At 40.5% G+C, this 59,691-nt stretch overlaps 1 protein-coding gene and 1 long non-coding RNA gene across 3 annotated transcripts; both read right to left on the bottom strand.

Annotated features, from left to right (window-relative positions):
- Positions 1-4,399: 4,399 nt before the first annotated feature.
- Positions 4,400-48,259, bottom strand: LOC109202623 (uncharacterized). The gene is made up of 5 exons (XR_002062575.2): positions 48,233-48,259; positions 33,408-33,667; positions 33,074-33,181; positions 16,161-16,262; positions 4,400-5,458 (listed from the first exon to the last, which is right to left on the bottom strand). It is a non-coding gene; the product is annotated as an uncharacterized LOC109202623 (long non-coding RNA).
- On the bottom strand, positions 36,016-48,283 carry sall1a (spalt-like transcription factor 1a). 2 transcript variants are annotated; one of them, XM_019360419.2, is made up of 4 exons: positions 47,375-48,282; positions 44,832-45,017; positions 38,746-42,149; positions 36,016-37,663 (listed from the first exon to the last, which is right to left on the bottom strand). In XM_019360419.2, the coding sequence occupies exons 3-4, from the start codon at positions 41,932-41,934 to the stop codon at positions 37,223-37,225; spliced, it is 3,630 nt and encodes a 1,209-aa protein (XP_019215964.1). In that variant the 5' UTR covers positions 41,935-42,149; positions 44,832-45,017; positions 47,375-48,282; the 3' UTR covers positions 36,016-37,222. The 2 variants fall into 2 exon arrangements, with proteins under 2 accessions (XP_019215964.1, XP_003437589.1); XM_003437541.5 differs by lacking the exon at positions 44,832-45,017 and having other exon boundaries at positions 47,375-48,283.
- Between the last annotated feature and the right edge of the window lie 11,408 nt (positions 48,284-59,691).

Genomic DNA, 59,691 nt, shown 5'->3' with positions numbered 1-59,691 from the left:
AATGAATTAATACACCTGGCATGGGTATTTATAGCTACATGTAACAGTTGTAATATGTGCAGTTGTATTCTTTCTCATCTCAGAGCCCTTTAATATGACATTTTTTACTATACATATATATTGTATTAATCTTCCAATAGCCTGCATTCTAACACTGGTTGAAGGTAATGACCTCTGTATGGAAAACCACTGAGGTCCTTTCATGGGAGCAATCTGTATATCTATCCTTGTACCTGAGCTGAATTCATAATAACGCAGGTTAGTAAGTGGGATCAGGTTAAAGAGTGCTAAGCCATGTTAAACCACTGCAGTACTGGAGCATGCATCATGTCCATGCATTAATAAAAGGCAACTATGCTATCATTATAAGCACCATACGTGCCGGGGCTGCACTTCCTGGCTGCTCTAATAGCTAACTGGTCAAGGGTGATTTATCTGATAAACTCCTTTTGTGTTCCACAAGCCTGAGAGATGGTTTAGTTCAGCCTAGTCTGCTATAATGTGCTTTATAAATACAAAAACAAATGGTTGCCTAGGGAGGAGGAAAGATGTAGCATGTATATTTGTGTTGGGTGGGGTGGGTGTAGGTCAAATTGTATCCTCTTGTGCCTTGGGGGGAGACAGGAAAAGCCTGAGTTATAACTCTTCCATCACCTGCCTTCTGCCTCACATGCATTACTCAGGATATAGCGCAAATTGCAGCCGGCATCCATTAGTTCTTTTCAGGGTTAATATTGATGTAGATATCATTCCTATCTGCTGTGTCATTTATTTGAAATACTATGTGCGAGGAGTAGCTCCGGCAGTGAATCAAATCAATTGATAGAGCAGTTAGCCTTGCAGCCCGGGCTGCCTGGGAGCTGCCGAGCGAGCATGAAATATTATGGAGATTGTTCTTTAAAGTGATCTCTTCATCATCATTTGTCTGCAGCCTGGGTGATCCTATCCCCCACTCTGCTGCCTTCCTCTTGGGCACCAGCTGTCATAACTAAATCAGCCGGATAATGCAGTCGTGCGCACAGTTCTACCGCATGCCCCTGCGACACCCGTCTTCATCCCCACCCCTCCTCTCCACTCAAACATCGACTGCCTTCCTTCTCTGCTCCCTTCACCTTCTCTGTGCTGCAGACACACGTGTCAAAGAGCATCCAGAGAGTCGCTCATCATCTCTACTGATGGCCCTCCTCTCTGGGGCCTGCTTGTTTGTGTCACTTCCTATGTGCAGGTCTGCTAGTTCATGTCACCCTTTGTAGCAGGGGAGGGCACGCCTGCTGTTTTACTTCATGTTCGGCTGCTTGTGACGGGCAAAGAGGTGTAGCACAGAGTTCAGTGACAATCCTCCTGTATGTTATGACAGCCAGTTGAGCTGCCACTCTGAACTATGCCGTAAGTGAATATGACGGAGACAGTTTTTATGGTGCTCTTCACAGTCTGTTAGCATGCGGCTGGATGACTGTTTTTACTGCCCATAAATGGAGTGGCGTGCATATTTTCTGAGTCATTAGGAGGACAGTCAGGAGACATACTCAGAAGGAGATGCACGCCACTTAGGCCAGGCCGTTTACCATTGTAAAAACCTCATCACTGAGCCTCTCAGGATGATGTAAACTCTTACTTGGAGAACATTTCCATGTGTCAGTGAGAGATGAGATGAGAGGGCATCTTCAATGAGGATACTGAGAGGATACAAGGCCTTAGAGGAAAAAGCTGCATTATTCAGTGTCAGGACACCCAGAACCTGGAGACGGTCATGCCAACCTGATCAGTGCTTCATAGCCTACTGATATTACAGTCAACAGACAGGTATTGTAACAGTGTCGGCCTTAACTCTTTCCAAGACAATGCTCAGAGGATGCCAAAAATGCAGTTTCCTTAAAACGTCCTTCAATTTTTATCAAAAAAGAAGGTTGATATTTGTTTTTCTGCTTTAGGAAAATGCTGACATTTCATTTAATGAGACCTGATTGTGGCTGACTGCAAAACAAACACACAATTATGCCATTAACCCAAACATTTAAAAGAGCAAGGATATTCACAGGCAAAACAGTATCAAGTCATACATTTATACCAATTATGTGCTGACAAAATAGGCGTCTATATTGTTGAGACAATGATGTCATACACCAGCCAGTAACATTTATATTTTCTAAACGAGTCACTCTAGGCAGCCTGGCCGAGGCGGTGACATCTGCATGACTGTTAGTCAAAGGAACAATGAGTGCTCTTAGCAGAGAACAGAACCACTATTTGTCACTGTATGCTGATAAAATTCATACAGGGGCATTGTATGGGTCTGAAAATGGATGTTGAATTCATTAATCAAAGCCAGATGGATTATGTGCTCTATGGGTTATGTCCAATTGCTTACTCTAGGAGATACAGAGGTTTAAAAGGCCACAGTGTGTGCGTACATACACATTCACTTGTGTGTGTCAGTTCCCAATGAGTGATGATGACCACTGGCTCACCATATTGATCAGGAGAAGCCGAGGAGGGCTGTGAGATAGATAGCAACACACAAGCTAGGACAGCATACGCATCTCCCCGTGGCTGGGGTTAGAAAGTTCGTCTTATGCTTGGTGCACGTGAAAGCTGTAATTTAAGCTTTAGACTTAATAAAAGAAACATTAAAGAAAGTATGCAAGTAAGCTGGAAAACAAGTTACCTAAAAAAAAAAAAAACTAAATTAAGGAGGAAAAGAGGGATCAAGCAGGGTGTAAAGAATGCAGAGGTTAATAAATATAAATACCACTGAGACCACCCATCCAAAAAATTTAAGTTATGCACTCAGACCACTGTAAGATACTGTTAGCATATGCTTTGCAGATGTAACCATCATTGAAGACCTTCATTATACTCGAAAGCAAGTTCGAGGAAAACTGTATAGTTACAGGAATCAGAAGGTGGCTGCCAGCTTCCTGTTTGTTCAAAAGATTTGTGTTCAGTTATAAAAACTGAGTTCAGTTTTTATAAATTCAAAAGAGCAACTGTAAGTAGTATTTCAGTGTGATACAAGATTGACATATAGTTATATATCTTTAAAAATAAACAAACAAACAAACAAAAACAGTGAATTTCTTCAACTTGGATTTTATCCAACAAAGAATGATCTGGATACATTTATTTACGCACCATGAGAATATTAGACAACCACCACGCTGCCACACTAGAATGTGTTAAATTTGTGACTCATATTCCAACACCAGCTGGATGCCATCCCCACCCAGCAGCCCGACGCTGATTGGACAGGTAGATGTAAAGAGCATGTTGCTTCCCTCCGCAATTTTTCCACAGATTCAGCAGAAAGTATTTTATAGCACATTTTTTTGTCTCACCAATCCAAACAATGTGTGTGAGCTCTGTACCGTCACACACATGGCTCGGCCCTGGCTTGGCAAAGTGCATTTCTCTCTCTCTTTCGTCCCATGGTTATTAATTATACAGATATTGTACTGGCACAGAGCAGAATAGGGCTGCTAGATAGCTTTGGAGGTTCATCTCAAGTCAGACTCTGAAGTTTAATTTCAGCGTTGGACTTTAATATCCCTTTGCGTGGTCCAAGTGGTGCTCTGTTCTTTCTCTGCCGGCAGCAGAGGGACATACAGGGCCCTGGCAGTGGGGGAACAGCCTATGTAGGACAGCCTCTCATGGCTCCCTGGGGGCAGATTTGTGCAAACTACACTACAAATTACACAGTGGGTTGCTGTGCACCCTGAGCCAGTGTAAACAACAACATCGTTTCCTCTCTTATGCTATGAATCAAACTGAACTTATATGACCCAAGACCGAGTCCACACCCATACTTTCTACGTCCTTCAAACCCTTTTAATGACACACCTACGTAGTAGTGTTTAACCCCGAGCTAGCTTCCTCTCTCCTCCCCCTCCCACTGACTTCATTCATGAAAACTCCTCCTCTGTACGCCCCACTGCTCTCAGCGTGTCACACTCTGCAGCTGTTTCATTTTAGGAACTGGGGACTCCAGAAGTTTGCCTCGCAGCCACCAGTCTGCTCTCAGAGCCAAGTGGAAACCACAGCCAATACTTGTCCGAAGTGCTCTGGCAAAGTTAAATATAGAGCCCCTCAGTTGTTGTAAGAGATTTAATAAATTCCTCCTTCAAAGTTAGCATAATGCTCTCTGGTTTAAAAGACCAAAGTCCTCTTGCTTGTTATTTCCCAGGCCTATTTGTTGATCTCTCATTGCTGGAATATAACATTTCAGTAATGGTCTGCTGCAAACCAGCTGATGTGTTTAATAAACTTTACTGTGCCTCAGTCTGGGAGCTACCTCCCACTTAGTTACAGACATGGAGGAAAGCAGCTGAGAATAATTCATTAACACCATATATAACTAAACACCAATAATCAGTCACAGCTTAATATCCTTATCATTTTTTATAAAACAGGAAAATAAGACGAGCCCTGAAACAAACAATAATCACAGTGTAATTTTACCAAGCATTACTCATATTAGTTCAAATACTATTATTATCAACAAGCAAACAAACTTTACTGACACCATAACTGATTTAAGCTGTCTTGAAAATGCTTTACATATTGCACAAGGGTTTTCCACAAAGGGGAATTATGATAGATCCAAGATGTGTGGTGCAGTTATGAAATGGCTTCCATGCCAAGCCACGTGGTAAACAGGAAAATGCAAAGATCACTATTTTTTTTTAACAAACAAGGCAAAACCCTGGAGATAACACAGCTGTTTTACTGAAAGTGAACATTTATATGTTTAATATTTACATTTAGTTCAACTCACTTTCAACTCACAGTTTGAAGTAACAGTTCATTTGAAGTAACACTGCATTTAAATGAGGTAAAGGAGAAAACAGATACATGTGTCTTACATTTAAAACGTGTCTTTATTTGCTGTACATTTTCTTAGTACCAAGCAAATGTCACACTGGCTTGTTTTTAATTCCTGCCACATTATTGCTTATGATCCCTGCATATGGGACTCGGCCTGCTTTTCTGTGCATTTGGTACGACTAAATATTTTCTGAAACTCTTCAAAACTGTAACAAGGGCAGTGCGTACAGTCGATCTGTATCTTCAGATATCGTTAGTAGGAGGCGGGCTGGCAGAGCCCTTCACCAATATGCGTACCAGCTGCAGGCCTCGGCCTGGCAGTGTGCTCTGCTTCAGACAGAGGGGGCTCTGTGGTGGAGGTCTGTGTCACGCCATCAGAATGTGTGGCAGCGTGCTGTGGGTCCTGAGAAAAAGCGCCTGAAGCTCCGCATTATCAGCTGGGTTGATAACAGCATGGAAACACTGAGGCCAACAGGAAAGACATGCAGGGATCCTTCCCAGACCTGGCCACTGTTCTCTTTTCACTGCCAATAACCCTTGACATGACTGGTGTTTAGAAACTCTCTTGCCAGGCTGTTAGCAAAGAAACTGGCCTGTGAATGCAGGTTAAGGAGACTCTCAGGGAAAATGTGAATGCCTGTGGTAAAAAAACATTAAGGGATGATGTCATAAAGGCGCATCTTGAGTTCCTGTAAACTTTTATTTATTCACACAGATATGGAAAAAAGCACCATTTGTAAGCTGCTTTAAATCTTTTTCCCTCCATATTGTTTTTATTATAGAATGATTAGGTGTAAGGTAAGATTGGATTTTAGAATCCCATTTACACAAAGTTGAAGTAAGGTGTAAAATGTAGATTAAAACATAATATAATGTTGTGACAGGCATATTATTTAAATGCTAGTAACAGTAAAACAACACCAATAAATTTATACTTTTAAAAAATGTATGAATATTTAATTCATTATTGGTAAAATTTTGCAAATAGGTTGAGAGTGGCCCAGAAATGGCTCTAAAAGTGTCATACTTGGAAAAAAAAAAGAAGAAAATCCCCTTATGGAAGACAATAATAAGGTTAATTGGCCAAAGGTCAGTAACGTGATGGGATTAAGAAAGTGCAAATAGTCCATGAAAGACTGCAACAATTTAAGAATAATGTTTTTCATTTTAAAACTGAAAATAATTTGGGTGTTTTATAAATTATATTACAAAAGAACAGAAGAGGCAAAGGACAAAAAAAGTTTCCTAATGTTGAATGGCTGGGATTTTTGGGCCCACACGACAAGTCTGCACTCCAAAGTTGAGTGGGAACAGTCAGCATCATTGATGGTGTGGAGAGGCATTAGTGGATATCTGTGAAGGCACCATTAATGCTGAATGATCTAAGTAGGTTTCAGAGCATTGCATACTCTCATCAATGTCTTTTGAAGAACTACCAGGTTATTTCAGCTACACACCTGGGGAATACATAACACCATATTCTATGTGGCTCCAGAAACAGTTTGGTCTGGCTACAGACCAGACCTGTCACCCACTGAAAAAATCTGGTATATTGGAGGTGGGAAACTATTTTCCCCATGGGGCCACAACTGGAAGCTAACATCTACTCTTACCAGTAGTAGTTTATAAAGAGCTAAAATTAATATTGAGCAAAATGGAGTTCATCTCATCTGTGTGGTCCCCCACAACAGTCCCAGTTTCTTTTGGGATCCTTTGGAAAAAAATTAAGCGCCAAGCCCTATTTTAGACAACAGAAGAAATAGCAATAGAGAACCTGAACGATCAAGATGTAATATTTCTATATCAAGTAAAAATTGTCTTTTTGTGGTTTTTTTACACTTTACAATTTTTTGAGAACAGTGCATATTTTTATGTTTTCATTTGTATTTATATTTATAGTTTTTTTCTCACATAATAAAATAATCTGTGAATTAACAGGATATGCCCACACACCATGTAGAAAAACACCTCCATACCACTGAGCCTTCTTCATGTTGTCTGCACATGATGTTACTTCCATACATAAACAGGTAGTCAGGGCGGACATGTGAACATAGGGCTTTAATTAATACCATGTTTAATTTCCCCTATCCCCCTTACCCTGCCACACATCCTCCAGCCACACATTAACTTGGGGAGAAGAGCCGAACAAAACACCCCTCTGCTCATCTCCCCTCCCATCTCTTCCTTCTCAGAGGGGAAGAGTGCAGATGTGAGCAGGGTCAAATAAATAGCCGCGATTCAGCCGCAATTCCACTTTGACATCCACTTAGCCTCAGGTTCCCTCTGCCAGCAGCCACCTGTTGCTCTTCTTTAAACACTGCCTGGTGAGGAGGAAGTCTTCTCATGTGGAACTGAGCCCCCTACCTCCCCCGAATATACTCCCAGGAACTGTAATGGCTTAAATAAAATTGTGTAGGGCCTTGGAAGCGTCATTCAGGCCTTTTACATGCTTCAGAATAATGCAGACAGAGGAGCAAAGAAAATGGGGAAAGAAGGGGGTTGGGGTTGGTGGGTAAAGAGAGATACAGAGATTCAGCCATGTGGCCAGATGCTAAGACCATCAGGCCTGTGTGTGAACAGAGCGACAAGAGGGATTTACTGTAGTCTACAGAACTGGATATAAAGTAGCAGGATACAGACATCTGGTGTGATTTTGCTTGTCTTCTAAGGCAAAGTCAAATATAAGAGAAGAAAAGAATACACGAGTTGTCATTATATTCCACAATGAGCAGCTCTGTGTTTAGCATTTCCACAATAAATCTTTGGAAAAATGGCAGTTATTTTATGTTGTGCTAAAATATTGCAGGAAATTGCACTGCACTGGGTTTAAGGTTTTATAGATCTGGGAAACTATGCACCGGTAGCCTCATGTTATATAAGCTGCTCCTTTGATCAAACCTAATTATACACATGCAATTACCAAAGTGAAATTAGCAACATTTAAATGCATCCATTTACTTGATTAAAGTTAGATGACGAGAGTGAGATAAGTGAAGACCAATACTCGAGGAGATGAAAGCAATAGGTCCAGATATTGGGTGTCAGGTGAAGTGCACACAAACTTGGCAAAAGACTGTGACACAAAAAGGAAAAAAAAAAACACAGGTAAATAAATGAAGAGCGATGACCGTGTCACATCCTACCCGTCGAGCTCGACTGGGTGTCGTGTAAAGCTCAAAGCTTCGCCCCAGAGTGTCGTGTGCTCCCACATGGGTCCTGCCACAGATGCACAGGGCCTCTGGTTACAATACTGAGAAATCCTGCCTGCTCAGACCCAGCTCTATTACTTAGGCCGGAACAAAGACTCAAGGGTAAGTGCCTACCTGAAGTAAATGTAGAAGCGTCCAGATTTATGGAGCTCAAATGTGTCAAAGAGGAGCTCTCTTATGTATGATGCATTGCTGATAAAGCTAATTATGATCCTTTTAGCAGCGCTACTGCTGCTGTGGCTTTGTCAACGTGGAGAACAGGTATGTTACCAAGTGTCCTCATGTTAAGTACCAGGAAGGAACAGGTGCCAAGCAGGGAGAAAGCAGTCAGAGACAGGTCTACCATGTTACTGAGCCGGGCTTAGTCTGTCCAGCCTCCTGTGGATGTATGAGTGAAATACTGCTACTACTAGCTGGGGAATAGGAAAGCATCTGTCACCCCTTTTAAATCCCCAAAGGAAAGTAAACCAGGTCCAGAGTTTCATTGGTAGTACTCACACAGCAGATGTCTTAAAGCAGTCCCAGGACATTCAAGCATTTAGGAAAGCACCTCTGTCTTAGCAATAATTAGCCCAAATGGATCTCTTTCTCCATTTCCCTCCTTGTCTCCTTGCCTTAGTCTCTTTTCAGGCACTGATATGAATAATGATCCAGAGGGTTAACAGCAGGTCACACAGAGCTCCATGTCTGCCACGTTATTCATTTGGTGCAATGAGAAATTGATCACATTATTGTGTTAAGAGGGACCTGATTCGTTATAATCAGCCCAGTATTGGCAGGACTGGCCCGCGGGCCCTACTATTACATTAGGAATGCTCAGGCAGCCATAGGTCAGCACCACTCAGACCATTTTACAACTTCACATCACCTCCCTGACCTTTTAATGACCACTGACAAAGACAAAAGAAAAGCAATATATGACAGACCAATATTAGCTGCCGGTTAAACTCCATGCATCTTCAGGGTAGAAGGCGATTTGCTAAAGGGACGGTTGTGTCCCCCACAATTATTTAAGTGTGTTTTCAGGCAACTAAACACAGTGCATGCGTGTGCAAGACTGCCCTACACACAACGCTCGTAGGCCATGACCTAAAAGCTATATTTCTGTCAAAAAGATTGACATTTATTGGGGAGGTCATGACAAAATTAGCAGAAAGTCAATCATTCAGCTATTTAAAAAATGTACAATTGTGAGTAGTGGGTGCTTTAAAACAGTTTCTTTGACTGTTTGCTCCATTTTCCAAATGAATGAAAAACTGTGTAAACGACCAGGTGCACTAACCCATTTCCCCCCGTGGTTACATCATGCCAGCTCATTAATCAAATGAGTCAGCTGCTCTGTTTGCACTGGGTCAGAATGTATTGGTTAGTGCTTGTTGATTTAACCATAACACCTCAGCACATAGAAAAGGCCTTGGATCTAAGATGTTCAACAAGACTTCATGATGTTTTATTTCATCAACAGCCACCAATCAGTTTATCATCTAGTGTGCTTCACTCAAAGCTGGTATGTGTGTAACTTTAATATTGTTAGTAGTTTATTACAGAGGTTGCTCCCTACACCTTGCTAAATAGTGGTTTTACAACATGTCAATGAGCTTGTGAAGTTAAACTTGCCCTTGCAGGAAGGGCAAATAAAGAGTAATCAGAATGGACACAGTGCATTTACATTAACAGTCTGATTTGGATTTTGATGGAAGACATTTGCCAGTCTGTTAATGTTGGCACATCTTTAAGCCTTGCAAAGTGAGAAAACCATCAGGATAAACATTTATGTCAAGCCTACCAATAATAGCTGTTTAAATAATGACCTTTTATTTTTATTGATGAAGTAACTCGTTTACACTGAAAAAAAGGGATTGGCCAGCTCTCGGATTTATGTAAGCATTTTGCGTGTATTTAACACAACTGCCTCATGCTTTAAAGTTAAGTGTAACTAGTGTAGAATCTACGTCATATGCAGAGAGGGTAGATTAAATTGTTCATATCATGTTCGAGTGAAGTATGTCAATAATATAGCAATGTTAAATCTCGCGACACCGCACTTTGGATCGTGGTTTCAGGAAGGCATCCATCTCAGTCAAGTTGAGCAACCGCCTTTACTTTTTTTGGTGTACCGAAAAGAAGTAAATTGGGTGGTTGTTACATTAAAAAAGTCTACCTTTTAATTTGAACACAAAAGGTTCGTGTTTCTATCTTGAATGTAATTAAATCATGTAGGATCTGTATGAAATTCAACTTAATTTGTTCTTGTTGAGATGACATGATACAATCTAGTAAGAGTGGTTAGTTGCTGGACTCATGAAATTAACAAGATCACATGAGATTTCAAAATCACTGAAGTCATAAGAGGCACACAACTACACACACACCACATGTATGCTATTGCTTTTTATTGTGGTGTAACCTATGAAGGACAAAAACGTAAAGAAAATTCTGCATCAAGCCTCTTTGATAAGCCTGGGTTTGTGGCATTGTGGTTAGTGCTGTTGCCTCACAGTAAGAAGGTCCTGGGTTCAAATCCACAATCTGGCGCAAGTGGTTGTTTGTTTCTTTGTGATAGACTTGTGAGCTCTCCAGGGTGTACCCTGCCTTGTAACCTATCACTTCAGGGTTATGCCCCAGCCCCAGTTATTGAATACTGTTGAAATAAAATGACAAAATTGTGTAGGATTAAAATATTCCAAGAGCTCAACTTACTTCATCTAAACATGTTCCAATTGCGTTTTCTGAACACAAAATGCACAAGTTTAGTGAACATGAATAAGTTGTGTTGATTTAACTCATTTGTTTAAGTTTCTGCCAAAGCAAAACATTTGTGTGCAACCAATGTCCACTATTGAATCAAGTAAATCCAACATGGCCTTTTTTTCAGTGTAAGAGCAAACCTAAATGACCAAGCTTTTACCTGTCTACAGCTTCAGTAACATTTAAACTAATTGCCTTTGCTTAGGTAAATATTAGATCTGTGCAAGAATAATGAATCCAGGGCCTAAAAACATTGTGGAATTAGACCTCGTTGGTCATGGCTTAAGGGCCATTTACAAAACTTGGGAGATGGCTTCTTTTTTTTCTTTTCTTTTTTTAATGCAAGCACCACGTCACAATGCAGATTTTGTTTTAAGTGCTTAATTTCTTGTCAAAGTTCCTAGCTATCATCATTTTCTTTAGTGGAGCCATTCTTTGAATGTAATTAGCATTTAAATCAAATGACACCACCATCGCCTGAGCAAAATATTTCAGTATGCTTTCCACCTCTGGAAAACACTTCTTACTCTCCCTGATGCCCGCTTTCATCCCCCAACTCCCCCCAGATCGCTACGGCTGTTTACAGTGAAAAACATCTGCATTGAAATTATTCCACTTCCTGAGGCTTGAATAAAATAAAGTCTCTACAAAACAACAACAGGAAGAGGGCCATTTTTACAATAGCTGTGTTTAAATACGTGCACGAATTTGGTGACGCCTGTGAGCACATACTGTGTCGGCTGTGTCGGGCTGATGCAAAATAGCACCCTATTTACACATTAGCAGACGAAAGTGAAGATGAAAATATCAGTCTGCTGATTTTTTTGTTTAGTTTTCACCGTAAACTGATGAAAATAATTTACATTTTCATCTGTCAGCCATAAACCAAAAATGTGTACTTTTTGGCTGCCTGTACTCTACACCACAATTTGTAAACTGTAGTAGATTGTTATACTTTATTTTGCATTAAATGACATTTTTACCTAGTGCACCACTACACTATTGCCTCATGTATTTATATTTTTAGTAAATCATAAGTATTTATTTGGACAGCAGGATGGGGGAAGTCTATTTGTCTCTTTTGGTTTTTGACTGTACTTCCCATGCAAAATCTGAAAGAGCACTACCTGGTTAATCATCAGCCAATAACAGCATTTGCCTCATCTTGGGGACACAAATGGGTTGCTCTTGGAATTTTCTCGCTTTTATGCACACTAAGCTATAGAGATTTTTTAAAAATCTGTAGCTTTCCATTTTTTAAGTGAAATACGAGTCGTTAAAGTTAGACAGTTTTGATCATTAAAAAAACTGATTTTTTTTAAAAAGTTCATAAAATTTGCACCTCATAAAAATTGCCTAACATTCTGCACAACTGAAAATTGCCCACTTAGGATTTAAAACTTTAAAGCTATTGTGCACATTGCTGTTAAATGCAGCGTACATATTTGACAACATTTCTTCTTTTTGTTCTTCCTCTAATTTCTTTCTAATTTAACCCCAAGACATTCAGCTTCAAATAGGAAATAGAAAAAGCTGCAATTTCTGGTTTAAACAATCCTTGTCACTCTCCATGCTGCTCGAAACCTGTTTAAAAATGTCTCAGCGTCACCCTGAAATGTTTACACAAGGAGTTGTGCATGCAGAATTAATCATACGGGCTTACAATTAAGACATTGAAGAATTTCCCTCAACATGAGATGAGGCTGGCAACCTCGTTCTCTCCCCTAACAGTAGCCTTGAGAAAGTGTGTGTACATAAACCTCCTGTGGTTACTCAAATGTTGTAAACTGTATAACTAAAGCTTAGGCCTCATTCATAAGCTGTTTACCTTGTCGATAAATCACGGCGTCCCTCGAGCGACAAGTAGTGACAGGACGCTGAAGAGAAGAAGGATGGATTTGAATTGTAAAACCTGAGCCAAAGTAAACCTGAATGGATAGAAGTCAGTTAACTCTGAAGGTTTTTGTGTTTGGGTTGTATTAGCTGTAACTAGAGAAATGGATACTTTAAGTCAGAGACAACAAACAATATTTATCTGTTCAAATAATTACATTAAAAATCCTGGTATGTGTTGGAGTACAGGAGAAAACGCAGTGCTGGCCAAAACAACACAGGTGTAGATTTAAGTCATTCAAAAAGTTTGTGGGCCCTCATCAGTATTAAACTGTTAGTGAGAGAATCTGAAAAAAAATTCAAAGTTGTACTTTAAGACAAATCACATTAAAAAGTGTTACAATTTGCTAAAAATTATTGACAAAAATAAATAATTAAAAAAATTATAAGAGTAATTATACTGTGTGTCCCTGCTGAATTTTTAGTCAATAACTGGTTACAAAAAAAAGAAAGAAAGAAAATTCAGACAGAAAACACACATTAAACTAAATAAAAAAACCCCCAAATAAACAGTTAAAAATGTTAAAAAAAAAAGTAACACACAAAAGAGAAACAAAAAAGAATGAAAAGAAAAAAACCCACAGACCTTTAATGTAACCCTTTACATGGAACCTGCTGTGACTATATACTGACTGCTTCATCAATAATCTGTAATCTTGGTAATCTAACCTTTTATCAGGCAATGAACCATATTTGGTAACTTTAGTGGACAAAAAACAGCCTCAATTTTGTTTTATACACACTTTTTGGAAAAAAGAAATTCACAGTAGCACATATATGATATCTTTATGGCCCTGGATTTGTAAGGGCAAAAAGTTGGACAAATAAAATAAGTCCTGTAATACAAGAATAGCACTAGAGTTAAAATTTATAATTTTCTAGTATTTTAATGAGTGTCTTATAAAGGGCTGAAGTAAAAATTCTGAAGCTGTCAAAGTATTGAAAGAAAAGTGCAATGCTTCTGCACAAATTTTGAAAAGTATGCATAAATAACACTAAAATGGGATTTAATTGTCCTGAATTGTAATTGTACTGAAACACATTACTTGAATAAATACACTCTACAATACCAGTAAATATAGCAAAAGCAGATTAATAATTAATCTCAACTTCAAATTTGACATCATTGCGTAAGGAAGATTCATGCATTACTTATTCAAGGGAACACACATTCACAGGCTTGCTTACTCATCATATTGAGCTGTACAAATGCCGTTTCTGTTGCCCCACCACTTTGTTTCACTGCATTACACTTGAATGCTCTCACTGTTAATCAAAGCACCTTCTCGTGGCTGTTTACGCTACAGCTTTTTATTCCAGCATCACTGCTGCGTTGCTCACACACTAATGGCTCTGTTGTTGCTTACTGCATCTCAGCTTGTCGCTTTTGTGTTGCCCAACACAAACAGTGTCATGTTGTTATTTATTTATTTAATTTTACCATTACTGCAACTTAGAAAGTGCTTTCAGTCAGATAGTGTGGAGCTGAAACAACAGGTTACGTGAGCTGTTTACAAGCTGCTGAAAGGGCCTAACAGGTTCCTCATAGGGGGAACTTTTCTTGCTAAGTGAGACAACAGATTACACTTTGGCACATTTCTCGAGAGACTGCAGCCTGCTCCCCACCACAGCGCCACATTCCTCATATCTGTGAGTAAGTGTTCACTTGATACCCTCTTCAAAAGGGTAGCACGGCAGACCTGCACCACATGTCGCGCACATAAGTGATGGATGACAATTTCAACAGGGTTTCATGTCTTTACATAGAAATCTATATGTTCAAAAATTTAACTTGAGCTACAGTATATTTTCTGCTACATTTGTCAGGAGACAGTATGTATTGTGCACTGCTGAATTAAGTGTATATTAAACTGTCAGTAACATAACTACACCCACGTCCAGTTATTGATGCACAACAGTATCATATCTCTTTGTATCCTTACACTGTGTCTCAATTACAACTCCAAGGAGAGGCACATGCTGTGACAGAAGCCAACACGGTCATGACACTGAACCTCTAAGCTACAGACAGTGTCAAGGGTCAATTTGTTTCTCTGAGGGTTTCCTCAGTCACCTTCAATACCTCCACCTTGGATCGATGATGCTTGACTCACTCTGAAAGTCAGTCGGTAAGCAGTGTGAAAGCAACTAGCAAACAGCAGTTTTGTAAAAAGAAAAGCCTCATTACAGGATACAAAAAGTCTACTCATCAATATTTCAGTAGCAGGTATCACTTCTTAAAGCTGTTTTTTGTGTGTGTTCAAAACAGATCTCACTTCAGGTTGTTCTTCTTACTTTGAGAGTAAATACTGACTAGGATTACTGTATTCCAATAATTTAGCCCATATAAATAAAATTATTTGCATTTTGTTCTATTATTTCATCTCCTGTACTTCAGCGGTACTTTCAAATGCTGTATCATCTATCCGTACATCCCAAGGGTATCAGTAAAACCTCTGAATAATATATTTAATATTATTTAAATATATAATATTTAAATATTATTTCAGTATAAAACATTTTCCATGTACTTATATGATTATTACCTTTAATTTGTCTTTTTCAAAATCGTTTTCAAACAAAACATATGCAATACATGTAACTATATCATAGTTGTAATAGCTTCTACGGGACCAAATCTCATGCAACTGGGAGCAAAGGACACAGTATTTTTGTTTTACTAGATGTGAACCTAATTTTAATAATGCTTTAAAATGTTATAACTTACAGCAAATTGCCCCAAATACCACTTAGCTATGAGTTGTGGACCACTGGAGGTCCCCAGACCCTACTTTAAGAACAATTGTCATTAAAAAAAACTGTATGTAAATAAATATACGATAACTAACCTATACTGTGTCAATTAATCCAGAGAGCATGTTAACAGAGAGGATGAAACGCAGCCTATAGTAGCAGTTATTAATATGGCATGTGAAAACAATTTACTACTTCCTGTACTAAATAGTGCCGTTGTATTGTTTTTCTCATAACACATGTTATTTAAGAACAAATGTAGGCCAAGTTCAACAGTAAATTACACTATGATAGAAAAAACTCCAGTGAGCTATATAATACATATGAAATGTAAATATTACTATATCTTTTCTATTTCTTTTTCCAACTGTGTAAACAAAACCATCAGAAATAACAGAGGTTGGTCTTTCATCTAATTGTAATGCTTTACCTAAAACAAAGGACACCTCTTGATTGCTTGCAAGTAAATTAAATATCTATTTATCCTTCAGATAAGCAAAGCAGTGTCATATTAATCCCTTGGTATATCTGAAATAATGATGTAAAATGAGCTGTTTCACAACTCTTCACAAAGCCTACTGCTAGTAGAAATGTATGGCCATGTATTATTCTTGCAATGAATATCTCCTTTTGGAAATCTGCCCCCCAGACTTTAGAAATTAACAACTGAAACCTCAGTGCAGCAGCCCTGCCGCTGTGTGTGTTTTACACCAGCAGTAATGCAGTTTTTACCTGGTAAGGTCACCCTGTAGTCCACTTCGAGTCTGGCAGAGTCGAGAAAGAAGATATCCAGTCCAATTTACGATGGGCCAGCCCAGTAAACCTGGAGTCAGTCTGCAAGTGAAGGGTGGAATAAAGGAGTTTCTCAGGTTTAGAAGGCCCAGCTGAAAGCACTAGAGCCCTGTCCCACTGAGAACTGTACCTCTCTAAATTACACTGACACTGCTCAATTAATCCAGGAGAATTGTTTCAACTATACAACACCCAGCTGGTCCATTTGCTATGAAGGTGTCCCTCCACAAAGAGCACAATTTAAGTTTGGAGGTCACAGTTCAGCATATGAAAGAATATTTTAGGAACAAATAAATATTTAAAATAAACACTTCATTTTAACTATGGATAAACAAGTTGAATTCCAGTCAGTGTTTATCTCTAAATACCTGTTATTGCAAATTATAGGATTATAGGAATTACTTAACAAGCAAAAGTGCTTACAAACACTCTTTCATTATGCATGATATCACTGAGAAAGTATGTAAGTGGAAACGACTAGTTTTACATTTTTGGTCATGGAACTCTATGGCGGCACATGGCCCCTTTGTCTGAGTGGGATTATCAGGAGCAAGCGCTCACAAAAGGAAATGCTTGTGGAGCTACAGTAACAGAAGGATAAAATCAGCCGTGTGATGATTGGGGTGACACATTTGTTTGGCTGTAATGAAAATAAGCCCATTGATGGTGCATTCAGTCATAGGCCTGAACCCCCCCGACTCCACATCCTGTCTCTTTATCCTTCATACAAGTGGCAGACAGATAGCGGCTCGGGGGATATTGCCGCAGCCACTGGGTGTTTGTGTGTGTGCAGAGCTGTCAACCTGTCACTTTGAATATACCGCTGATGTGTATGACAGAGTTGTCTGTGCTGCTTTCCACGAGCTGATCAGTTTATGTAAATCTGAAGACTTTAAGCACATTAAACACTACACATGACACGCTTTAAGAACAAGTTAATGCAGTGCTCTTTTTTGAAACTTTGTTACTGTGTTTGGTTTTGTGCTTTTCTCTCAATAGCGTTTGCTGATCTGACCGCAAATCCTCCTGATTATCAGACAGTCCAACTTATTTAAGTTCCGTTTTACTTACTCTAAATGAGCTACAATTTAATTCATAGCTGTTTTAGTATGAGGTTAAATGAATCACAGCACAGAAAACACACCCATGGAAAATAGTAGGTAGCACTCTGGCATAACTCTAACATGTGAGACATTGCAATTAAGTAAAAGTATAAATGACGCAGCCAAGTAGAGGTTTTGGGCCTTCTCACCATCTATATCACCACCTTCCTTTAAGCCACTGCAGAGGCCTACAGTGCAGATAAAACATAAGGCGCGATGGTAAATCCAAGGCCCCCTTGAAGTGTTTGATCTCCGGATAGCGTCTGTGAGTCACCCCTCTGTGTGTGTTTCAGACACTGGCAGTAAGAACACACATATACAACACATATCTCCACCAGGAACCTGCCCTCAGTGTACCACAGAAGCAACTGGATGACTTCAGACTCACTGTATCTAAATCTACACTGCACCACCAAAGCCCAGGGCTCAGACATGCCACACACAGGATTCAAATCTATGTCCGACATGCACATGTTCACACTGCCAAATGCAGCTGTTGTGTACAGACTACTGAAGTGGCTCAGAGAACATGATAAAGAAAGCAGCAGGCCTTTATCTGCAGTCCTTGATCTGGTCTGGTGCTCTTTGAGAAACAAATCTCTGCTTTTTGCATTGCTCATCCATATTGGAGCTTTACATCTCTTCCACTTATTCAAGAACACATAAATTGCGGCAGAATAAATATGCTGTGTAAAACTTCAAAAGAAACTTTAACAGAAACATTGTTTTTTTTCCAGATTTTTAAACAGCTTTTATAAAGAAAACATTTTGTCCATTGAGCCATCCATCTCCTGCTGCTTATCTGGAGCTGGATTGCAGGGGGAGAAGCCTAACAAGAGAAGCCCACATCGCCCTCTCCCCAGCCACCTCCTCCAGCTCGTATGGGGAAACACCACAGTGTCTCAAGGCCAGCTGAGAGATGTAATCTCTCCAGCATATCCTTGGTCTACCCTGGGGCTTGCTCCCGGTAGGACATACTCAGAATCATACACACACACACACACACACACACACACACACACATACACGCACACACACACACACAAAACTGATCATTCATCCCATGGCCTAGTGCCTCGTGCACTTGAAAATCCTTATGGTCAAACATGGTGTTTGCTATAAACTAACTGTGATTGGCACAGAGGTCCAATAAGAGAACAACACTGGGGTTTAGATCAGGCAGACTCTTCCTCCTGATCACACCATGCCAGATTTTACTGTCTTTACCAACATGAGTGTTGAATTCTCCCAGTTTGTGAATGGAGGTCCACGTGTGGCATCCTCCAGCACCTGGTGACTGAAAGAAGGTTGGGTACTCTAAAATGTCCTTTAGGACATAAGTGCAAAAGATGGTCAGGGCCTGCTCCCTGACCCAGAAGCACAGGGAAACAACCACTGGGGAAAACCCCAATGTACAGGCAGCAAACCGAGTTGATACAGTCATACCCAGATTGAAAGAGAGACTAGTACCTCTGTAGGAAACTGGTCCCATGACCCAAGCCATGCGTTGAGTTTGCCAAACTATAGCTAGCTGGTATCTCTCAGTCTCATGGACTAGCTCAGGTTTTTTCCCAATCAGATAGATCAGGGGTGGGCAACTCCAGGCCTCGAGGGCCGGTGTCCTGCAGGTTCTAGATGTGTCCTTAATCCAACACAGCTGATTCAAATGGCTAAATTACCCCAACAACATATCTTGTAGTTCCCCAGAGGCCTGGTAATGAACTAATCATTTAATTCAGGTGTTTTGACCCAGGGTGACATCTAAAACCTGCAGGACACCGACCCTCGAGGTTTGGAGTTGCCCACTCCTGAGATATGATGGATCCTTTTCATGTTATAGGAGGTAGTTTTCAACAACTGGGCATCAGACTGTCCATCTCCACTCTTTACTGCCACCTTAAACACATTTCACCCCACTGCTACAGCACCTTCTGCAGGTTGTGAGCCCACAACAGGGGTTGTCATCTTCTCTTCTGGCTGAACCCAACGGGGCCACAAGGGCTAAGACCCAGCCACCAGATTCTCTCCCTTAAGCTCCCTCCCCTGTCCTTATTCCAGGGTGTGCCCCAGCAACCCTGTGGTGGCAGGATATAGTAGTCACTTGGTCATTTCTTCATTGGAACTTTGTGAATCGTTTGTCATCTGACCCCTTACCCAGAATCAAATTGCCTTGGGAGGAACCTATCAGGGACAAAATCTATCAATAACCTAGTCCCTAAGATCACTGGGGCACACAAAACTCTTCACCACAGCAACATGGCGATTTAGGGACAGGAAAAAAATTGTTGTTTTCTGTCTACACAGGGGCTTTTAGTCTGGATTCTAAATAAGTAGCAAATTAGTAGCAATTTGCTACACAATTTTTTTTATTTATTGCCAGATAAATTCTGGTGAAACTGAAGGATGACTTTCCTTTCTAAAACAATGACCAGTGCTCACGGTAGAGAAAACGCCAGTGTTACCAAGAGACTAACACCAAGAGATTGGGGTTTGCATTCTGCCTCCTAGCCAGATTACCATGAAGGTGAGCTTTTTCTGATGTCAACCTAGTGTAGTGTGCCTAAACAAGACCAAACATTATTAGTAAGGTGGCAGATCAGATAGAAAGACTAATGCTTAAATATAAAAAAGTGCATAAGCACTGTTTTTTCTGATGGATATGATTGCTGTTTAATTAATAATCAGATTTAAAAACAAACAAACAATCAAAAATATAACACTGGAGCAAAATTATACGCTTTAAACTAAAGAATTATATAGTTAGCATTAGCATGAATCACTATCACAGCAAAAGAAAAGAACAGCATTTTTAGAAACTCTGAAGATGCAAAAACTTGGCATGAGAACTGAAATTAAAATAAAGTTATTATTAAACAATTTCAGCTGTTCACGGCTTTTCTGTTCACAAGCAGTTCAAAACCACAGCCCCCACTTCTCCACCCCCAAAATGTCTGGGAGCGCTCTGACATCGTGTTGGTGGTATTAGGTGTTACACAGGGGTCCATTTCCCTCTCAGTTGTCTGAGTGGAACACACCCGCTGTGGCAAGGCTCCCCCTCGACTCCATGTGTGACAGTAATTTTACACAGCCGGGGACCTTGGTCCCGGAGGTGGGCCATTAAAGTTCAGGTGAGGTTAATTACAGAGAATTGTTAAGCCTGCTGCTGTGCACTGGGCGGGTGGGAGGGATTTGACGCCTCCAACGCTGATTTCTGTGAGACACGGTTCTACCGGCTCCACGGGTGTTCAGCAGCCGATTTACACACAACACCTACAAAGTGCCAATCATTCACTGAAACAGCTCGAAATTAAAGCCCACAACACAGCCACATGAAAATACTACAGCTTGTTATTACACTCGACGTATAAATTACCACACACGCCATGCAATTCCCCACATGAAATACACAGAAATTGAATGTAACTACCTCTACATAAACAGCCAAATTTAGGAAAATTATTTTGCATAGAGAATGCAGTCTTTAATTTTGACCAAGAGGTTCTATTAAACCCGAAACAAGCCAAAAAACAGGAGCCGGAAAAAAGCAAGAAAAGAGCCTCTCGAAGATGCAGTCTGCTCTGTTTGAGTAAGGACGAGATTATATTGGATTAAAAGGGATTTTTGCATTGCAAATGAATGCACCTCAAATCAATAAGGCCTGTTCTACTCAATATACAAACTAATTAAGAGGTAATACAATCAAACCTGAATAAAATAGATTGTGCGGCTTCCTCAGAAAGAAATCCAATCAAACCTTTTTATGTGAAAAGATAAAATCTAAAGCGATCTTTCTTTGTACGAATAATGACCTCGGCTTTGTGTCCATTTAATAAGGAAAACTTGTCTTAAGAGGTTACGCTCAATGTGCATATTCTAATCAATATGAATTACATAGGGTTTTATCTATGTTATCTGCTCCAGACTGCTAAGCTAATTAATGTTTTATCGAGTGTTTTAACTCAATTATTTCGCAAAGTCAAAGGGGTTCAACACAATTTTCTATGAGCAGCCAGAACATTTTCTGTGGAGAGGAAGTAGTTGAGTTCTGCAGCCTTTAAAGGAGACACAACTGCTACAAAGCATGCTTTAACTTAAAAAAGTAGTCAATTCAAATGTATATATATAATATATGAATTTACAAGAGAAGTTCTGGTGCAAGTGGCTTTTGGCAAAGCATTTATTTGTTTGTTGAGCACCATTCCTCTCTGACACTTTGACATACATTTTGTGTTGGATTTTCCGGGTATCGTTGCTAAAGTTTGGATGATCCCCCCCTCCTCTTGCGCTTCATTCCAGCTGATTGCTCATTTTCTAATGTTAATGGTGCTAGGCTGGGGCTAGGGTTTCTCCCCTGTCAGCTGGCTACTGGGGCTGTGGGACGGATCTAATGGGCTCTGACAGAAGGGAACTGATCTCATTCAAAGGGGATTTGATATGTGGCATGAATGTGGTGACCCTCAATGGACATATTAATGACCGTTATCATTCACAGACTTTGTGCCATTCATAAAGCCCCTTTCTATTGGATGTGCCGGTGCTGCGCCAAATGCCATGACTTATGGATGAGCTAGCCATATATTGTTTTCACTGCCTTTTAGGTAACATGTCAAAGTGACTCAGAGCTTTGCTCCGGTGGCTGTGGCTGGCCGAACGGTTTGAGCAGCATAGGGCAGTAAATAATAACGTGGTGGGTGTTGTTTACAATTCAATTACAACCACATGCTGGCAGAGAAAAAGACAAAAGTCTGAAGTCACAGGAGACATTAGTGTGGAGTCACAATGTCAATATTTAGCTTCACCTCAACTGCTATTTATGACTGAGGTGTTTCTTCAAGCATGCAAAGTATTGTTTGTGCTCATTTCTTATTTTCACTGCCTCCAACCTAAAGTATGAAAAGTAGAAAAATAGAAAAACCAAAGGAAGGTTTTCTACAGTAACCGCTAATATTGATACACGTTTGCTTGCCAAAATGACCAGAAGAGGGAAAAAAAAGCCACTTAAGGAAAATTTGCAGCTTATGATATAAATGATGATAAACATAAAAGATTAATTATATCCACCAAGGTACTCATATCCTCCCAGCCAACCAAGACCATAATATCATGAGAAACATGGACCAAAGGAAGAGAAAAAAAAGGTTACAATCAACATGTGGACGCTTTTGAATAAACAAGTCTTAAAAAGGCAGAGAGCTGCTGGTGCACAAAATGGAGCAGCCACAATTAAATGTCTCCGGCAGGATGCTCATCAGAGTGTGGTTTTCCAAAAAATCCTAAACAAATCTAGAATGTCTATAAATGGGAGCACCAGGCTGAGAAAAGTCATATTCATCCATATAAGCATCTGGTGAAAAATGAAGATGACAGATTTCTCAGGGCAACCACTGCAGAAATATGTGGACGAGTGGCTGCAACTTGAGCTATTCTTCCTGGTACCTGGTTAAGATATCCGTCATGAACCCATGTAAACATCAAAAGAACAACAAATACATAATCCAAGGCTTATATGTTCAAGCATGCGGTATTAATCAACAATCAACGAAAAAATATCCATCAGCTGTCATGTGGATATTTTTTAATGCATTTCTGTCTTTTCTTTTTTTACATAATGAAAGCAAAATTAAAGTATGCCATGAAATGTGCATGTGTTCTGAAAAAGTAAAGCATACCATACAAGTGGTTACTATTACAAATTTATCATTAACCCCTAATTTTAGGGTTACTATGATTAATTATAAGCATATTCCAAGTGTTCTCTATTCCCCTATTTTCCCTGCATGCTCTATTAGCAGAGCTGAGGTGCAGCAGCAGCAGCAGCAGCAGCTTGGGAGGTGCTGGGAAGTGTTTCTTTCTTGACAGCTGCACAGGAAGTCACATCCCTCCACACGTCGAGGTGTCACCAGCATTATTTTAACATTTCCAATTTTAATCTCAGATTCCTGCCATGTGTCAACTTCAAAATAAAGTTCCGCTCCTGCATTCCCCTCTGCCTCCTAATAACAATCTGCCGTATGGAGATGCCACAGAGATGCCAGGTTGCACTCAGGTCCTTTGTTCTGCTCCTTTTACCCCCCCCACTGTTCTCAAAGGTTCATGAAACAAGATCCGTTTGAAGTATGTTTCAAAGCAAGATGCAATGTTCAAAAATGATTCAAAGCACATGATTTTAAACACATGACTGGGTTAAATGTACCATTTAATTACATGTTTACTATTAGGAATGGATTAAATATGGTTGATAGAGTAATAATAGTACTCTAATTAGCATCTGGCAGTGATGGAAAATATCAAGCGAGGTATTTTATTAACTTCTTATAGTTTTTCTATGTATTGTAACTCTATTAGATTTAGATATATATTAATAAGTTACTGTGAATTTATCATAGATTAAATTATAGAGCTACAAAATTAAAATTTTACTTAGATATTAATGAAAAAACTTTGAGAACAACCTCAAAATACATGCTAAATAAAATAAATAAAATAATAAAATATTGTGATATGTAATGAGTGCTTTTCCTTTCATCACTTTGGGGGGTAAATAAGTTACTTTACTTTTTATCAGATTTCTGATAAAACATGCATCTAAAGTGCAACTGTGTTGCATGTTTTCTCACAGAACTTTCACTGACAAAGAAAATTAAATATCATAAAGCAGCAAAACCTTCACCAACAAAGTGTTTGTCACACCAGACCTGAGGCAGCAGGACATTTTCGCCTGACTTCTTCCACAGCCTGGAAAATCCTCCCCACATTACGACCATTGTGAGAGCTACTTTGCTTTCACAGTCCAAAGATCAAAACAGCAGCCATGTTTTCAAGGAACAAATGTCTTACCAGCTGGGTTGGTGTGAACACAGATATAATGCTGACAGGAAGCCGAGGCAGTCACTTGTAGAGCCAATTATGGGCAGAGCTGTGGGGGCAGGTTTACAAACACTGCTTTTCTTGTGTCGCGCTACTCTGAGGTATATGATTAACTTCCTCACCAAAAGTATCCAGGCAGCGCAGAGTCTGCCCTCTTTGTAGGTGGCAAAGCTGGTGAGTCGTGGCACAGCACAGCCACCACTAGACTACCAAGAAAAACAAAAAGGAGGCTGCGCTCGAAAGCGTTAATTTTGTTGTTTTTATTACTAACTGTACATCCACGTGCTTTGACTTTTAATGGCTCTTCTTTAGGACCTATTTAACCATTTGGTTAGGTTTTACAGCATTGCTATCACAAGGAGAATGCAGGTTATAGGCCTCTCCTGAAGCCGCAGAGGCTTGGCGTTCTCCATTGGAGTCAGGAGGAATTCAAATTGACCCATCCGATGAAAATTCCTTTGCTTCTGGAGAACTAATTACAGGCCGTACTCATGAATGGAGGATGGAGGAGCAACTTAATTAACCAGTCTCCAGATTACCCTGTGTTATTCCACTGCTGCCTTCCCCCACCAAAATAATTTTCTAGACAATCGCAAGACTTTTCCTTAACAGTTGCTCTAAAATTAAAATTGAAAAAAAGAAAATCCCTGGTGTCCAATCAGTGAATCACCATAAGGAATGTCCACAGTATGTGCCTCCTCCCATGTGGCATTGTCGGGGTGGCAGAGCAGGGTTACCAGCAAACAACAGTCTTTTAACTATCCGTACTCTAGCAGCGCTCCTTCACTGTTGAATTTAAAAAGTTCCTTTCACCACATCTGCCCTATTTGTGCGGCCTTTTCTTCACCTGACTTGCTCATGAGATTTGCTTTATCTTAAAGGTCATTTCATTCAACTGGGCAACAAACAGAAGTGAATATAACCGTCCCCGATCTTTCCTTCGCAGAATTCATGCTTGAGTTGTCTCAAATAAAGAAGGTCCCTGCCAGCTAGAAGAAGGAGCTCACAATCTGGGCAGCTCTATAGAAAAGGTTCCCTGTATCATACAGTACCCCTTTACAGCTCTACATTTCCATTTAATGACACCCTACATATTAACCCTGGTCAGCATCCAATTACACAGAATAAGTGAATTATCTGCACCAGCATGCAATTTGAAAATGTTTTTTGTGCAATGCGGGGACAAGGGGGCGTACAGGGGCCCCTTTTTTTCATCAATCCGGGGTTCATTAAAGTGTGAGCCTGTGAGATATTTTGAATTAATTAACTCTAAATACAGGTGATCCTGCCCCCACCCCCCCTCCCCCCTTTTTTTTAACACAAAACCACCGAGATTCCCTGTCATGGAGTGTTCCAGGGGTATAGAATGACACAAACACAACTGATTTGATGAGCTTTCCTCCTCAGGCCAGCACTGAACCAAACAAACTAGCCAGACAACCAACAGAGCTGCATTCATATTTAATTACAGCCTGCTAACATCGCTGCTGGATAACATTACACTCAGAAAATAAAATGGGGAGATAATTGCTATAAAAACCATAGTGGGATAGTTATTTCTTCTTGTGTAACCTGGAAGATTCTGCATTTTTCATTTTGGACACACAAAGTGAACTTTTGATTATTGCATCCAAATCAGATAAATAGAGTCAGTAAGGTCAGCACACATCTTTCATTTAATGGCATGTAAATAATACCAGGTGGTGAATATTAAGTATCAAACGTAGGACACAGCACTCTGTGTCACATGACCCACCTCTGTGGGTGTAAAGTCACTGCTGGCCTCCCAGGCGACAAGCATGTATATGTGTGTGCTTGTTGTAGTGTGTGTATGTGCGTTATCATGGACACAAGAAGGAGGGTCGAATTAGCCGAGATGACCAGATGAGAGCTGGCTGAGTCCAGCCATGCCTTGTCAAGTTGTTGAATGCTGCTCTGTTCAGCCCTTCTGACTCATGGCGGAGCAAAGAAAGACACCAGCATGAAGTGGCAACCTCTAAAGCTGAAAAATAATGCCAATGTATTTGCACCAAAAACTGCAATTTCCTAAATGGCCACTTGAGGCAGTCACTAAAAGCAAGACTCCAAATGTTAAAATGACAAAGTTCATAGCAGAAATTTGGTCTCTGTAGCTAATTTCACTTTTAAAACAGTAAGAAGTGGTCTGATTAAAATGGCTTAAGACTTAAAGTAATGCATTGCCAGTGAGGTGGCTGCTGTAGCTAGCAGGTAGGTTACAACTAAATAGCTTTTTTAAAAAATCTAACATTTTTTAATTAATTAGACTAACAGCCCCCAGGATTTTGCACTCCAGTTTTAAAGAATGAAAATCTATTATTTCTATGTTACTGAGCACAAATTACAGGTTAGCTCTCCACGTCTGTGTTCCACCAATACAATGCAATAGATGAGAACGGCTTGCTAACCAAGTTAGCTGACAAAACAAAGCAATTTATGACATCAAGATGGCTGCATCCAGCTTGTGTATATAGTCATATACATGCATGTCTGTAGTCAGAGAGACTACCTTACCTGTTTCCCTGTTTCGCTCCATGCAATGCTAGTATAAGAAATCAAAAAGAAAATATATATTTATATCTATTTCTCTCTGTTGTTTGATAGTTGTACATTATCCATCTTTCTTAAGATGAGTAGTCAAGTTTAGATATATTGCCAAAGCAGAGAGTAAAACAAAGTAAGAATCAGGGTTTACCATCAGTCTCATCATTGCATTATGGCATTTGTACTGATTTTTAGCAATCACACTGACCGAGTTCCATCATAGACAGATAACAATATTCTTGTTTTCTTGGGTAACTGTCTACCCACTCCCCTTTTTTTCTTATTGTGCTGATTTTCTTTCATACACTTCATAACTGTTATAAATTCTGATGTCAAATATTACAGACCTAACTGAATACAGATGAGGCAGGTTTAAGGAAACACCATCACCTCCAAAAACAACAACAACAACAACAACAACATTAAAAGAGTTATTTGATCACAAAATAATCCCAATGCATCACAGACAGAAGGTAACAGTCGATCTGAAGGTGAAGGTTATCTTTTGTTCTTAGTAAATTAGCTACTCTGAGCTGCCTGACTGGTTAATATGGAGTATTTCTTAAGATAAGTAATAAGGGTGTGTCATCTGTTGTATTAAATTATTAACACTCTTTGTAACAAGCAAGTAGCTGACAGTTCATGTGACAGCTAACTGATACATTAGCAGTCTTACATTAGTGTTCTTATATATAAGTAAGATAACTGTCAGAAAGTGTTGGTATCCTCAATGTGGAAATAAGACGCTATGCACTAACATATTGCTCTACAATCATACAGAACTGTGACTTCACTTACAGCTGAGAGGTATGAGACAAATAAGCAAGCGCAGACACACATGCACACAATATACGTATGCACACACCTACTGAGCATCATAGTCTCTTGGCACACTGGCGCCTGTCACTCAGCGGGGTCCTGGAATATGCACCGAGCCATCGACAGGCGTCTGTGTCAATGCCTGACAAACCTCAAGGCACCAGGCTGTAATTGGAACGACTGGCCTAATCCTCAGATCAAGACAGACTCATTGACAACCTAAGCGGGCAGCAATCCCAACAGTGCCTTATTAGTGGAGCTGGCCTCTTCACTGGGGGCACTGATGTCATCGCTGCCTGCCAAAAGACGCTTTCTTGGCCATTTAACAAAAATGTTCAATAATGGAAGTTTGTTTTTATGTTTGCTCTACACTTTCATACACTTTCAGAACAACAACAGAATGGCTATATGCTTTTTCCCCTCTATATTTTAAGTTAATAACCGAGGAAGGCTCAGCAAAATATTCCTTATATGTCTTTCTAGGGTGGACTTTCTCTGGTATGATTATGGTGTGGAAAAAAATAACAAAAAATTGTAAATTCAATAAAAAAAATAATTAACTAATAAGGGGAAATAAAATCACCATCAAAATCACTATAATTGATAGTTTGACCTTTGCAGAATATGATTTTTTAAACATTTAATGTAACTCTGTTGGTGTAAAATCATGTTTAAAATGTAAACTATGCCAAACTCCTTAATGGAAAGATTTAGAGAATTTATGAAAGCGATGAAACTTCAGCCAGAATCTGCTTAGCTTAACCTGCAAGAAAAATAGAAATCATTAGAAATGCCTAGCCTTCTCGGTCCAAAGGTAACAAATTTGTTTACTTGCTCTTTTGAAGCTCAACTCCCTAACTAAATATTAACATATTACCTTATATATATTCATGTTTTTTGAGAACTTTCATTTGTTTACTGATTTGGCTGTGCTTATTTTAAAAAGAAAAAATTAGACGGCTTTGTTTCTTTGATATGCAGCTGACTTTAACATTCATTTTGGCTGCTGTTATACAGTTAATTACTAGGTACTGTGAAACACAGAAATTTTTGCCCATTTTCCTAAATTCTGCAGATTTGGGTATATTATTCATAATCCTGCATTGTCTTCCTCTTTGATTTTCGAAGGTTTACTGATAATCCTGTCCCTAACAAATATATTTAGACCAAAGCAGATAGAATGCTACCAGAGAAAAGTGAAACATCAGCTATGGCACATTACCCATCCAGAAATTTCACCTGTCTGCAGACCACCACACCTGCATCACTTGGACCAGACAGCTAGCATATAGGTTCTTCTGCTCCTTCATTCTCAGTAGGAACAACAGTGGGCCTCTCTTGGAATTGCCCTGTGTCCCTCTGCCTCACCTCCCAGAAGAGTAATCTGCTCTCTGATGGAGGGGAGCGTGTAGCAGAGGTCTGCTCTGACACCTTCTTGGCAGAGTCATAGAGCCTGGCTCCCAAACCAGTTCTCATAAGCCAAAATGAGCCAAAGCCTAAACCCCCCGACACAGTGTGTTCATTTGTGGCCCTTTCTGAGTGCCTGGAATCTCCTGTCAATGAGCATATCAGACAGTTTAACATGAACAGACACGTACAGTATGAGCACCCGAGATATAATGTGTTTGTGTGTGTTTTTACTGAATATCTTGCAGATAAGGTGTCACAACTGTGTGAATACAGCAGTAACAGACAAATAGAGTACAAGTGGAAAGCACATGCAAAGATTATTTATCCAGATACAACTATTATGTTTCAAATCATAATATGCTGCCAATGCTGAAATGGTCATCCGATATTGCAGTTACCTACTACAACTCATTTCAAAGAACACAAAGTGTACTTTCCTTTCAATGTGCTAAGTAGTCCTTGGCAAAGCTTAAGAGCCATCAACTTCATGCAGAGCATGACATGAGTGTTTCTGTGTCAGTGTGGATGTGTGTGTGTGTGTGTTTGTAGTTCCTGGCTTTTGTAAAGGCACCGGGAAGCTCGAGCCGTCCTCCCAGGCATGCCTGTGCAGTGTAACCAAGACTGACTGGCTGACCTCAGACTGTGTGGGCCCTTTAGCAGAAGATGAAGGAGCTTTTTCATTGACACAGGAACAGGAGGTATCGCCTTCCCTTTGCAACAGCTCTCATTCATGCCAGACACAATGCGTTATTATTGGTTTTGAATTGAAATGTTAATTTTGGGAACTGGGCAACTGGGTCTGAGAGCTTGTCCTGCTCATTTCTCATTTTTCACTTGGGTGAGGTGGTCTGTTTCAACGGGGGAGACTTAACCCTCAACTCTCCTTGTATTACAGCACCTTAGTTTAGCTACATAAGGGCTGAGGACACAAATGCAAACAGGCTAGAAGTTTCTACGTTTCACCTCTTAGACTGGCTGTTGAGCACTGCCCTTTCACACAAGAGCCAAAAGCCAACATGTCAAGAGGTGAAGCCTGCAAGACACCGGTCCATACCCACAGAGCATGCACTATTGATCCTGAGGCCGTAGAGGAAAAACCTGCTTTTTCAGGCCAGGTGGTGTGAGCAGGCAGGTCAGCACTCTGCCGCACAGCCTCACAGAAATGAGTGCATCAGCAGGCCCGGCAGATCTATATGACGGGAATTAAACAGCATAATCAAATTGTTTGCGCAACCATTTAGCATCTCATTCCCTCGCTGCCCTGGGCCAAACTGACCACTGGAGACTGGCCATCTACAGCAGTAACAAAGTAGGGCAATAACTAACGGCGATTAAAGGAATATTGATGGCCTGTGACACACAGCATCCTGAAAAATGCTATTTGGTCAAATAGCTGCAATAATTAAGTATATGAGGGTCAGTCAATTTTATCTGCTGCTTTTATTTGGATCGATTATTTAGTAAAATGGCCAAGCCTCAGAGAGCATTATTGCTGACTGGGGTGTTGATTTCTAGCGCAGGTGCTTCAGCCAAGTAACACAGTAGCAGCTCGCAGTGAAGAGTAAACACACAGTGTAACAAATATTACAGAATCATGGAGTGAATGATTCATAATGTATCTACTATCACTATAAAACATGTGGGCTGGAATTTTACATCATCTCTCAGTGTACAATTACACTCTGTCCTGTGACATTTTTGCCTTTAAAATCGCTGCATTCTGTCCTTTAATTTCAAAACACTCTTCCTGATAACTGAAACCTTTCTCACTTTTACCAGCACTGACAAGAAGCATGTAAGGCTGGTGCAAAATATTTCCACCACAGATTGATAAACATTAGCTGAAACCAAAAAAAATAATGAGTTTTGGCTGTGCAAGACCTTGGTGCTGTTAATATGATGCAGTGGTTAAAAATAAACTAGGCCATTTAGAGGCTTCTCTCTCAGTTGATTGATTAAACATTAACCTGCTGGATCTGGGATATTTCTTATTAATCACAGGTGGCAGAGAGTTAACTGAGCATGAGGACGCCGTGTATGCAAAGAGATCCACACGGGGGGCAGGCTATAAAAAACACTCACACAAACATTACTGTGTGCTTGAAATCACATAATCATAGCATATTCCATTTAGCGGATGCTTTAACCTGATGAGTGATTCATTTTTAGCACCGCGAGACCCAGTGGGTGTCAAACTAAGTCTAGTGGTGCAGTTGAGTTACCCACCCTCCCGCACACGCACATCTCCATATCAAACAGAACATTGTGGGAACATTGTGTGACCTAATGCATTTCTTATCTTACGTTAGATTACACATTTTACAGTTCCTGGCCCAGTAGATACACTATATAGCAGCCCCAGATCCCCTTAATGACAGTAAACTGGAGCAAAATCTCTATCAGACTTTCCTCATTTTCCCATGGCCAGCAATTGAGTAACAGAACCTATCACACACTCGAGTAATGTCGCTAATATTCAGCCACTGTTGCAGCCCTTTGCTTTGACCTAGCGTTGATGTGGGTGGTCAGTATTTACAACTCAAAACGTCTTGAATTTGAGACTAGCAGCACACTGAAACTGACTCCGAATAGTTTCGACTTTCCTGTTGTAACCCTGGGTGCCTTTTTTGTGCCCAATGAGCCTTTTATGAGAAAATTGACAAAGTAAATATCCTATCAGCTTTTCAGCTGATGAATAATGTACGCAGTGAGTGATGGAGTGTTTTAAACAAAAAAACTGCTTCAGGGTTGTCCCTGCACATCAGCTGTCATCTGTGATGCAGGTGGTGGCCCAGGCGTGGGGGCTTACGGCAGCACACAGGTGCCCTTTTCACTCCCAGGCCAAAAATGACAAATTCAATAAACTCAAGACATCTCTCCACTGCACCTATGGAATCAAACACACCTGACAAGCGGCTGAAGGGCTTCTTCCTAGTCTCTCTGACATTCCATCCTGACAACTTCTCAGTATCAATAACTTGTAGAATATCCATCTTACTAGCATGCTTTCACACTGTGAGAAAAAATAAGAATATGTGTCAGAGGTTGTGTGACTTGAGGTAAGACTGTGATGAGGAAACTGAATCTCCGAGATGACATTAACAGAGAGTGTCCCCTACTGTGTGTGTGTTTAAGCCCCAGAGCAGACAGACCTGGCTTGGGTTACCAACCGTAATTCTGATGGTGAAAGGGCCACAATCAGCCTACTTAATCTCAAAGCTGTTCTTTAAAACCAAAGAAAGACGATCTGTCTCTATTCTACTGTACAAAATAAGCGAACATGTGATTCATCTTAAATGGAAATGTACATTAAATTAAATTTGCCTCTAGGGGCAGGGAGGACAACCCGTGACCGCAGGTTTTTCTGTGATAACAAAAAAGGTACTTGTACTTCGTCAAAAGACCCAGTCTCATAAACCTACCCTGACCTTAAAGAACAAACCTAGACATCACATTTTAAGGAATTAGCATCACAATGCCCTAAATGTCTCCCCTGTAGTAAAAGCTCAGTAAAATGGCCTTGCAATTTTAGTGGTGATGATAAACTGGGAGACGCAGATAGCAGGATCACTGAGCGTGAGACAAACCCTTACTGTATGTTCATTAGCATCCGTGAAGGTTCCCATCTGACGAAGAGGGAAACGGAGTACTGAGGCCGTTCTGCAAGCATGAGTGTCTTATTAAAGAAAGGGCCAGGGAGCCTCAAATTTGGCGAGGCTGGTCCACGAAGAGCTCCCACCTGTTTGTCTGGGCACTCCTTTGACACAATAGGTCATGAAATGCAATATGGGCCTGTGCCTCTCTTTCTCACAACACAAAAGGCAAGGAGCGGATGAACTGCAAGATAAATGACCTTGACATTTGGAAAGTCTCCAGATTTCTGCGCTATAAAAATAAACCATGCAAAGAAAAACTCCAAAGCCTCATGAGCCCTGAGTAGAACTTACACATGGGCAGAAGTAAAAGAGCTGCCTTTCAGCGGATTAAAGTTTCTACTTAAACATCTTGATTGCTTCGCTAGCAGTGGCAGTGTAGAAAAGCAGTGGCAGAATGGAAAACCCAGAGCTAAAAAGTTGTGCTCCATGTTTGTACCTTCAATATGGAGGTCTTCCAAACAGCTGTGCACATGCTGCAGACAGCCTCCACTTTCCACAGGAAGTATGATGAGAACCACAGGAAGATAAAAACAGCCTGGAATGGCTTGAGGGAAATGACAACACAAATTAGACATTTACAAACATACTAGGAAACAGAAAAAACACCCTTTTGGGAAATTAGGGAGACAAACAGAAGCACATTAAACAGTCAATGGCGTATTACTTATTAATGATTTAGATTTGCTTTTTTAAAATTTCTACATCAGTATTTGTAGGTGAACATAGGAGTATGTTGTTATAGACAGTAGGCCTCTGAGCAGGTCAGTCACCTGAGTGACAGCATGGACAGGTGTGGAGGTGCATCCGGGGAGAGTGAACCACGGCTGCCTTACTATTGTTCTCAGTGGGTCTTTGATCTCCCGTAGGCCAGAACCTCAGTGGGGAGTCCAGGCTGGGCCCCAGGCTACGGTTTGTATCGACTCAGCAGGACTGACAGCACAAGGCGGAAGTGGGTGTGGGTGTGGGCGGGTGGGGACTCCAGCTTCCTAAGATCGCCTCTGTGCAGCTTCGTCTCAGCCTGACCTACACACTGAAGGGCGGTTGAGGGTACAGGAAAAAGAAACAACAGCTATTGAACAGATTTCAGTCCAACCACAGATTAAGAGTCAAAAATATATATTTTTTCTGACCTCTCAATTTACAATGAATGCATACATCAGATGATGCACAAAAACTTGAATCAGCCATGGAGGTCATTCTTTTCTCTTCATGTTTTCCTGTTTTACCCACACTTATGTATTATGAAATAAAGATGTTTTCCTGGTAAAAAAATATAATTTCCATAATGACAACTGTGTTAATTATACACAAGTGTGCATGAAAAGATTTCTGACACAACCAGAAAACAAGTGAGTTTATTTTTGCAGTGTGACAGCTGTGCACACAGCCTTTACTTAAGCCAACCCTATAATGAACTTTCAAGTGTACAGTAAGTGGACAGGAGTGGCTTACAGCTAAAGAGAGTAATGTTTCTTTCCTGATGGTTCCCATCCTCGCCAGACTCTGCAGCAAAAAGCCATCAAGCCATTTAGCTTGAATAAGGAAAAAGAAAAATAACCGTGAAACTAAAATAAAAACAAAGACAAACATGAGACGTAAAATAAATCCAAATGTGTGTGTGCATGACTGTGTGTCTAGCTGTAGAATTTGTGTTTACAGCATAATATTGTGTATATATTCTCAGTTGCCTGAAAGCAAAGTCTCAATGTAGCGGCAGAGCAGTTGACTAGACTCACAGTAAATTGTGACAGTGAGCAAGGCAGACTGGGACAGCCCCTCTTAGTCTGTAGCGATTGTGTTTCAGTGTGTTCGCCTGGCTCTTCCTGTGGTGCGGTGTGTTGTGGAGCAAAAAGCCACTGCTGGGAGCCACAGTGGAAGAGATCAATTGTACACATTCCTGCCACCTGAGATTCAAGTGTTTCTGTAATACTGCACAGCTCAATCGATACTTAAGCAAGGAGCTGAGAACCAAGAGCACAGTCCATGCTTAGTGGTGGGATGACTCACACAGAGATAAAGCATGTATTTACTCCTGTATATTTGTGCTCCCCAGCTGTGAGCAGTCTCCATGAAAAATAAGCCAAATGACTCATCAGGTCTTTATTTATTTATTTATTTATTTTGTTTCCATTATTTTATTATTCAAGTATTTATAATTTTATGATTTAATTTTGCAGCACATCTTTAAGTATTTATAATTTTATCATTTGGAATTGATTTTTTTAATGAAATCAATTAGATTATCATTTAGAATGTAATAATAATAATAATAATAATAATAATAATAATAATGACAAATTTCCAAAATAGACATACACCATATTTAAAATAGTACATGCAAACGAAGAATTTGTCATAATTAAGCAGGAATGTGGGAATGTTTTATTTTTCTTTTTGTTCTTTGAAGGAATCTCTCAGGAAGCCGATTTACTGCACAAACAGAGCTCAGGGGAACAGATGTGACTGTTAAAAAGAAAACAGGCACTGTGGGCAAGGATCATTTAGCTTCTACGTCTCGAAATCTAAAACGTAAATATTGGGGATTTCGGCTTTGTAAAGAGGAGGGGAGCGCGCCGAGGATGCTGGACAGAAATTAACAGATCCTGCATTGCAGGATGTGCAACGATGTGTTAAATTAAATGCAGCTGTTGAAATACAAAAGGGGAAAATTTTTCACTTTGAATAAAAAATGCAACGCAAACGCCTTTAAAGTCGTCAACTGTATCCGGATAACCGAGCGATCGTCTTGACAACCTCCTTTGGAAAGCACTTAACTAGATCGTCGCTTTCTTAATACAAGTTCTATTTTCAAATGAAGACGAAGAAGAAGAAGAAGAAAAATAACGCCAACTGCGCATCGGACACCTCCTGCTTAACTATCTGCTCCGGACACCCCATCCGTTTACCCGCTGAGACGCGCTTCTTTCTTTCTTTCTTTTTCTTTCTTCTTCTTCTTCTTCTTCTTTTTTTTTTTTTTAAGAAAACCTTTGTAAATAAATTGCAGGAGGGGGCCTTTTCCTTTCCACGGATACGCTTTGAATTTATCCGATTCTGTGGAACAGTCATTAATTGGAGATCTGGAGAACTGGCGACAGAAATTACGATGTTCAAACAGTGTTCATTTTAAATTAAAGAGCAGGAAAACTCACACCATCAGCACCCAAGCCTCCGTTTCTGTTTCTGTAGTTTGTGCACGGTACCTGGAAGCAGTGTGGAAGCTGCACGTGAACATAAATTATTTAAAAGAAACAAAAGTTACTTATTTGATTTCTTTTTTATTTCTGCTTTTTTTTTTCAGTGTCTTACGTATAGTTGTTAGTAAATGTAAAGAGACGGTATTTTTAAAATTAGGAAATAAATGCACACAAACACACAATGTTTCTTTTGGAAAACTGATGTATTTGATTATTAGAGTAAAGAATTACAGTATCTTAGTTGTTAGTAGGTATTAAAGTGTAGAGAAACTGGACCCATAAAGATCTTCCAACTTTCCAAGAAAGTGCATGTAACAGTCCGAAGGTTGTCAAACCCGATATATATTTATACTTATAAAAACACTATCATTTTGTCCCCTGGCCGCGATGGACTTCTCATGAGAGCTTTATGTACATTTTCTTGCAAGGGAGCTTGTATTTCCACATCTGAACATATTTACAGAAGCTTCAACACATAACTTTGCACTTGATGTCAGTGAGGATGCTGGGACATAGCAGCAATGTGGAAATCCAGCTCAGATACTAAAAGTGATCCTTCTAATTTGATTAGCTGTCTCAGTTCCAAAAACCAGGAAACAGGCCAGACTGAATGTTCCTCTATTTGTAACCATCTTGCTCTCAACAACACCAAAATACGAGCAACAGAAGATAGAAGAAAAAAAAAATATGGAAGTAAACAAAAAAAGTAGAAAGTACAATACACAGAGACTGTAACGAGAAAACAAATTAACACTAAATAAACCCTTGAAATGTAGCAAACTTCAATGTTTTGTCTTCCTTAAATAAGATAAAGGTAAATAATAATTGGAAAGAAAGGAACTACAACATCATTTAGTCCCTTGCCTGAATTTCATTGTTTTGTCTTGATGAGGCGGGGTGGGGGGGATTCATGAACACAGATGTTAGACCATCTACAGAAGATCAGTGTACATTATTTACAGCAAGTCTGTTCGCTTATTACAGGGCTAATGCATCACATGAACATAGACAGTTCAATTATAGCTACTACAGACAGAAAATAACTTAATGCCAAGGTAAGGTTATCTAACCAGATATTCTAAGTTTCAAAAGCACATTTTTTAAAGCACCCATTGTGGCTTTAAAATAAACAAAACCTAATTGTTAATGCTTCCACTTGGTTTCAAGCAAGGTTATAATCACTAATAAATAAGCTCCTTAAAACTATAACATGTACATTGTACAAAAAAAGCAACTTGTCTTCACACTCATGTTCGTAAAGATTCAATGGCGAGCAAAGCAGTTCAGCTGATTTTATCCCTGTCTTGTTCTCTTCCTCTGTCTGTGTCTACATATGTGTACAGTATGCCTTTAGGCATCTTTATGTGTCTGTGCCCATTTGAGGACACATACTAATTGGTGGCAATTTCTTTATTGTCCTCCATGAAGCGTGTGAACCGGAAGTGGGCCCCATTCTCTGTGTTGGCCATTTTCTCCAGACCAGCCAGAGCAGCATTGGGCTCCGTGTTGTGTAGCTTATCTAGGCTGCCTGTCAGGCCACCTATGGGAGAGCTGCCCCCATTTCCGACACCACCTGACATGGGTGGGATGCCTCCGTTCTGGATGACGGAGATTTCATTTGTCTTCATTGCGAGACCATTGGAGAAGGCCGCAGCATACTGATTCCAGAAACTGGCCGGGTCTCCGTTGCTTGCCCTCGATGCCATGTCCTTCTGGAAGATCTCGGGAAACTTGACTGGGTTGGTGCCAAGGAAGGCCATCGGGCCATCTACAGAGAGTCTGCGGCCACGTCTGGCTGGAGCGCTGTTCCACATGTGGGTACCCATGTGAACCTACACAGACGGAGAGGGAGAAGAACAAAAGAGAGGAGGTGAGAGACAGAGCAATGAGCAGGATGAAAACTAGAGATGTTTACAAACTTGGCCACAAGAGCTGCACATGAGATGATGCAATGGAAAAAATAATAATAATGCTTGAGTGTGAATTAAAATAGCTTCACACCCTGAGTGCAGCAGATCAGTTAGCTGCCTATGCTATGAGAAGTACAAACACTGTGTAAACATCTTTTGGCAAGACTGATACATGCTGTTTAATCTGAACTTTAATTTGCTCATCTCACACGGGGACCACACGGCTGAAGCAAAAATTGCACTGTCCAGTTTCATTGCCCCAGCCAGTATTACATGTGACATTTCACCTCTGCCCGTACCCTTTCTAAGAACAAGACAACATTCTGCTTGGACATTTTTGAAACACTGCTCCAAAATAATTGTATTTTAATATGGCTCATATACAATAGTTTACAAAAAGTTAATGAGCCTTTTTTAAATAAACCATACCATTGTGAGATATCGCTGTAAGTCTAGTATCATCCAACAGCCTGAGCTTGATTTAGTAAATCTTTTAGAAATAAAACAAACAAACAAGAAAAAAAAAACATATGCCCTTATTTCTCCACTAGGAATTGGAGATTGAGACATTCAAAAATAACAAACATAATTGTAAATTAAGGCCACATAATCCCCCCAAATCCTAAAGATCATTAAGCAGATCTTTTTCTTGATGATTTAAGCCTGTGACATTTTTTACAGAATCCGTTATGGAAAAATACAGACTGACTTAGCTCACAGTGATTATACCTGATAATTAATTGTGTGCACTGGATCATTCTTAGCTGATCACATGCTGGAATTTCTCTCCAATAATTATATTACATGCATGATTCAGCTTTTCCATTTTTTTTTCTCTAAGAGCAGTTCCTTTCATTAATTATACCACATTACCACATCTTGATGCCTAGTGCACTGACATGCCATATAAAATTAAATAGTAACCCTGAGACTCGTTTTTCACGAACATTCTCACGCACATACTTTTAGGAGGCCAATAGTTTGCTGAGTGTTTCGACATTTACCTTGAGGTTTCCTTTGGTGGTAAAAGCTCGGCCGCAGATGCTGCAGGCAAAGGGTTTCTCCCCTGTGTGGGTTCTCTCGTGGATCTGTAGAGCACTGGCGGAGGAGAAACACTTTGCGCAGGTATTGCAGAAGTGTTGCTTAGGAGTCCTGCGTGGTGGAGCAGTGGAAAGCACTGGGGATGTTGAGGCAGATGATGTGACCAAGCCAGGGGGTACGTCCTTGTTTTCCGGATGAAGGTTATGAAGGAAACCATTGACTTCTGGTTTGCTTAGAGAACCAACAGATAGAAGAGAAGGAGTTGGGCTGGAGGACAGGCTGGTATTTGATGGCTCAAATAGCTGTGAGGGCAGGTCTCGCATTTGATGTGTTAGCATATGTTGCTTGAGATTGCCCTTGGTGGAGAAACCCCTGTTACATGCCGTGCAAATAAATGGTCTTTCTTTGGTATGGCTTCGATAGTGAATGTCCAAGGCACTCTGACAAGCAAAGGTCTTCCCACAGATGTCACAGGATGTATTCTTGATGGTGCTACGCTCACGGAAGGGGAAAATCATGCCCAAAGGGTCTTTTGGTGAACTGACAGATGTCAGGTCCAGGGCTCCAAGGTTGGAGGGATGTGAGTGCAAGAGGCTTATACTGGTGGGGTCTGAAGATAAGGCCCTTTGGTGCCTTTCTTCGAGGCTCGGGGATTTGCGTGGTTGTGGCTGCATGCTAGTGGGTGATAGCGCCTGCATGGAGGAGGTAGATTCTGACACCGCTGGACTCCCGGCGCTTTGGCTTTCAACATCACCTCCCAGAGATGAGGAGTCATTGGTGAGACAGTCACCTTCAATTAAGCCATTTGCAATAGCCTTCATCTGGATCACATTATGTTCCTCCATTTCATTACTATTCTCTTGGCCATTCCTCTCTTGCCCTTCCTGGGTAGCCATTTCAGGGGGAGCTGGGGAGTTACATAGACTGTCATGGGAAGCATCAGCAGATCTGGGTGTATCTGGCACACTGCTGTCTGGACCCTCTTCCATTCCTTCAGTGTTGTCATCAGAAAAGTTGTCAAGATCATCAAAGTTTCTCTCTTCAAATGAGCCAGTATCAGAAGCCATGGACTCTGGATAACTCTCTGGTAGAGGGGTGTTTGGGATCTGCCCACCCATGTGCATACGGATATGTTGCTGTAGAACGACAGCATTTGTGAACTTCTTCTGACAAATGGGACAGGAGTGTTGAACTCTAAGAGGAGGCATGGCCCTATGAACACTGTAGTGGGTTTTAAGATTTCCCTTGGTGGTAAATGCCCTGCCACATATTTTACACTTGAAGGGCCGTTCCCCAGTGTGAGTGCGATAGTGCATTTTCAGTGCACTCTGGCAGCTCAGCACCCGGTGGCAAATGACACATTCATTTGGGTCTTTCACCTTTCTATCAATGTTCTCCACAAGTTGTTGTAACTTGGATGTCTCCGATCCCTGGAGAGGATCCAGAATGCCTACAAAAGGGAATTTAGCCTTGAACTGATCAGACATAAGGGGCATGAGTGGGTTGGTCATCATGGGTGGGCTGGTAGAAGTCGTATACTCTGGAGCACTTTCTGATGCACAACTCACATTTGTCATGAGACCCGAAGTCTTGCTGCCTTCTTCAGTTTTTCCATTTGAGGTAGGCAGTGTTGCACCTTCACCCTCTTCAGATACACCATCATTACTTTTAGCTGAAGGCTCAGTGGCACCTGAGTCACTCTTTGCAGTAACAGAAGGACTAGTTATGGCTATTGAATGATCTTCTTTTTTGATGAAATGTGGCAGGCTTGGCATGGTTGGTGGTAGCAGCATGCCGACTGATGATGTCAGAGTAGGCAAAACTGGTTTACTGTCAAGCCAGCTGGTCACAGGTTTCTCAGGTGGTATAGACATGCCGTATGGAATGCCAGTGCTTGTTGGTATGTTATCTAAATGCTCAGGAACAGGGTAAGGGTTCATCTGGATATGAGGGTATTTTTCTTTATGACGCTGAAAATGCACCTTCAGGTTACCACGAGTGGAGAACCGGTTGCCACAGATATTACACTTGTAGGGTCTCTCACCAGTATGTGAGCGCAGGTGAATTTGCAAGGCACTGTCGCTCCCAAACACCTTGCCACAAAACCTGCACTTATGTTTGAAGAAAGCATCATCAGAGCTGCTTTTATGCTCAAATGAACTGACATTTGGCGGCTTGTCTTTTCTCTGCTGGGCCAAAGCTGCTAAAGAATTGAGGTCCTCTACAGTGGTGCCAACACTGGGCAGAGGACTGGAGAACATGGGATTTCCAGGTGGGGGTTGAGGTAGAAGGGGATTCACGGCCGAGCTTAACAAGCTACCTATTCCAAATGCTGGCGTCGATGACTTTGCTAGTGAGGAGCTGCTTAGTTGAGAATGAAGGCTACTCATATGAGTGGGCCTTTTGTCAGAGGATTGGGGATTGATTGTTGATGGCCCCAGTGTGGTAATGCTCTGAGATGTCTCACTGCTGCTTGGGTTGGACTGAGGTAGCTGTGCCGCTGCAGCCAGCTGCTTTATGCTGCTAATACTGGCCGACTGGCTGGCCAGGTTCTGTGCTAGGCCTGCGGCTGCCGCCAGCTGTTGAGAGAGATGTGAGCTGAGTGTGGTCAGGGGGCTGGCAGCTGGCCCCATTGTGCCGGGAGCAGAAGTTGGAGGTACCTGTATTTCTGGTGACTGGGAGGCTAGTAGCAGTATCTGATGGCGAATCTGTTCAATAAGCTGCAGCTGGTGGATCTGTTGCTGTTGCAGGGCTAAGAGCTGCTCCATTAGTGCTGGCACGGCCACCCTTGGTCCTCCAGTCGAACGGGCTTCTTGGGAGAATTGGGCCACAGCCACTTTGGTGCTCTGCAGATTTTCAATTATGACATTGCTGTTGATCATGGAGAAGTTCCCCAGTTCAGTTAGGTTACTGAGCTGAGGTAGTGAGGCAGAGATAGCTGAAGTACCTACTGCGGGGCCAGAGGTGCCTCTATCAGCATGGCTGCTGACTGTATTAATGGGGCTTCCGCTTTCTGTATGACTGCCGTCCTCTTCGTGACCACTGCTCATTCCGGAAACGTCCACGTCCATGGATTCGTCTTTTTCAAGAGTGTTAGGCTCCAAAAGGTCACTGCCCTCTGTTTGATCAGTGTTATTAGCTGTGTCATTCATCTGGTCATCGGGATTATGAGGAGGAGACCCAGGCGAGAAAGTTCCGACAGGGGAGGCAGGATTTTCATTCACTATCAGAACTAACTGATTCTTAGTGCAATTCTTCTGGTGTTCCTCAAGATCTGATAGTTCAAAGAACTCAGCACAACATCTGCTACAGACATGGGCGTCTGACTCCTTGCAGGGGGGGTCCTCGGAGCAAAGTTCTGTGTCCCCTGAAAAAGAGGAAACAGAGGATTAGCGATTAGAAATGTTTTGCAGCTGAAGAAGCAGGTTTATCTTCTTGAATTCCATTGCTGTTAATCTTAAGTTAATCAGTTTTAACACTTATCCTTCTGATGTGTTCACGAAAAAACGATTGAAAGGCAACAATAAGCCGGCAGAAATGAGAAAAGGCCTTATTCAATGTAGTGGCCTCTGAAACATGATAAGAGGGGATACAAAATCAATGGGAACTACTCAAATATTGGTTAAAAGTGATCTTTGAAGATGTACATCTGGGTTTCATCAGGCCAACCAAAGGTAATCATTTTCTCTAGATAATCCATCAAAATATAGAATAGAGTGAAGTCAGGATCATTGGGTCTTAATGAAATTTCATAGAAAAGCATTGATTTCCTATATTCCATGCCCTTCAAAGTCTACTTGTCCACTCGGTGCAAATCAAGCATTTGAAGGACTTATTAGACTTTCAATTTGCTGTCAACTTTGCTCATTTTCAGCCAACTACAGGCATCTTGGACAGGTTATCTATGTCACTAAACTAATTTGTATCCACTCAGCCTGCAATCACAGTGAGACAAGAACAACAGAGCCTGTGGCACCACATCTACTACATATACACAAGAAAGCAAAAACAAAGAGGAAGAAATTCAAGAAAGAAGTTTAAGGTAAACAGTTACTCAGTTGATAACCAAAAAACATGAAACAAATCTGCCATCTATTACAAGAATAAAAATATTTATTATTCTTAAGAGTTTTGTTTATGTATTGTTCAATAAACTCAAAAGTTAAATCGAAGAAAGGACAGTTATCGGTAAATTCATTTGAGGAAAAAAATGCCTGAAAGGGATTAAATAAATAAATAAATACTTGGTCAACGCTAAAGAGCAGTGTGGCATATGAGAACGCATGCATCACAAACTTGCCAAAACTAAGAAAGCAGACACACCAGTTCATAGAACAAGCACAACAGAAACTTCTCTTGTTACTTAGACAAAAATTCTAAAGTAACGACCACATTTCAAATGCGCACTGAAACAGGTTTTGAAATTTTCCATTTTAATAAACAGGACGAGTCAGGGAATGAAAAGGCAAGACGACACCCTGCCCCCAGAGCCACTGCTGTGCTCCAGACTTTCCTTATTCATTTCCCTCTTTGTCACACTAAAATCTCGCTATTTAACATACAAGTTGATTTACAAATTGCATTTCTCTATGAATCCCTTTCATTGTGCCTCTGGCCCCTCAACACTTTCATCAGGGCCAAGAATTCATTTGCAAATGAAACCCAGAGAAGTGCAGCCCTGCCCCACAGAGAGACAGGATGCCTTCCCATTGTTCACACAGCATGGGAGCGGCGGGGATCGTCGGCACAGCCTGGCCCTGCTCATCTCAGTCGACTCAAAGCAGATCCTGTTTAATTCAGGGATTATCTCCCTCAATGTTTCTCCGCTCAGAGACATCAGATAACGCAAAGTTGCCATGACAGTAAACCCCGGCCCTCACACCACCAAACCATGCAAACAGGGAAGACTCAACTTTAATGATAACTTTTCATGTTAAATCCTCCCCTCCTTCCACCCACCCGTCTACCTACACCCCAAGCGTTAATTTTGAAAAAATGTGTTTGATTCATAGTGTGAGAAATGTGAGGATTAAATAAACACCTTTTCTCTTTTCTCAAGGTTCACTGTACACAAATTAGTGTGAAGAAAATCAAATCATATGACAATGAGTGGGATGAAAATAGAAGAATATAGAAAAGAAACAAAAACTTTTGCCTGACTTTTGGAAGATGGAGAGTTATTCATAAAAAATAAAATACCTGAGTTTTCACTGTGTGTCCAAATCTACACACATCAGAGAAAAAGCTCTACAGTAGAATTTAATTAATTCACTATTTAACTCACAGACATAATAAGTGTGTTTCTTTAATTGAATAAATCCTAACAAATACTAAAACATTTTTTTGTACAGTGCATTTTCACAATTGTGCACTTTCAAATTATTTGAGTTTATCAAACAAATGCCACAATAAAACAAATGCAAGCATAAAATATAACTATCGCTAGAATATAAAATTACACTAAAAAAGACAGCAAAGATAGATGAACTTTCCCCCAAATTGTACATTTCTATACGCTAACTAAGGAACTGCTAAGACTCGTCATCAAATTGCAATGCAGCAATGGACATTGTCGTCTTCCAAACTCTATCACAAGTTTAAGGAAAGCCAATGGTAAAAATGCCTTTACGGCTGTACAGTGTAAGAATCATTTCACCATTAACTGCATATGACTTATTACACTGCCAAAATATGTTTTTACTTGATGACCGAAAAAGGAACAAAACTGAATTAATGCATCACTACAAATCCACTGTCCACATAAGACTAGGAGCAAACAGCGCAGATGCTAGCATTAGGCTTAATTCCTAAAATAGCAAGGATTAACTTCAAATTACAATTAAGATAAAGTCAAGCTGGTATGAAGAAAGACTGTAAACTTCGATAGAATGTCTATCAATAGCACAATGTAAGTAGTGAGCAGAGCTAAAGGGCGTTAGGCAGGCAGTAAGAGGACGGAGCCTCAAAGAGATTGACCAAAAATCTGAATATGAGAGACAAGAAAGTAAGGATTAGTCAAAAAAAGTTGGAGAGCTTTGAGAGATCCTACATTATTTTTTCGCAGGGGGCCTCTGTGAGCGTCTTGACACTTGTAACTTCAGGAGGGTTTCTGCTCACATCTTCTCCAGCCCTCAGGACTCATCCCACTGAACACTAGATGGGGTTCCACTAAAGCTGCCGTGGTCCAGGACAAGATTCAAATCTCAGAAGCTCTGCCCCGGTGACATGGTTAAAGCTTAAGGGGAGGGAAAAAGGCAAAGCAAGTCCTTCAGGCTACACCTAAACTCACACCACATAAACAATGGCAAAATGACAAGCGAGGAACTCTGTGTTTGCAGGGAGAAACAGCGCAAAAAGGGGGCTGCCCTGCCAATCTCTCCTCTAGGGGGGCCACTCTGATAGGGCATAAGGGGATGGTCACAACATTGATAAGGCCCCACAGTCAAACACACTCTTAAATAAAAAAGCTGAGGCCTTGCTGGGCCGCCTGCAGCTCTCATCAGCAGGGTCAATGGCAAGGCAGAGAGGAACACAGTGAGCCCTGAACTCTGATCACCTCCAAACAGAGGGACGCTGGCAAAGGTTAAAACAGCTCAACATCCCACCCTCTGTGGCTCTCACTCCGACCTCCCAGTAACTACAGCCCTGAGCATCACTGATATTCAGCTACAGATACAATGACTTTCTGTTTCCCTTCCTGCTACCAGAACACTCTAGAAAGACACACAACTCATTTATAATGAGCACTGCTTCAGCTAAATAATCCCAAAGTTAAAGACAACATGGTCATACTCTTATAATTACATACACAAGATACTTGCAACTATTTTAGCATATGGCCTAGACATAATTAGGAATTTTTGCATTCTGCAGTTGGGTTGTTGAAACAAGTGACTTTCCCTCACTCCCCTTTATTAGATTTAAAGGAAATTTAGACGAAAAAAACAGCACTCAGGGATAGACTAGGTTTTGCATTAATCATCAAGTTCCTAAAATCACGTGAAATAGCTTTTCAATGCGTGACTTTCTCACGAAAGGAATATTTATTTTAAATATTTATGTTAAATGCACATGCTTTTCAGGTTGTGCTAAACGCAGTGTGCTGCATAGAAAATTTTATTTGCACGCATGAAACCTGTAGGCCATTTAAATGAAAAGATGTATTTATTTTTAAATTGCAGAAAGTATAAATTTTGTGCGGCAAAATTCGATCACACTGCGCGGAATAACAAAGTCGGGGCTTCTTTCCATTTAAGAACATTTATGAAATTACTTAAAATATTAATGGATATTTTTTTCCTCCTAATGAACGCATGACTGAAAAGTCGGTCAACAAAAATACACGCTGCAACGTCCTGTAGCGAATGAAAGCTTAATTTAAAACTATTCTACAGTGATCTCAAAGCGCAGTTTTATTAAAGTGTCTTGTTTGGCTCGAGTAGTCCCCTTTTCTACAAAAACAAAGCAGCTTGCAATTAATTATAACTTTACTGGCTTATGTTGGCCTCTGAAACGCTGAGAGCTCATGCAGAGTCCTGAATGCCACTTTGTACAAACTCGTTTCACATTTTAGGCACAACATTTCTAACAAAGCATTCTTACTGCAGTATTTTTCAAAGGTGTAAGATGGTCGCATTGGCTACAAGTCCGCAAGTTAAAATTAGGAAGTCAGTTTTATCTATATGGACACGAAACTATCTTTTAGACTAATCGGGTGTGTAGCCTATTTGTGCACACAGAATGGCCGAGACAAAACTTCAGTTTCCCAAATATTTGTTTTCTTCTTCTTCTTCTTTTTTATAAGAAAAAAAAAATTGCCTAAAGATGGGTAAACTAAAGAGACCGTCACAGGAGGAACTGGGAAAGATGTTTGTTCATTAACGTTCTCCGGCGCACTCTGTCCTCCTTTCATCTTACTTTAAAAAAAAGTAACAAGCCATGACGTAGACTGTTGATATATTTTCATAAAAGAAGGAAATGTCTGTACGAGTTTACAGCGCAGAACTGAAGCACACGGAAGACGGTATTTGTGGGTCCAGGACCAAAGAAAAGTTGGGAGTCCCGGCAGGGGCGACAGGGTGGTCGATGTCGAGGCAAGACACCGACCGCTGAACGCAGGGAAGCCTGCGTGCGAGCGGAGCGATTATTTATTTATTTAAAACGCGCTAAAGTTAAGACTAAAAACTTTTGAAACTTTTAAGTCACACCGAGCTCAAACCCAAAGAAAACACACCATATCTATGTTTTTATATTTAACTTATTAACCGTTTAGAACCGAGTTTTAATCCCTGATAATGAAATAATCAGCGCAGAAATGTCAAGTTACCGAAAATTGTTCTTGGTACTTGAATAATGGGAAATTCGTGGAAAATCGGTGCATCAACTTTTGTTAAAAGTCGACCATACTTTCATCAAGAAGTCACTTGAATTTGTAAAGAAATCAACAACAACAAAAAAAACTAACAGCATAAACTCCAATTCAAAGTCTTCCTTAATAGTGAGAGTTGACCGCGGACACAATAAAACATCGCTTAAAAGAAAGAAAAATTCACGGTGATTGCATAAAAGGAGCGTTGGGTTACTTGGACTCACCATTGTGCTCCGATAAAGGCAGATGAGGGTCGGATTGGAAGTGTTGAGGTTTCGCTTGCTTCCTCCGCGACATGCTGGCTGGCACATCAGCAGGCAAAGAATAAAAAAATGACTACAAAACCTTCTAAAAAATTACGTAAATCGAGAACATCCACCGCGCATGTGCCCCGTTATGATTATCAATAATGCTCTGCGATTAATCATACGGGGGGCTTCTTTGAAAGGCGATTGGCACCTTGCCAGCCCCCCTCCTATTCAAATGAAGTCTCTTTAATCAATTAGCTCCTGATTTGCTGGGGACTCTTGTCTCTCTCTCAGCTCCCACCCAATGAGTTGATCCGTATGAGGAAGAAAGGCTGGGTTTTCCAAACTCCCTTTAGATACGGTTTAACCCCTTCTGTTAGCCAAGTCAAGGCTTATCTTGACTACTACAGGGGAATGTCAGCGTCTCGAGTCCATGCCCGCGACAGTATCTTTCAGTCTTTCTCACTGATCAAGCAGTGATCACAGTTTATTTTCTTTCTTTCTTTTTTCCTTTTCCCCTGTTGATGTGGATTGACGGGACGCTCGCAACTCAAACCTTCGCGATCTCCAACCAACTTTAATTTCACTACAACTCGGTAGTCCGTTCTCCACTCTTGCGTTAAGATCGCTGTAATTCAGCTCTTGTTGTGTGCACACCGACACCTACTTTCTGAAGAGTTTGAAGCGAAGCTCCCGGTGCGCTAAAACGCAACGTCTCGCCAGCATGTTCCGTGCGTAAATGGCACCGTTACGCGTTCCCAAAAGTCCAGAGTGTGATCCGACGTCCCAATCACTTTGATTTGATTATTATTAGCAGAAAGAGGGGTTACTTACTAACACGTTTTCATCACACACTGCGTTCCGCGAATAAACAAACTTTGAGGGCCCGTGCGGCAGTGGGACAAATGTGGAGCCCGGCCCATCGAGGATCTGATTGGTCATCGGGCTATTCAGTCACGTTACCATTCACCTCCACCTCCCTCTCCCTCCCTCCTCTCTCTCCCGCTCTCTCTCTTTCTCTCTGATTGAGCACAGCAGAGCCAAACGGTTTGTGCGCGCCGGGATGATCAGTGGTAAAGAGCGGAGAGACAGAAGTCTGTTCATCTGAATGGGGATAAATTAAGCTTTTAAATTCTTCCCCAAACACTTTTTTTTAACGAATGCTTGCCTCATATCCATGTCATGTGGACTAATCTATATTTCACATCATGCATTTGGAAAAAAAAAACTAAACTTATCTTTATATATTTACCATCCACTGGGTTGTTTATATTGTAAAATCGGCATGAATTACTGCATAATGTCCTTATCAAAAGTTAAATGTTTGGCCTGTTGATATGTTTTATTTTATCGTAATGGTAAATGTTTTTATTAGAATGACAATTGGTCAATATATTTCAGCTGATAACGGCAAAGCAAATAAAACAATGTCTTAATCGAGCCTGTGGATTACAGAAGTTACAGTATTATTATTATTATTATTATTATTATTATTATTATTATTATAAATAATGCATTAACAGGAGTGCGCATTCACTTGGGATGCTTAAGAGAGCAAGAGATCCCACAGGAGCTTCTTGTGAGCGCTGAGTCGAGTAGATTTATTACCTGAAAAAGATAAACGAAGCTCTCAGTCAGGCTGATTTTGAGAAATGAAGATAATAATGTTACTATAGGTGATGCCTCGGATGCCATTATTTTTCACTGAATATTTAAAGAGCAGCTGCAGGCTAGATGGATCTGGTCCTCTCTTGTGTCAGATATCTTTTAGTTTCGACTAGCCTTACTATTTACTTATTCATGAAAAAAGGAAAGAGCAGAGGGAAAATCAAATACCTCTGATGGCCTTAGTGATCTGCTTTATCAATGCGTTAGGTCGAATAATTAAACAGCACACATAATTTTCAAATGGAACATTCTTTTTTTTCTTTTTTTTTCTTTTTTGGGAGGGAGTATCAATTGATGCATAAACTGTCCAAAAACCCGGGGACCAGATCGAAATTAAAGCTGTGACTAACAAAAATCAAAGAGCAAATGATCATTAGTAGGGGAAAATGTGTATGTGCGCGTGCAGTTAAAAAGCCCGTGCAATTATATGCAGGAAACTTGAAATTGCTAGGAGAGGAAAAAGGGGTCTGCAATATTGTAATGTCCCGGGCGGAAAAATCAATGGCCAGTTAATTGATGTGAGTGTTGGTGTGAGATTGTAAACAGGGTGATTTGCAGCCCAGCCGAGCAGGAGACATTTTAAATGGGATTCACTCGGGACGGTTGAGGATACAGTGTTAACAGTCATGGGCTGAATGACACAGGCGGACACAGTTTGGGGACCCAACTGATATAACTCAGTGCCAGTGCTTGAAAAAGTTTTAAACTGATTTAAATGTTTTTTTTCTTTTCTTTTTTCAGAGGCGTGTGTCTGCCTGAACTATTATTTATTATCTGTTGAGTGAGAAAGCGGGAAAAATTAAATATTTAACATAAAAAAAATGTTTATCATACTAATGATAATGACATTAAGATGGAATTATTAATGTATATTTCCTTTAAAAAAAAAATTAAAACCTTTGATTAACGGTGGATGTAATAACCGTTTATTTAACAGGCGCATCAAACGGTTTCTTTTTGTCACTGTGGGGGAAGTGCTTTCAAAGAAAAGTGACAGAAGCCTTTGGCGCATAAAAAGTGCGCATTTGTCGGTTATGCGCAATCAATGCTGCGCGCACCATATCAGAGACGGTCTGTCGTGGGTGTCATCATTCACTATTATCACCGACACGTCGTGATTGATCACGTAGCTCAGAAACACTGCACGTCTGAGCGCATAATGCGATAGTTAAAGCGAGGAATCTACCAAAGCGCAGTTGTTAGTGATCCTCACACTCTGTATTTCTAACTAGAAAGCCCCCTTTTTTTCTGCGTATTCAACACGTGGTGGGTTTCTATTCACGGTCCTGCTCCCTGCTCGACGCGATGCCTAAAGAATTACAACTAGCTGGATTAGGCCTTCATCTAGGTCAGCTGCACGTGTGTGTGTGTGTGTGTGTGTGTGTGTGTGTAGTATTTGTGATAACAGGCACAAATGGCAAAAAGAGAGAGCGGACAAAACTCTTTTTACAAGAAAGCAGAGTCTCGTGACTCCAGTATGTATGAAGAGGAGTGGAGTCCCTGATTAACAGGGCTGCTGCTTACATGGACAATAGGTTTGATTTATACGTTATGAGTAAAGAGCCTCTGTTAAAAAAAATACCAAAAAGTTATAGAGATAATATTAAGAAAGGGCCTTTTTAATAATAACAAATACAATCACAAACAACCATAGGATGAAATTCCCTAAAACGTTTTATTTTGTGGCAGAATAAACTAGTACATTATTCCTTCTTTTCTTTATTAATGACAACTGATGAAGTCAATGGTCCCCTCATCCCAGAACAAATATCAAGCGCCTGGCATTATTAATGGCACCATGATGTCTTTTCTAAAGGATTATGAGCTTGATTAAAGGGATTGTTGTAAGCTGGCCTCATGCTCAAATAAAGAAATAAGCCCATATTTTCCTTCTACCAAGTCACACACTCTGTCACTGTATGACTCTTAACAGAACAGTACTGCTATGTTTAGGGTGCCCAACCTCAGTCATTTAAATATTACTCAGTCTTTGAGTTATTCCACATAAGTCTTCTAAAAAAAACAAAACGAACAAATAAACAAAAAAAAAAAAAAAAAACATATCTAAAATTAATCAGGTTATAAGGCTTTGGGGAAGAAAAAAAACTCCAGCTGGAGCAGAAATTATTGGTTCATTTACTTGAAGTATGAAGTGAGATTACTTTGTCTTCCAGACAATCAGAATGCAGCATTTAGCACTGTTTTGCCACCAAAGGAATCCCATTGAAAAATCACCTGCATTAAAATTCAATACCTGCAGCAGCACCGACTAGCCTCCATTAATTAAGAGATCAAACCCTTTCTATTGTCCTCCAGCAGCCCTGCCACCACTTGTCCCACAGATTGTTTTCCCCCATTGTGCCCTCTGACATCTTCCTGCAGCATCGCCCGATATCAATGGGCCGTGTTTGTTTTTACATTATCTCAGCTGCAGTTACAGACACCCCCTTTCAATCTCATCTTGTTTGAGGGAAAACAAGCAAACATTCAAGGGTGTTGCAGAGGTGCTAGAGGTCACTGGTCCATCACACATACCCTGCATGTTCAGGCTCTGTGTGTGTGTGATTGTGAGTTTGCATGTGCCACTGGTACAGCCTTCTGTGGCACAAACACTGTGAGTGATTGTGTTTAAGCTGTAGTTACTCAGGTACAAGTGTACAAGTGTTAGGAGATGTGTGCCAATGGATCCTTGACAAAGAGCTTCAACCCCCCCCCCAGTTATAAGTGAGAGAGGCCAGGCTTCAGTATCTTTCTGAACAGTGTAACTGGACACCAAACATCACAGGCGGGATCCACTCAAACACAAAACTACATTTGCATCCTTTTGGATAGTTTGCAAACACTAGAATACTTTTGTTTAAGATAAAATATAAACACAGCACAATTTAGAAGAGAGTAAAACTTTATGATAGTATAACTTGCTGCATTCTTGTATTAAAAACAATTAATTACACTTTTCAATTTGGACAAATTCAAAGCATAGTTTGTTTCGCATCAGATTTGACTGATTATTAACTGATGATTCTTATTTATAAATAAATGTTTAAATAGATATAGATAAGTAATATACACATCACTTGAGCAAAACGAACCTTTAGCTTTAGTTCACTAAGTTTATTAGCTTTATGGCTGTTTCTCATTACTGTCCACCCAAGTTTTTTTTCTAAATAGATACACTCAGTCACAGTGATGCAATCGTTCAATCCTTCAATTGTTATCATACAAATTCACTTGATTGTATCTGATTAAACATGTTCGCTTGAGTTGCATTAACGACAAACACGGTGGTACTGGACGACCACCAAGACTCCCATTTTAGCTCCTTCGTATTCTTGAAAAACACATTGTGCTTTCATATGACATTGACAAATGATATTTGGACGAAGAGGGATGCTTAGATGGTTAGATGTTTCACAGAATGGAGCCGGATTACACTGACACACATCACTAAGGCTGGAGGTTATAGAGGAACCAAACACTCCAAACATCTTGAAGAAATTACAGACATCACCCACCGAAAGCTGAGTGTTTATGTATTCTTAAGAACCTGGAAGCAAAACTAAAAATTACACATCGACTTATCCCTACATTACTTCACACGCTCGTAAACACAGAATATACAGAATATACACATGCAATGTCTGTGTCACAGCCACAAAGCAAGCCGGGCGGGTAATGTAACCACACAACAAAGCAACGTGCAGGTAACCACCGAGCCAGCAGACACGCCACGTAAAACAAAAAAACACACACGTTCTTACAGTAAATACAGCCACAAAGTTGAAACATATCAAGCGGTTTATTCGCAGTGACTCTGGGCACAAGATGTTTATCAACTGCCGCCAGACAGCTGTGTTGGTCGGCCAGCAGTTAACTGTGTCTCAGACAGCCTCTTATTGCTATTGATAGTTAGCATCAGTGTCCCGGCTGAGGAATGGGACTGCTATAGGCAAACACAAGCTATTGATCTCCAGCCTGTCCCTGACCGGCCTGGAGCTACAGAGGGAAAGAAATGGGAGTGGAGGCCGGGCGGAGCCTTCAGACTCACTGTCTGGCACCTGGAAGAGCTACCGGTGGTGCTGGTCAGGAGTGTATTGAGAAAGATCTCACTCCTTTATATTGCTGCTTTGTGTTCAAATTAACAGCCTGCATCTATTAATGAAGCATTAGCTAAATTATTCATTTATAGTCCCATTTTAAGTCTTTCATTTTAAGGCCACCTAAAGAAATGCATTTCTTGTCAGTTTTTCTCCTGTCAATGAAATTTTTAACTTCCTACGTACTTTGCATCCTGTCTCGTCCCCCTTTCATCCTTTTTGTTCGGCTATTTCTTAAATTAATATCCTCATTCGTTTATGTATTGATTGATTGATTTGCTGGAATAAAGCAATTCACTTTGGTGTACAGTGCTTTCAAAGCGGCATTTAAGCTCACCGCTAGCAACATTCAATTCATTAAATGACTGCTTCAGATTGTGCCCTGTTTTCTTTATATTCCTCTATATATTCCCAATAAAGAAATCACCACCAAATATGATGCCTTTCTGTAGTTAATTGCTCTTTAAAACAAGCACAAACACACATGAGACTGCACTGAGGTTTCAGTGGTTAAAAATGAGGAATCTGTCGGGAGGAAAAGTGTTGCAGGCTCTATGTGAGGTCTTCTTATGTTTTTGCATGTGTGCTCTTGAGCTTCCTGTGACCACACGAGAGGGAACTAAATTTAAGCTGGTGTTTGTGTGTATGCCTGTGTGCTTTAGACTGAAAAAAACACACAAAAAACAGAGATACTGTATGTATCTCTGTTTTTGTTAAGTGTTTATTTACACATTCAGGTGACCACCACATAATATGTAGAGGACAAAATTTCTGCAAGTGCTGCATATACATGGCATTTTATTTTCAATGAGTAGAACTGAAATTAGATGGTATTTCGTTATAGCTCCACTGTTGTTGCACACCACGTCTGCACTGGAAAGGGGAAGAGGAGTGAAATCTGCCTGGAGGTGAAGGGGGAGGGCTTGTCATTCTTTATTTACCCCACTTGTGGAAGTCTAGTCGGATACGAGATATCAGAGAAGTCAGTTCCCTGATGACAAGCGAGAAGACTACCTTGAGGGGTAAACTCAGTCAAGTTATAGGACTGCCACCACTTCCCCACTTCCTTTTTCTTCACGACTCACTCTTTTCTCCCCTATTTATGTCTCCTCTTGCTTCTTTTTTACATTTTACTATTTTCTTTTCATATTTTGCAAAGGAAGATATAAAATGTAAGAATTACGCCAATAAATTTAATTTACTATGGAGTTGAACAAGGTAGCAAAACAAAATGAAAAAGTAAAAAAAAAAAAAAATCCATGTAATAATGAAAAACACTTCAGTGCCCTTATTTGTGTTTGTGTGTGTGCGTATGCTGGAATCAAATAGTCCCTCTCCTGCTCTCTTAGCTCATTTAGGCTGCATGTCAGACAGAATGGCAATCAGACTCTCTCATCAAACTCCACTGCCCTTTTACTTTTTCTCGTACCTCCTGGCTCATCTTGTTTGGTGAGTTGGTGCTTTTCAAACTCCCATCAAAACGTCTGGCAAGGGGACACAACACAGCTTGCCTTACATTTTCACAAGGCCCACTGAGGTTCGCTCTATATTCTTTGATGATGTTTCAGTACAGATAAAAATTACAGTCTTTTTGTTTCTCAGAGATCTAGCATCTCATATTTAAAAACCCTACTACAGGTAGGGTATGCATTCTCATCACTCTGGTATACAGCTGCACACATTCAGATGGATAAGGACAAATGTAAGCACACAGACACACACACACACACACACACACACACACGGGACTCTTTTCAAAGAAGTTTGCTTTTTTTATTACTTCCTTTCCCATTCAGTGGCCTCCCCACTTTCCACAGTGCCCTGGGTGTGCAGTGAAAGAGTCGTGCTTATTATGTGCTCCGGGCTCTCCAAACCCAGCTTTGTTTTGTCCAGATAGCTCTCTCTCCCTCGCTCTCCTTCTCTGTCTCTCTTTAATATTCACAGTAAGAGTCTTGGCTCTCACAAGACGGCTGTTTTCCCAGTTTTCTCCCCCGCTCACAGCCAAGTGTGGCCCCTGTGAGTGTAAACACGCAGAAGGGAGGGACATCTCCTGACAAACATCTCCAAGGATGTGCCACCCTGCCCCGTGTCATTCATTCTCTACCTGGCACTGAAGCTAAACTGTTAACACTGAAGTGTGAGTGCCCGAACCCTAAAGGACTGCCAGCGGCTGCACATGCCTGGTCTACCTAAATTCACACTACACTCACATCTGCTCTTCACAGAGAAACGATGCAGTGTATAAGCACATCACAGAGTCTGTGCGTGTGTTGCAAAGGCAGAGCTGTTTGCAGAACTTCGTACAATGACAGAATAACAAGTAATTTAATGTACACATTTCTCATAGACCTAATTTGAGATTTCACACCTAATCCATTCTTAAGTATGCCTTGCTTTGTCCCCTTACACTGCACTGAAAGCCCTTATATGTCAGCCTGTTCTGTCAGTGTGAGTTGTGAATGTGTCACCATGACAAATTCTTCTACATTAATTGCTTTTGGCAGTTAAGGTTATTCTCCTTTGGACTGTAATGTCTTCCAGGGGTCCTTTGTTTAACCAGGTGGCTAACATAAGAGTCACCTCTCACAGAGTTGATATCTGGAGAGTTGCACCCACTGGAGAAAATTGTCATTACCTTGTAGCCTAGTATCTGCCATTGGCAGCACAAGACTAGCAAACAGCATGAATTAGGAGCGGAGCTTATATTTAAACAGAAGATCACCCCAAACATTGATAAGGCAGTGCACTGCATGGCAGTCAGACCCCTGGTGATGTTAACAGCACTACGCTGTTATCACAGGTGTGATCGCTCACCAGCCCACAACCACATTTACATCTTAATTACCAGCCTAATCAATGGGGTTGCACTTTGACTTCATTTGTGACATTCATGAAACCTCATTTAAGGTGTAAGAATAGGCCATCGTAAGTACTGGTGGTAAGAGAGAGGCACCTATTTTCACTGTGGGATACAAAGAAGATAAAAAGGGGCAGACTCCTGAAGTCTCACAGGCGTGCTCACGCTGCACAGTGGGGTTGACAAAGTGAGCACTGGGAGATATTTATGATAATTGCATACTCCTCCCAAAATGACAAAGCAAATTGGTGAGACGTGCAGCGTATGACAGAAAACGGATGGCTTGTGGGACTTGAGCGGGGTGATTTAAATGCCAAGTGATTGAACAACAAACTCGCATTAAGACCTTATTGATGAGTTCAGAGTTTCATTTGGGATCAATAAGACGATTGGTCGAGGCTGAAGCCAATACATGCAGTAGGGAGAGACTGCGGGGTAGAGAGATGAGAGGTTATTGGACTGCTTCACCACAGAATAGAGAAGACACTGGGTTATGTTTATCTAAAAGTGGCCTCAGAGTAAATTCCTGCAAACAGCAACAACTGGAGGATTTTATCCAGAGGGGTGGCAGGATATCATCATACGGTGATGTCAGAATATGGAAGTGAGCGGTTTTTGTTAATCAGCTTGAAATGATGCCTGATTACAGATGAGAGCTCGATGTAAATGTTGACCATTGAGAGATTAAGATTTGAGTGTCAAAATATTTTTTAAGATGGAATTTAAACAGTCAGGTTTCCAGCCTGAGTCAGAAACTCCACAGGTTGCAAGTGAATGTGTGAAAACTAGTTAGCGAGGGAACAGTGAATTGGAAATCTTTAGCCTAATGGTTAAAGTGGTTGAAAGTAGTAACAGACAAGCAGTGGAAACAATGAATAATCACCCAGCTTCTACTAATCCAAAAACACAAATGCCAGCTCAAAACATATGTAACACAACAACATCTGGTATAATATAATTATTTGTGTTAAATAACATCAAGTTTAAACTCCACTGAGATGAGCTGAAGTAGATGAACAAGTACACGAGCTCAAGAACCACTTGCCTAGACTATTAAATGTCGATTTGTGCTGTTGTGGCTTGTTAAGTTACTTCTTCACTGGTGCCGAAAAGAGAAATTCACTATGATTGCTGAAGCAGGCTGTATGGGTGAGAGGCCTAGTACTGTAAAGCTTGAAGAATCACAGCTGTGTCATCACTCTCCTCCCACGGTGTGACAGATGATGCTAACAATGAACATTTCATCTTCAGCTGCAGCGCAAGCTCCTATAAGACAGAGATGAAGTACATGGGGCGAGATGAATTACAGCACAGTGATTTATCACGACAGGCCAATAAGAAAAATACAAATGAACAATTAGCAAATTTAGCCTTAATTAACCGCTCCGAGACAAAAGACGAGCTTGTACAGCATGTGCGAACATGATTCGAAGTAGTCAAAGCACAGGGCTAATCTTCACGCAATTTGAGGAATATTACTGTGTTAATTAGGGTTAATTGAATAATTTGCCTCATTGCATACTGATTATGGATGTCAAACACAGAGGGGATATCTTGATTAAGCAGAATGTTCTGAATAAAGGATGTGTGTTTAGTGGGCAAGTGTGAAATACCTACAGATTAAATGTCAATCAAAAGCTTTCCAAAGGCACAAATATTATTCTTGAGCCTTAAAAACAAAGTATTTTTATGTACTTTTTTGTATTTTGAAAGCCAGTCAGATGACTTTGATGGAGTCATTTATTCTGCAACACATTAACGGTTTCTTTAAACAGATGTAGTGCAAAAGAAGACAACGAGAGACTGTGGTGTTTGCCTGGTTTGAACCATGCTCACATCACATGGGTTCTGTTTTTTTTTTTTCAGCACCTGATTTGGAAAAACTGTTTCCCACACAGTCTCCTCATGAGTGATAATGCAATTTAACAGGCAATACAATACCGTGCGAGACCTGGATGACATGCTTCCCTCGTCTCAGCACTGGCTTGAGAATTAAAACCCACAAGATCTTTGGCACACATTTGTGCACTCCTGCATCCACACAAACAGATGCAACCAAAACAAATTAGGACATATCTCATAATTCAATGTCACAAAATCTAATTGGTATCAGCTAAACTCAATTTGCCTGAAGCCCTTAGAACTTTAAAGTTCCAAGGGCTTTTGGCTTTGTTCTAAAAATATAAATTTTAGTTAAATAAAAAAAACAAAAAAAACAACACAAACACATTTTGACATTATGTCAATAAGAGAAAACTGCAGAGACCTCCCTCCTCACCCTCCCAGCCCTACACACATGCCTACAAACACAAAAACGTGCACTTAGAGGTGCTGAGAGAATAAAGCATACATTACGCAGTGAGTTCTTAATTAGAAGGTATATATGATGGCTGTTTGTATATGTTTAAGTTTATGTGTGTGTTTGTGTATGTATTCACAATGTGTGCGTGTGCTGCAGAGAAATAGGATGATGCCATCATCCAGGGAGCTGGCAGCAAATATCTGGTTAACAAATGATGATGTGAATACATGGCCTCATAAGTCTATAAATCAGATTCCCCCCTTACAAATTAATAGAGTTCACAGTTGACGGCTGAGGTGGGACATCGTAAATTATGTTTGGCACGTGAAAATGGAGCAAAAACTGGAGGAGAAATAATAGAAATTTGCCCTGCCGTATTGGGATTGTTGCTTTCCTTAAAAATGAAAACTAAAATGATGGCAATAACACAATTAAATACTTTAGGACATTTTTCCTGATTACCCGCTTAGAGTGGAGAAAAAAATCAGTTCTCGTGAATAAAATTACACATTTTTTAAACAGAAGTACTCACTTCATGCATACTCTGCTTCACTTAATATTTTGAACTGTTAGTTCTTATGCATATGATTTCTACTGTCCCTGGATTTTCCTGCCATCGCAAATAGCTGCCAAAGAAATGGCAGAACAGGCTTATTGTCCCATGGCTTGAGGATGATATCAAAGACGGAGGAGGAAACATCAGTAAAAAGACTAAAAAAGGACAACAGAAACAAGAGAAATGTGGGGGATGATGGGAGGAGGGCTAAGTACCAGGAGCGTGTCAATGTGGGGGGCTAATGGTGGGGGTACCAAGGTTGCAAGCAATTTCTCTTTGTTATCAAGTGAAATGACTCTGCAAATATGACAATAAATCACAGTGGAAATCAATCTGAGAGGAGGCGACTGTGAGCCACTGATAATGCATCAATCAATATTTAATGTTTAGACTTTAATTAATCCACAGGCGCCAAGCATTCTTTAAGTGACAAAGGGGGAAGAGAGGGGGGAAAAACGAGCAGGGAGTGCTTTTGCATAGAATAGCTCTTACATCAAACTGAGACACTGAGCTGAGCGGCCTCATCAGTCGATTTTCCACAGCTTCCCAGTGTTGCTTTATTTCCTATTCTCTTATTTACGAGACCTTGAAACTGAAGAGAATAAAAGTATGCATTTGGAAGTTAGATGAAAAAATGGAAATGCATAAATACCTTTACTGAGTATATGTGACACTGCTTAAGTGATGTTTAAAATATGTTCTGGATCCACCCAAAGTCCTCGGAACGACACCCAAAAAAGTGAAATTGGGTGGTTATTAAATTTACAACAGTCTAACTTGTAATTTAAATATAAAAATAATTTTATGTTTCTA

Source organism: Oreochromis niloticus, linkage group LG1, assembly GCF_001858045.2.
Source record: "Oreochromis niloticus isolate F11D_XX linkage group LG1, O_niloticus_UMD_NMBU, whole genome shotgun sequence".
Classification (NCBI taxonomy): domain Eukaryota; kingdom Metazoa; phylum Chordata; class Actinopteri; order Cichliformes; family Cichlidae; genus Oreochromis; species Oreochromis niloticus.
The sequence above is the reverse complement of the archived record's forward strand: the minus strand, read 5'-3'. Positions and strand labels throughout refer to the sequence as shown.

Coding starts and splice junctions, on each gene's coding strand:
- sall1a (XM_003437541.5), bottom strand. CDS start 47,447: ATGTCGCGGAGGAAGCAAGCGAAACCTCAACACTTCCAATCCGACCCT. Junction 42,150..47,374: donor GCCTTTATCGGAGCACAATG/GTGAGTCCAAGT, acceptor CCTCTTTTTCAG/GGGACACAGAACTTTGCTCC. Junction 37,664..38,745: donor CCACCAAAGGAAACCTCAAG/GTAAATGTCGAA, acceptor CCGTCTGTGTAG/GTTCACATGGGTACCCACAT.